General features: G+C 41.2%; 1 protein-coding gene across 1 annotated transcript; it reads right to left on the reverse strand.

The window, feature by feature from the left end:
* Positions 1–16,180: 16,180 nt before the first annotated feature.
* LOC149788501 (caspase-2-like) lies at positions 16,181–49,208 on the reverse strand. The gene is made up of 3 exons (XM_089974497.1): positions 49,116–49,208; positions 47,565–47,645; positions 16,181–18,828 (listed from the first exon to the last, which is right to left on the reverse strand). Exon 3 carries the CDS (start codon positions 18,824–18,826, stop codon positions 18,524–18,526), a length of 303 nt encoding a protein of 100 aa, XP_089830623.1. The 5' UTR covers positions 18,827–18,828; positions 47,565–47,645; positions 49,116–49,208; the 3' UTR covers positions 16,181–18,523.
* Positions 49,209–72,089: the final 22,881 nt, after the last annotated feature.

A 72,089-nucleotide genomic window follows, 5' to 3' on the forward strand; every position in this document is an offset into this window, starting at 1 on the left:
TACCAACAGGGTATCCTTTTCCTTTTTTTGGTGTTATACTCTTAACTTCCTTGTGGAATGCGTCGTAATCGGATTTACTACGATGTGGTAATGCATCTTTATGTTTACTTGCTAAATACACTATTCTTGCCCAGTCTTTTAACGACTTTATATTTTTCTCGTAACCGCTATTGATATGCTTCTTATCTCGTATGTTCTTAGCAAAATTGTTGGCAGTAAAATTAATTAATTCTTCCCTGTTGCTGAAGCCTCTAATTTGATCTATTGTGCTCTTCTTGAGTACAATACGGGGTATATTCCCCTCTTTTTCTTCCGGTATTTCTTCTTCTGGTGTTTCTTCGGGTATTTCTTCTTCTGGTTCTCTTGCGGTGGCGCCTGGTTCTTCTTCGTCGGCCATTGTAACATAAGGTTCTTGTGGTTCGGTTATAGCGAGTGGTGGTGGCCTCCGTGTTGTAGCATCCGCTATTTTTGCAGGGAGTGTTTCTAAAGACCTTTTTGTTTGTTTTGTCTCTGCCGCTATCTTTTCAAGCGCACCAAGAACGGGTACAGTTGCCGCCGTAACATCCTTAGTCGCTTTAGTTACCGGGGCAAATAACTGTTCGCTTCCAACAGTAAAATCGGTTTGCATTTGTTGTCGCGTTTGAAGTTTCTCTCTCACTCTGTCTCGTAACGGTATAAACTTTTTAAGCGCTGCTAGCCGCTCTCTGGCTAGCCGAGTAGTAAGTGATTCACCTACCATTATTGTAAATTGATCCGCAATTTTCTAATTTTCCGCCGAGTGTACCATCGGGAGCTCCACGGAGTTTTCGTCTATAATCCTTCTAATGTTTTTGATCTTACTAGAAATCTCCCGGCGTCGTTCATAAACACGTCCGAGTTTTTTTCGTATTATTTCAACGGCAGTAAATAGTCCAATGAATGCATTTGCGTCATTGTGGTACAGGTTCTCATTAATCGTATGTTGTAATCGTTTTATAAAAAAATACTCGCGGGCCAGGGTAAAACGCCCCCGTTTCGACTGTTCGTTAATAATCTCATAATCGGATAATATTTTTTCACTGTCGAGACCATCAGATAATTCAATTCCTTGATTTTTTAATTTTGAAATCTCAGTTAATATATTATTGATGTCTTCGATATTCATTATTCTTATAAAACATCTTATTTCTAATATCAAAAATTTTAATAAAATTATTGGGGCCATTTTTGACCCCGTTTTTTGTATGGACAGTACAATGCCGTAGATCTCCACTCGAGTGTTGTGGCAGATTGCAGGCATACATGGACAGTACAATGCCATAGATCTCCACTCGAGTGTTGTGGCAGATTACAGGCATATACATATACTTAATTAAGGACATTCACATCTTGGAACCCCAAAGCATACATCTCCGGGAGGGAGGCCTAGGGTGACAAACGTCATCGTAGACCGCCCAGAAGATATGCTTGGGGGACATCACTACATGTACTTAATTAAGGATGAATATATTTACAATGAAATGATTGATGGATGATGGGACGGCACAAGACAGCACAAACATAAAACGGCGGGGCGGAACTCTACGGCCAATTCAACCAATCAAAAGCAACCCAATTAAATTAACCCGGTTGCATGATTGTGAACAAAAGACAACCACACGCCCGGGTCAAGAGCGTGGGTTAGTTTTGATTAGTTGAATTGGCTTTCGAAAGCCCCAGGCTTATAACGAGTCATCTTGTATATAAAGTGACTAATACAGCGGCGTCAGTCACAAGGTGTGTGTTAATTTGAATTCCCTTGAATCGTTTGAATCCTTAAATACTTATTAATGGTGTTTCACGGCATTTAAATGAAACCAAATACTCAAATAAAACATTAAAAAAAAGAATACAGCTGTTAGATAATAGCGTGTATTTCATTAGTTTTCATCGTAAAATGATTAATTAATTGGACTTCAAGGGACGCAACATTAATTAGACTTCAAGGGACGTAACTCTTGTCATGCGACGCTATCACAAAACGAGTTATCTCCCTTTGATGTTATATATGAAAATCGAATTCTATGACCCGTCTTTTTTGAGATCGCTGTTTGATATATTCGTTCTGCAACAAATTGTATTGAGGCGATACAAATGTCAAAATATTTTCCTGCCTCATTCATCGACTGAAATATTTTTTCCTCGTGAGTTGTTGTATCAAATGACTTTACGGGTTTTGCTTTCTTTGAGTATTTACCAGTTTGGCCTTTTTTACTATTTTCACTCTGAGAGATGGCTTGCAGATTACACAGTCTATTATTTTGATAATTAGAATCAATGTGATCAATAACGAGAGTATCTTTGATCAATCCGTGGAAACATTCATAGATGATTCTGTGACAGAGATATTTTTTCCCTCCAGCAGTAAACATTAAATACCCGTGATTGTTTTTCCATCCAACCGGCTTCTTCAGTCTACGATTTCTAACAATACCGTCGCGAGATGCCTCGTAATTGACGAGCAGGGGATGCGGCTGAAATTCTTGGTCCATTTGTATAATAATACTACTTGTCTAATTTATTATTTGGTTTAATTATGAATCTTTCAACGTAGTCTTGGGGGGTTTTGATGACGAAGTCGGCGGTGGGGTTGATGACGGCGTTTTTAATTCGCTTGTCATAATAGCGTTTTAGTTCCCTGTATCGCTTTCCGCCACAATTGATACACAACTGTGATTTTCCTCTTACACCGACGTGGCAAACCAAGCACGGGAGGGGGCCAAGAGAACCATTACGAACGCTTTGTAAATGATACCCGCAGAATTCACCTCTACATGATTTATTGCACGGGGTTGTCGACCCAATCATCAACCATTTGCAGTGATTCATTATACTATATTCTTTCATTTAAATACTTGTTTTAATTATATGGATGAGTTCGAGAGATTGGCAGCAATTAAGCCCCGGAAAAATATTAGGTTTAATCTCGATAGAGTCCTCAAGGACACACCAAAAGCGTTAATAAACGATAAAACCCTGTTGAGTAAAATACGCGATTGTATCAATGAATTCAAGCGTGATGGCGCATCTCACAGTTGGTCAACATTTCGAATTGATGGCATTGTTGATGCTACCATGAACGACAACCGCGCAGCAATGATAATATCACAACTTGACGGTAAAAGGTATTTCTTCAGAGTAAAATTCATTGTCCGGGTGGAATCAGGCGATTGGATCATGCGTGATAAATTTGAACCAGTTCTCAGCGACAAGAAAACAGTCACTGTCAGCCGCGACTCCAAGCCGGGGTTGTTAACCGGAATTGACAAACCATACTATGAACGAGCGTATCCTGAAACAGCAGTTGTTTATGGAATATACCCGTTAAATAAGAAACCTGATATCGGAAAACTGAAACCGATGAAACAGTCAACTGGGATAAATTGTGTAGCAGAACGAATAATAGAGCATTTTACAAATGCATGTCGAGGAAACAAATTGACTGATTTACGACGTAGCAAAATCAACCAGTGGGAACTAACCGTAAAAGAGCGTGGAGCAACCATCAGCGACATAGCGAGATTAGAAACATCGCTGAGATTTCCAATAACCGTTACAACGATAACCGGTGAAGTATTATACGAATCGAAGTATAAATCGAAGGGAGCCCCAATCAAAATTATTGATCATAACGAACACGCATGGACGCCCGTGATCACAATATTTCCACGGGATAGAACAGTAAAGTATATCCCCGAAGAATTCCTGGGAGAACAATTCTCCAAGGACGGTTTTCTCGCGGAGAGGAAACTATTTGATGCTATTGCCTACTTGTGTAAAAACGACCCTGTATCAATGTGGTTACTTCGCAGCGCTGAAAACGATGCGGATACCTTTGATCAGTTTGTAAGACCAAACGGTGAATTATATCGCACTGAAGCATTTCACAACAGGATGAAAAAAACCGCCATAGAATTTGAGGAGCATGATGAACAACTGCTAACAAATTGTTTTACGATTCCATCGGTTGTAGCTCATGTTGCAGCAAGGAAAAATGCGTGGAGACCAACGCGCAGGGAATTTCTACCGGATGTACAATCCAGTTGTTTGGAATACTATCACGGTGGACTATGGAACACTGAATACAACCGCGACGCTATGATCTCGGTTGATATGGTTGCCTGTTATCCAGCGAGTTTTCTCGGGTATGGATCCGCCGCTGAGTACTTTAGACGATTTGGACACCCCAGTCATGAAATGATTCGTGTTGCTATTAATGGACCACTGCCTGATTTTGATTTAACCGGATTCGCTCGCATAGTATCATTTGAATTCGCGGCAGGACTCCATCGCTGTTGCTATATTTGGATCGGTAGACACATGGCTGAAAAGAGATGGCTGCCAATAGCGCTGCTACGGTATATGATTGATTGTAGCATGCTAGTTTCGTTGATTGTCAGTGACGCGATTATATCATACCGGGCACAGACTGAAGTCTGGTTACCAGAACCGGAGCGTCTAGATAGCATAATTGACGAGTCCAGAAAAAACATTGATGCCGACGAGGAATATATCATCGAATGGTCCAGGAGGATATTTAACCAACGAAACCGCGAGGCAAAAGATCTCGGTAGAAGAATAATTGGTAAGTTCACACAAGGTGGAAAAAACCACGACTACAAACGATATTGCTCACGGCTGATTATAGATGACGCAGAATATGATTTCGTAATCAAGGACACAGTGGCAAAAAATAGATACGTGAACTGCAAAACAGCTTTCTTGTCCAATGGAACGAGGTTGGGTACAGTTGTTACCTACAGCGATGGAGACAGCCCGGCGTATCCACATTTGAGGGCGTCTATGCTGGGATATGCCGCTATCAATTTATTCTCGATGATAAATAGATTCCCCGATACCGCGGTTAGAGTAGCCGTTGATTCGTTTTATGTTGACGTAGCGTATAAAGGAAACGTAGCCGAGTTTACTAGTCCGGACGAGAGTTGGGGTACATGGAGAATTAAAAATGAAATACGACGCGATTATTCCCCGTCAGCAGATGTCACCGTTGAGAACAACTACTTACGCGGTGATAAATTGTCAGAATGGTCTAATGCACCATCGTGTTCTGATCCAATTTGTAGACACAAGACGGTTTATTTAAGCGGCTGTGGCGGGTCAGGAAAGACGACTCGGGCAATTGAATTATTTCGAACGCGGGCAAGTATAATCGTGCTTACACCGACCCATAGACTAGCGCGAGAGATAAAACAACGAAATGTTGACGCCGTTACTTATCACAGCTTTTTTCGATACAGCGGCGGTGAGTGGACTCCTGATCGAATGGGTGAAAAATTTATTCCCGACATTATCATCTGGGATGAGATATGTACTGTTTCGTTAGATACTTTACAAATGTTTCTTGAGTGGTTGCTGCGCGCGAATACAGCGGTAATCATGTGTGGGGACCATGGCCAACCACCACCATTTGTCGGCGAGGGTCCACATGATTGGTTAAGGGGTTTTGTGGACTATTATGAAGAAACCGATACTGATTACCGAGCACTTGATGAACAACTGCGCGAGGTTAAGAAATTAATCAGATTACAGCCGGATAGAATTCAATGTGAAATAATTCGCGAGGTGATTCCGGAAACGCCGTTAAATGAATTCTGGGAAACATGGAGACCAAACGATTTGATTGTAGCGAGTAGAAAGATAGTCAGAGACACACTTCAGCGGAAGTTGTTTACGTTGCATAAGGAAAAGTTTCCAACGCGTCCAGTGCCGTTATGTTATAGACCCGCGGACACACGGCGGCAGAACATTGAAGTTGAAATTCCAGGTCGGACAGAAAAACAAATTCTCGTGCTGAATGATATCGTGCTCGTTGATATCAGCGTCGTCGAGGACGCGCTACGTGCTGATAAATCCCCGTGGACGCTAGGATACGCAACAACAATACATTCCTCGCAGGGACTAACCATCACGGACACAATTGTTTGGATAGTTGATAATCGCATCGAATGGTCGAATCTAGTCTATCTTGCAGTGTCCAGAGTACGAAGGATAAATCAGCTTCGAAGAATTGTTATTGACGAAGCCACCGACGAAGCCGGCGACAAAGTCACCATCGATGCAAGCGTCATTGATAGAAAACTCTCGGGTTACCGCCAACAGGATAAAAAAAAACAGCGGCGTTTTGATATTGATGCCGAATTAATAATCTCGCTACGACAACAACAGAATAATCACTGCGCGAGTTGCAATTGTATAATGAGTTGGCGTTATTCGGATAAAGACACTCGCCAATTTACCGTGGATAGGATCGATAACAGTCTCGGTCATGTCAAAAACAATGTGAGGTTGACCTGTCTTGAGTGTAATAGACGCAACGGCGCTAGTTAAGACCACGCGGGGGTAATTGAGTATCGTTAGGTATCACTTGTAGTTGCTCGCGTGTAAATCCGCGCTGAGGAGCAGTTGAATCCAGTCTATAGATCGGTGGTCTACCAGTTGATCGTGTTATCGTTGATATGTTATGTGTGGTAACACTCCAAATAGGATCGGTAGCCCTTTTTTTACCGCCTTCAAGCTCTCCTGGTTCATATAGATATCTAACAGTGACATCGCCAAGAATCGGCTTAGAAACGCTATTTATTTTTAATTTTCCGGGTATATACTCGTATTTAATCGCGTCGCTGGGCTTCATGTTGATTACTCGGGTAATCTCGTTATTTAACGCTGCAATTACACCTGGCAACCTTTTAACCCATTCACGAGATCGTTTTTCTTGGATGAATTCCTTCGCGTATTGATATCCAAATAACCGTTCAGCGAGAGTCCGATTGAATCGTTCAACAATTGCCTGATCGCGATGTAGCGCAGTATGACCTCGTCGTATCGCGACGCTATGATGTTTCAGCGTTGATAAAACAGCGCCGCGAAATTCACTACCAGGATCAACTTGTAATAGATTTGGCCAGCGCAGAGGACCTCTTCGATAAATCCGCTCAAACGCATCGGCTACTTCAGTTGCTGACTTTGTTTTCAACGGTTCCGCTTGTTTGTATCGACTCGCAACATCAACTACGGTTAGCGCGTATTTGTAACCGTTGTCATGCGGCAGAAATAGTATATCAGCCTGATGAACTTCATTAGGTACGCTGACATCAAAGCGCGAGAAGTTGATTTGTTTAGGCGGTGGTAGATAGATTTGCCATATAGCCTGTTTGGATAACCAATTAGCCGCAGTGGTCTTTGTTACCTTTGCAGCGCTTGCAAGCTTACCAATTGCGGCCTTCCCCTTCCAGTATCCTCTCGGAGAATAATAGATGGAATCCATCGTTTTCTTGGATGATTGTTATTAATTACCAGCGCCAATCATTAATTTACCTTTCATAGCCGATTTTACCAACCATGAGGCCAATTTTTCTTTGACGGATTTATCAGGAATAGCATTTAGCGCGTGAATTAATTTTACATCCGCGATATGACGCTGTTGCAGATCGCTACTTTTGTAAGCAACATCATGAGCATGACACGCCTTATCGATAGCGTTTATTGGATACTCACCGGGTTTGGGCTGATTTTGATCATCGAGTCTAATATCTAATCGTGTTCCGGGGCCACAGTAGTTATATCCTGGGAGGTGTTTTTCTCCTGGATACTTTGCCCACGGTGTTCCGGGGAGTTTTGCCAATTTGGCTGCGATGTCACCTCCTCGCTTTTTTTTAAAACATCTCTAATAGAAATAAATCTAAATTTCTTTGTACCGCATTGTACACACTTACCAGTAAGCGCCGATCTGTTATTTCTTGTCGTAACGGTTGTCATATCATTTGTGCCAGTACGCACTCTACACTTCACACAATATAGATCCATAATTTATGTATAGAGATATGAATATAATTGATTTTTCGGCGACTAAAACAAGAGAACCAGTTAAGCATGTTGCAGCGTTACCAAACTCGATCCGGATGATTATCATCGGACCATCTGGATCCGGCAAGACGCAATTGTTACTCAATTTAATAATGAGATGGATGAAGTGGGATAAGTTGTATTTGGTTGCTCCTAGCGTAGATGATCAACGATGCTACGAGGTGTTGAAAGATTTCAACGAGAATGCATCAGCGATCGCTAAAAAGAATGTTATTGAGTTTATTACGGATATCAATGATGCACCGGGTATTGATGATATTGATGGCGACGTTAACAATCTAGTCGTGTACGATGATGTTATGTTAGACAATCAAAAGAACCCAGCTAGGATATTTTCCAGAGGCAGGCATAAAAACACTGACGTGATATATGTCACTCAACGATACACTCAGATTCCAAAAGTAATCAGAGATAACTGCAATATTCTTGCTGTATTCAACGGCGTTGATACACACACGCTACGAAATATTTGGCAGACATGGTGCGGCGGTGACATGGACTTTAATGTTTTTCGAAACTTTTTTAGTCATGCTCAGTCGACCCCACATGGATTCATAACGATAAATTTACATGATCCTCGGACACGATATCGTATCGGACTTGACCAAATATTCGGTTAGTTGTAAATAATTTTCATTGTAAATAACCTCTTAGCAGCAGAGGGGGCAATGACATCGACGCGGTCGTCGACGTGCTTACCGGACGCTGACGACGCTGGGGATCGACGCGCAGAAGGTGTTAATTAAACCAAATGACGTCACCATCGTGTAGGATGGACCGTCGTCGTTTTTTTTTTACCAGGCGCTGACGACACTAGATCGTTGAGTGCAGAAAGTAATAATTAAGCAAAATAACGATTGGACAAAATGTCCGATTCGCCCCCTCTGCTGCTGCTGATGGCACCAGTGGAAAGTTTAAGTCGTATTCTGGTTTTGGTTTGTCTGGCTTTATCGAAATGTTTAAGCTGACACGATGTCAACATTTTATTTTCACCGCCTGTGATTTGATTGTGCTTTAGCATTATTGTGGTTCCTTTTTTACTGATGCGAATTGTAGCTTTTTAATATGACCAGGAGTCCGATTGACACTAACGTGATGGTAAGACATTTTTATAAAATACTCGTATTTTTAAATGGTTACATATTTGGAAAACATTACATGTTTTCTACTGGTGCGTCAACGAGTTTCATTAGACCACCAGCGCCTTCAAGCAACATTGCCTTGTCGCTGAGTATAACCGCGATTGCTCTAGCACCCCCACCAATAGCTCCTACACGAACTCGGAAGTGTATATCAACGAAAGATTGCCTGAATAAATCAAGATGTTCCAGCGAGAAGTAATAAATCGGATACAGTGTTGTAAAATCGCGCTATATCTGTAAACCAGTGTGGATGTCTTGAACATATACGACATTAATCGATGATATGCACGTACAACATGATTATTATCAAAATTCAGAAGAATTTCTTCAGATGGTTCTTGATGTCCGTTTATCCTTAAGGCAACATCAGAAACTCCAAGTGTGTCAAATACCATTGGATTTCTTTCTTGATTATTTACTCGCGCATTTCCCTGAAACGCAACAAATATATGTCGATGTGCTGTCACTTCCTGCTGTTATGCTATTTGCCACCTGAACAGCCCAGTAGCGTTAACGGGGGCACTATCTGTAGTTGTTGTAAACCATGATAACAGCGACTTCCCGCCTGTGTTCATAAAAGAAAGTAGTTGCTGTTCTTCAGTGATTGATGGAGTCATTACGGGCATTACGGGCACCCAAAGTGACAGTTTTGTTAGGGTTACTATACCAGCATCAACTCCATTAGAACACCATATTGCATCGCTGTCGGTGGGTTTTCTAACAAGTACTACTGTGTGATTGGCGTCGAATATAACTTTTCTGACATCCCTGCAGAATCCAAAAATATGAGTCACTGGCGTTAACATCATTCGACGTGTAGCAAAATCCAAGTTGTATTCTGGATTAACATTTATGACCACAGGCCCTACATCTGCATCATCGGCGGGGTTCAGCGTGCTTTTTTGGTCGTCTTATAGTATATTGATTACCGTTGAGGAAGTCAGTTATGTCTTTTGCAAACATCATTGTTGGACCAACCGATCTCGTATAGTCGTCGGAGTATCTTGCAAGACCAAGTATCGTCGTGGCAAGGTCAACGTGTTCAAGACATGATTCAATATCCTTTCCATCAATCGAGTATGTGGCTCTGCTAAATAACGACATTATGCCGTTGTTAACAAAACCAACTTGAGCGTTAGCGTCGTATGGGTCATTGTTTTCTTTTACAAGTAAACCTTCAACTTCGATAAACCCGTCAGAGGGTAGGAAGTATCTACTTGTATCCTGAACATGTAATTCAATTCTTCCACGTGCGTTTGGTGTGCGCGCATCATAAGAATAATACTGATAATCACGCACAGACTCACAGACGCACAGACTGGTGCGTCCATGTCATATGCTGTGTCGGATATACGCTTGAACATTTTTATTATAGTTGTTATCGTCTAACTCGAAGACCACTTCCTGCTATCAAACTTGCAGTTATATTTTTTTATATTTCCTTGGCGGAAGGTACACCAGCCAACTCTGCTAGTTTTTGATTTGCAGCCTGATTTATTATTTTACTGACATTCGCGGGCATAACTTCGGTGCTTGGTAATTTTTCTGGTTGTTGCTGAACCAACTTTCGTCTGCGTATCAATTGTGCTATTATGTCTTTGATTGCCGTGAATGCCTTACCAGCAACGTCACTGATTGCACCAGGAGCTTTTTTTTCACGAATAACATCAATGGCTTTCATTGATAATTGTTTTGCGATTGGCTCTGCCTTTGGAGCTGTCCTTGTAAATAATCCCTGAACAACATCGCCAAGTCCATCCCCGTAATACGCGATGTAAACAGGTAATCGTGAGTTTACTACTCTGACTATCTTGGGTCTGCGGTGAGACTCATGTATGATCATCTTATTTGTTAGTTATTTGTTTAATCGCTGTAATAGCCTTCCGCGATTTCATCAATAAGACCACAGTAAATATTAATATCCATGATACCACCTTGAAATAACCGTTGACAAATATCAGCTGCTTCATTGATTATTTCCGGAGAATTATTTCCAGCTCGTTTTACTCCTATGAGCACTTCTAGTCGTTGCACGTCATTGATGATATTGTTAGGACAAGCAACAAGACCACTTCCTTTAAAACCAGTGTAAGGTGGATCGTAAAATTCTTCTGGAGATTGGGGTCGAGAAGGTTGCATCTTTACTCATTCTGATACACTCTTTCTAAACGCTTTAAACACGGGGTCTTGTAAATTAACCAGTGAATTTTTGGCGGTGAAATATAATGAAGGAATCCAGTTTGTAGCTTTTACTGGTTCAACAAATTCAGGTTTTAAATATGTTCTTCTAGAATAATACCCACGCGCAGCAATATCGATTAATTCATCTGGGTTTTTTTGGCAAAGTGTTCAAGAGCGGCATTGGTAAATATTCGTGCAGGTAGTGACTGTAACCCAGGAGACTTAGATTCAGGCTGAGGTTTTTGTTGTTCTATTTGCTGCTGCGGTGGAGCAAGTTTATAGGAAGGCTCTTGCTTAGGAGGTGACGAATAGGGAGGTGGTGGCCCTTGTTTTCGCTGAAACTGAGCAACTGAAAGATATTTATCTATTTCATCTAAATATGATAAATATAATACATCACTAGTTGAAAATCGATCTTTTTTAGATTTTACGCGAAAGATCTATTTATACCAATTTTCTCTGCTTACAGGCTTGTCATGTTCAGGTTTTAAAAATCTATCTTTGTACCTGTAACTCGAAGCTGCAAACGCACCTAGGTTGGAAAGATCAGGTATCGCATATATTTGCTTAATAGCGCTATCATTAAATTTATCAAGTAGTTTAATCTGTTCTTCCGGTTCCGCTTCTTCCCTTCGCGCAAGTTTTTTCTTATTTCACCGATACCTTCAGGTGTTTCAGGTGGAGGTTGAGCTGCAGCTATTTCAGTTGGAAGTTTTTTTAAAGATTCTTTTTGTTTTCTTAGTTTCCTTTGCTATTTTTCCAGTTTGCTCAGCAGTTTGTGTTACTGACGGAACAAGACCTTCAGTAGCCGTTGCGACTCTTTCAGTAACCGTTGTGAAGGCTTAAATAATTGTTCTGTACCCGTTGCGAATTCAACCTAGGCTTTTTCACGCGCTTGTAGGTTTTGTTTAACTGCATCTCTCAACGGAATATATTTCTTAATTGCTTCTAGTCGCTCTCGAGCTAATCTAGCTGTGTAAGATTCCTGAGCTGGTGGCATTATCTGATATAATTTTATTTTAATTGATAGTAGCAGAGAGGACGAAGTCTCATACTCGGCACCCAGTCACCGCAATCCCCTTTTTTTGCAATTTTTTTGTTGCGATTTTCAGGAAGGCTTATTTTTGCAATTCGAGGGTGAGTCAATTAGAGTCTGTTCGCCCTCTCTGTTGCTTGCACTGTAACCTAACACCATGCCCCTGAGTGCACTTTAACCTAACACCATGCCCCTGAGAGGCTGCAGAAAATACCATATTTAACAGGAATTGCAGCCCCATAACTTAACAGTAAATAAAGATATACTTCTCTATCATAAACATACAGTTACTTAATTTTTCAAGAGAATTTAGAAAATTTATATACAAATATATCTTCTCTTCTAAACTATGATAAATACCATACCACCTTAACAAAGTTACCCTTATAATAGGCGCCCCACGAACTTGCATCGGATCACCTCTGTGTCATATGCCATCGCACCGTATCAGTCCGTAAGCGTACATCTCTGTTTGCTACTAAGCCAAACCTCGGTATAATAAATAGACATCGAATGAAATCTAACATCCTGTTAGTTTGTAATTTCACTGTGTTTGTTTTTGTAATCTTGTCGTTGTATATTTTTTTAAAAGTTGTTATCTAATATTTTAAAGCGCTCATAATTTATAAAGATTACAAAGATTTCATTATCATCATTATTATTATTATTATTATTAACCAACTCTCCACAACGAGCTATTCCCTGCTAGAATAAAACAGTTAAACAAAGAAGAAATAACGGATTTGGAAGGATGTCGATTTGGTATAAGGTAGTGTTAATAAATATTAAAAAGAATGATACTATCAAATAAGAGAGAGAGAGAGAGAGAGAGAGAGAGAGAGAGATTTGGATTTTTAACGTAGCTTTACCAATTTTCCAGTCATATCGCTACTATGTCTGCAGTGAGGCAGTTTATAGTGATGTGTAGCATTCGGCACGAAGTAGCAGAAATACCATCAGACAAGAGCGGTTTCTTGAAGTCAGCATTTTCCAAAGACACTTGTATAGGACCATTTATAACCCTCATTTGACTTTGAATTAGTTCTATTTATTGCTGTTCAACATTTTCTTTTCGAATATCATTATAAACTGAGAAATATTTCTGAGCGGTAACACATAACATAATGTTCATTTCTTCCATCCAAGTCCACACTGTTCTTCTAACTTTGCGTCCGATCGCAAGAATCGATATTATATGGAATCATAATGGTATTTTCATGGAATGCTGCTGTCCACATACCGGCATTCTAAAGAACATGAACTATCCGATATGAGGCAGCCTCCTCATCTCAGAGCAAAACTGAATCACTCGTCAGTTTCTCCACAATATAGAGAAGCCTGAACTTTTTTAAGTTCTCATTTTATTAATAATTTGTGGGGGATAATTTTTATTGCATGCAAGTTAATACGTTTTCTTGAACTAATTTATACTACATGGATACTGTAGTGAAGACCTTAAAAACAACTTGACGAATTTCATTGTTATCTCCCTTACACCATACATGACATTTCAAGAAATAAAAATTCACATTTTCAGTCTTTATTTATGAAAATTAAGTACATTTAGTATGAAACCCACAATCGGGATGCAGATGTAAGTACAAATGCTTAAATAATTTCTCAGAACAAAGTTTGAAAGGTTTCAAAATTGATACAGAGTTTTGTTTTATTTTATTTTTTTTGTGCGCCTAACTTAAGTCTATTATTGTTACTTTGATGTATAGTACCAATATCAATTATGTACAGCTATATGATCGAAACTTGTATCTCAAATGGGAATGCACATTAAAGTTTTGGTGCTTGTAGGGATGTAACAGTACAGGTTTCTTCGGACTGTCCTTGGACTCATGAGACACTGCCTCCACACATTTGATCAACGTAAGGTGATTAAACTTTCTCGTCTCATTTTCTCTAGGTTGCTGTTGTCTTTTGTTTCCTTTATTATAAGCAACTCGTTCATTTTAGATGCTAACTCCTCCTAATTTTTACTCCAGTCGACTTGCTATATTTACTGTTTTTCATTAGTATTTTTAGTTAGTCATTTCCCAAATTTCACCAGAAATCCCCAAAACTGTCTATACGCTGCGAGCTGCTATATTTGGTGACTGACTGGCTTCCTGCATATTTTTTATTCACTTCACAAGGGAGGGAACTTTTTATTTTTTGTTACAAAGAGGACAGGTAGGATGACCTTTGTACAAGGACTCGAGTTAGTGACCTCATATATCTGCGGTCAGTGTAATAGGATTTGTGCCATGTCCACATGTCTCCGATGTTAAAGCATGTTTCAAATAAGTATGAAGACCTTTATAGTAGATGAAGTCTCCTTTTTGAAGTAGGATATGTACATACTAATTGGTACATTAGTCTTTGATCTTTTAATTACATTACAAGACATAAAATATGTACATACTAATTGGTACATTAGTCTTTGATATTTTAATTACATTACAAGACATAATATGATTTTCCCATAACACCCATATTAAGTTCAGTAAATACCGATAGGAATTTAAACAAAACTCATAGTTAAAACAATTCATTTTATTACAAAAAAAATTCTTTTAGTAAAGCATAAGTATGAAAACAACAGATTAAAGAGCTCTATGTCATTTTACAAACACATTAATATAATAAATAGCTTGGTACCTCAAGAATTTTTTTCTGACAAGCGTTACTAAGTACACGTGCAGCTCCTACTGTCCGGAACTATATCACAGATTACTGAAACAAATAAGGTTGGCTATAGATATAACGGTACCAATGGAACGTCAACGGGGTTGCGGAGCTAAATGTGTAGGAAACATTGTATTCAGAAATAAACAACAAAACTGTGATTTATGCATTATGTAAGAGTTCCAGTTTCTGTGAGGCTTAACAAAGTTCAGTCTCTCGGTAACATGTGAGATTGTGTTAATTCATATCTAGATTATGTATTGTATTTGTATGAATTTTTGTAAAAAAAAATGTGATACACGTTATTGAAAATGTATCTGTTGTGAATCTTACCTCTCTTTAGTGCCTGCAGACTTATCGCTCTTAAACGCATTGGAGTACCAGGTTGTGTCCTTGAAAAATTGACAGTCTAACATTGCTCTTTATGACAGTGTATGCCATGTATGCTGAAATAGGATATAAACAAGGACGCCAGCTTATATAGGCTATGAATGCCCCCCCCCCCCTTCATATCTAAACAGGTTTTCTACTACATCCATAAAACTTAGTAGCTGACCACTACATGCTTGCACCCCCTCCTCCAACCCCGAAAATAATTCTTCGGAAGCCCCTGGGGAGGAAAGCATATTTATTTCACAAAACAGTAGCATTGAGGTCTATGGAAAAACAACAGTTACCGTAATGCCAGCAGGATATATTGTATGAGCGGTGAGGAGTGTGATTTTTGAGTTGTGTCCTGTTCACTAGGTAGGACTTGAACCATAGTAAGGCTGTATCGCGAATACCAGATACATGCTGGAGACTGTGAATATATCGTGGTCTATAGTGTCAAGCGCTACATTCAAGTCAGGGAGAGTGAGGAATGTCATTTTTCACTATCCCAAGCAGAGAGATGGTCGATCACCAATCTCAGAAGGACATTTTGTGTAATTTGACGAGATCGATATGCAGACTGTAAACTGCTGAAAGATTATTTAAATTCAGATGAGATACAAGTTGGGAATGAACAACGTTTTCTAAGCCTTTAGACATGAATGATAAGTTATGAACACGGTAAGCGTTTTCTTTTTAAATCATTTAGGGTCCAGCGTTAGTTTCTTCAACAGAGGCTTTACAATGGCAGTTTTGAAAATTGGGAATTATATTATGAACTCCTCTGTCATTGGTCAACTATTTAAGATAGGGGAGGGTAAATGTTTATGAGGCGACAGTCACTTAGAAGACGAAGACAAACAACGAAAAATACACGAATAATATTACATTTATTGACAAATAAAACTAATAATGCACAAACTCATACATTCCCATTAACACTACATCTCGTGATGGTAATACAATATTAAATGAAATTAGATTAGTAGAAACTGATTCGAGTCCTGTTATTCAGCTCTCTTTTAACTGTACAATTCTATCATTGCGCTACATTAGAAACTCAAATTTTTCCACTTGTGTCATGGTCCGAATATCACTCCGCCATTTGGTTCCATGAATTTACACAATGTTTTCGACCAAAAGTCACCAATATACGAATCAACTAAATGTGACCACAAGTGAACGCTATTCACTGTTCCAATTTTTTTTTGTTCCCTGCTTATATTTCGAACTTGCCCTTCACATGCCAGAATGCTCTGTTTTGCCATATGGGGACTTGCATTCTCACACTTCTATCTCTATCTTGACTGTTTTATATTCCCAAATCACACCAATATATGTATGACAGCTTGCTTTCCACGCAGCAGATGTATCCTGCAGGAGCACATGCTTCTCCTTAAAATAGCAACGTCATTATAGCTCTGTGAGTATAACATAGGTTCACTCTTAGCAACATGTGTTGCTCAAACTGTTAATTTGACGGGTTTATGTTTTAAAAAAAAATCGTCGGATGAGACAAAAGTAATCGATTAGTCAAGGCAATACTGAATCTATCTGCTCAGCTAGTCATTATGTCGGAATTGAATCAAGTTCACATTACTTTGGTGCGCTCTTCTTCAAGACTTTACGTAAGATCTCCGTAGAGAGAGTCTAAATACTATTGAAGGTTGCTTTGAAATTTTGTATTATAACTGTGTGGTGACGATGAGTAGATTGAAATTCTGCAATCATATTTATCTCTGATGGTTTGAACTTTATCACAAAAGAAAGCAGCAAATAGGTCCACAAGATCGACCGTACAGGGGTTGTTGGAAGTGGTGTAAATTTATTCTTTGACATTAGCTTGTTAAGTTACATCGAAGAGCTCTTTACAACTGGAACTTTCGTTGATCTTAATGCTGAAGCATGTTAATTCTGCTGCATGAACCGTGTGAAATTCTTAGCGTTTCATAGATTTGTTTATTAATAGTAATACTGGATGAAGGCCTAAGCCTCTCGGCCTTAAGGAATCCTCTTTATTAGCAGTGCGAAGCCAGTCCATAACACTGCTATACCATATAAAAGACTTCGGAATAGACACTTTATATTTGGTTGTTGGGGCATGTTTAGCAAGCAATAAACTCAAGCACTCAACACGTTTTTCTGCTGTACGATGTAACAAAGTTTTTAGGTTTGCTTGGATGTTTTGCATTTGTTGGGTTCAATGTATCTTATAGGGGTTTCTATTAGTAGCAAAGATGGAGTATTTGGGACTGATACGTCAAAATGGCATATAACGAAGAGGTGATCTGATGGGAAACAAATGAAGACTAGAATAGCATCATCAAGTCTAAAATGTAACCTTTTTTTATGGACAGAGGTTGAAAACGTGAATGGAATCAGGCTGTTTCGATCTGCTTGGTTTTCCAGAATAGTACAAGTAAATGTTGAAATCTCCAAGAATATTCACTCTGCCATCTATTAAATTCTCACATTCCACGAGGTTAGGAAAGTGCTCCTAAAAGAGAAATTCCGACGCAGTTTATTTACAAGGAGGTGAGCGGGGGTGGGAGGAAAATGGAGTGACCTTTAATCGATAGTGAGTGTGACTTAGTTCATTTCAAACGACGTGTGATCGAAATTAAAGGTTGCAGTGTGGTTAAGATAGTTAAGTATGGTGTTCTTTGCGATAACATCTGTTCCAACTCTGCGGGAGTGGCGGCGAGAGACTTGATGGAGCAACCAGTCGGTGTTAGATCCGCGCACTTTGGCTCATCCGCCTGACGTTTTTAGCCATGTTACTGGCAGGAAAAGGATGTCGATATCCTGATCAATGAGTAAATCTATTTCCGGTGCGTTTGTGGTGGTCACACTAATCAATAATTAAGTATGTATGTATATCTGAATGGCAAATGCCCGAGTTTTACTCAGTATGTTCTTATTACAAGTATATCAACCATGCGCATGAGAGCAAACGAAGAGAAATATTTGGTGTATTACTTTTCAGAATGAAACAATGTATGAACGTAAGAAGTACGTACAGTCGCTTGTATATTCATTTTCCAAAGAAATCTTCGATTGACTCGATTTAACGGATTTTACTGCATTAACAAAATAATTTTTATTTACAATAAACAACAGTATGCAACTTTTTTTTTAGCAATGTAAGACTGTCATCCAAGGCTGTTTAGGAATTGCATATCCCACTAAAGGCAGTCCCAGGAGCGTTATGGTCCTATTCTGTTAAAGGCTGGCGGAGAAATGCTAATTTATCTGTAAGCTTTTCTGCAATATGACCCTGATTGGTACCTTTCAGCGCAGCAATTACGTTATCAAAGGCAGCGGGCCCTCTTGTCTGAATGCAGCTGAGAAACTTTATATTCTTATCCAAATTTGTCTTCTCTGCCAAAATTTGCTCGTGCATGTCTTCTGTAATTGTATCATCAACTCGAAGCTGTGTAAGGAGTTCCCTGACCTGAAGATTTTTGGTAAGGTAGTCATACAAGTCCCTTATAGCACGCCTTTGTAGAGGCTCCATAACTGAAAATAGATACAAAACTCGATATTTATACAGAGGGTTTTTTCTCCAAAAGTGAACGATTGCAGCTAAAATAAATGAAAGTTGCATTTATAGGGGGTTTCACGGTTGCAAAGGAGTTACTGATCGTAGCGCCTGAACTTACCTCCCTTAGCTCCAATGCGCATGCCCACAAATTTTTTTTCAGTTCCGGATAGTTCACTGTTCTACACTTGGTTAGCGAAACATAAAGTCAAAAAAGGAAGGAAACTTAGATGTACTACAGATCATTATGGTTAAACCAATCAATCGATTATATGTCAAACATCTTTTGTTCATACTAGGATAATAATTATAGACATTAAATCAGATAATTAGACTGAATGTCCATACTTACATTATATCAGATAATTAAATAATATTTACTTTCCATACTTAAATGATATCAAATAATTAAATTAAATATACTGTCCATTCCTGATAATATAGATTCATTATCCATAATTTCAGATACATTTGTAGGAGCATTTCACTTTGCTCATCCGATTTAAACATTTATTGCACATTTTTGGTTATATAACTTTAACGAAAACAATCTCAACAATTTGCATTTTTCATATGTTGATATATCCTTCTTTCTCAGTTACTTTCGCAAGGCTAATAGTTCGTTTATAACACGAGTTAAGAAAGTTATACACGAATTCGATACTTCAGCTGATTTGTAATGCTGAATATTTTAAAGCAGAAAAGTTTTTTTTTTTTTAAAAAATGCAACACGGTATCTTAATGTATTCAGAGGAACTTAGCAAAGCAATAATTACATTAGCTATCATAATGATAAAGGAGTGTAATAAATGCAGACGGAATATTTATCTATATTTGGGTGTAAATATCGTACAATTTTCAGATTAAATAACATGCCCAATGATTTTTTTTTTCATTTTCTTTTTGACTTTTGAAACATCAAGTATCGGACGGTACATGCAATAACTTTCAGCATGATTTTTCTTTGCTTATGCTGACACGTAATAACTCTCAAATTTGCAGGGGTTTTTAGACAACATTTCTGATTGCCACCAGCAAATTCATCTAGAACAGCCTTCTTAAAATTAGTTTAATTCTGTTTAACTTTCCTTGCATCAAATATGCAAGTTTTAAAGATCTAATTATTTCACAGATTCCGTCCTATTACTTTGGTTCGCCTTTTAAATCAATATTGATCCACGTGACCGGATGTGAAATTGCAAACAGTATGATTTAAAAAAGAGACTGCTTGTAAGAACATGCTCTTCAAGTCAATAATAAATGGATAGTCACAAATATTCATATTTCTTGTCTTTATTCTATCAGTCACTCTATCTTAGCATCATTTTATACTCTTTTTTAACCAGATGTATGTTTATGTAATACACCTATGCGAACACACACTGATTCGAGGATATACATACCCATGCACCAGATGAAATGAGACAGCCATACATACAGACAGACAGGCAGATAGGTGAGAGCCACAAATGTCCTATACATACATAGTGTGTCATACATCGATATTTCTCCAAACTGTATACTCTAAAATTTCCAACCGTTCAAGAAATAAAATTAAAATAATCATCAAGGAGACTCGTACGTGCGCCGGTCTGTTCAAGCGTGGTTGACATTTGTACATTTTGAAAAAACTCAAGTTATTTCATGAAAAATATACTGAACATTAATAGAAAAGCTAGAGTCTAAATCAATAATAAAAGAACCTTAAGAAGTTAGAAATTTTTTCTCGTTGTCGTTCAACCTCCATTAACTGCTATGATTGAAGCTGTAAAAAAAATAAACATATTTTCATTATTCTTCAAGCGAGACAAATTGCAAGAACTTTTTACGCAGCGATACACTTTCGCACAATCAAATAATACAAACTAAAGCATAAGGTAATAATGGAAAGATAATGAAGTTCTGAAATGGGCAGAGAATATTTATTTGAAAGCTGGGAACAGCGCAAGCTAGTGAGAGAAAAAAAATGTAAAAACAATTGATCAAATATTGATAGAATTTCTTTTTAAGATAGTGAGATATCGATCCTGCTTGCATAATGTGAGCAGTCTGTCACATTTTCTTGATCTACATCTGCCATCTTGATTGATTGAACTATCCGGAAGTGAGTTGCACCGAGATGCCCTCTGGAGTTTTCAAGGGGAGATACTAACCATGAAACCCCCTATAGCATGTATCTATCAGCATATTTCGATAAACACTGTTCCTCATAAATGCTGAGTGTTTGCTGCGTGCATTTTTGTGTGTGTGTGTGGGGTGAGGGTTAGGGAACAAAAGGTGAAAGTTATCAACTTGAACGTATTTATATTTTGCATTATTATACGCACAGTGACCAGTTGATAAAAGATCGTTACAAAATATTGATGCCAAGGTATTCTGAGGAAATATGTATGCGGTGCAACAACTGTTCGCTATCACGTGTTGTTTTTGCTCTTTACTGCTTTCCATCAATTCCAGCGAGAGCGCTGTTTTTTCTCACATTTTAATTAATAGTGGACTTCTTGTTTTCATTGTGCAAATACATCTGTCCCGATAACGATATTTTATTCCGATGCTCATTATTGGGACAGGTACAGATTTGCATAGTTGTCTTTGGGAAAACTGGCAAACTCTGGCCTATTCTCTATTCATACGTTACTAATTTGACACTAAAATCACGTTTTGACTAACCTTCTGCCTGCATTATTTCCGACAACCCCCGATTTAACGGTTTACAAATCTAAATCTTGCAGTTTGACTCTTCCATCTAGTGCAATGTGAATCAGATTTCAGAATTACTGATGGAACTTGATAGAGGATGCAGAGATCACGTGACTTGAGAGTATTAAGAAACTCGTATTTTTCGATAGAGTTTGAATTTTGATATACCTGATATTTACTGAGGTCCCGCTTTGTGAGACTACAGACTTAGAGATTTTTCATGTTCCATTTGTGGGCATCATTTTGAACTAGTTAGAAGCTGCAATACATTTTCGTTGATAATGCACTGACAAGACACAAGGGGGACAATTGGTACATACCTATAGTGATAGCAAGGCAATAGTTATCTAAACATATTTCAATACATGATGCATCCGACTATTTTATTATTATTAGTTGTATTGAGCCAAAATAAGTAAAGGGTACCCTCTTGCAAGTGAGAAAGGATAATAGAAACAACTGACAAAGAAACAAAAGATAACGTTACCTCAACCATAATTTACACACGAAGAGTATGTTAGCAAAAGTCAATGGAGTTCTCAATTTAAAATAGTTGAACTATCGATACTGTTTGTTTGTAGTGTCCGAGCTTAAAGAAAAAAAGATTTTTTATAAAGAAAAACACCAAAACAACAACAGAGGATCAGTTTACCTTATTAAACCTGCCTATAGCTACTAACTGATCCTATATCTTGCAACGGAGCAAATAAAAATAGCGTCAAAGACAAAAGGATGACACGAGTGAAAATCTACTTAGAAGAGTTACGTTTTTCAGGAAGTTTCGCATATGATGAAGTTATCAAGTCTATTTAAGGTAATATGTATTTGTGTTTTAAATAATCGTACTTTGACACCATGACAGCTAAAACGAGATACGCACGGAAATTCGCTTTCTACATTAGACATGCTATACCATATTTGGATATTCTATGGTACGTTATTCAATGAGCGCCATTTTTAAACGGAAGTAGTTATTATATAAACTAATATGGCGGACTATCCAACAGAAAATTTCCTATCAAGAGTATAAAAGTACTTTGACTCCAGTTTCTACAGTGAAATTCGGCAATCAATACTGGTAATAAGCAAGAATGAAGCTTAATTTGTTTAAGGTTATGTATGCAATATCTTCACTTTTTCTGACAACATACTGAAAAACGAGCGGCGTCAATCACAACCGGCTGTTCCGATGATGCCTAGAGGAGCGTTTGAGTACCCGTCCACGAAGTAGAGGTACTACAGAACAGCAAGTTCTTTCACCCCTTTTTTGTTCAATATTACTGGCGGCGAAGACCAACTGTGGAAGGAACAATTTGTAATGGAGCATCAGCGTTCTGATCACGCGGATTATCGTGCCGCGCTTATAATTAATAAATTTATTTCGACTGACCTTTGTATGCGGTCAGCAAGTATAATCCCTCTTCTTTTGAACCATGGCATAAATCCTTCAGAACACTCACTTTTTAAGTATTAATTCATGTCAGAACAGAACAACCGCGTATCCATCGCCTACTGACCTCGAATTTGAAATTCATGACGCTTGCGTGGAAGGTAACATCACACCCAGGCAAGAGTAAAACGTGAACAACGTCTAGTGTGGCCTATATCACTAGGAACTGACCAGCAGAATTTTTTTTTTTTGGGGGGGGGGAAGAGAGAGAGAGAGAGAGAGAGAGAGAATGATACGTCATGTCAGAAATTTGAGATGGAGAAATTGATGTGATGTGATTTGGATTTTTAACGTAGCTTTAACAATTTTTCAGTCAAATCGCCACGAAGTCTGCAATGTGGCAGTTTATAGTGATGTCTATCACTGGGGCATCATGCCGCAGACATGTAGCATGATGTCCCACCCAGTCACATTATCCTGACACCAGGCCAACCAGTCCTAAAACTAACTCTTAATGCTGAGCGCCAAGCAAGGCAGCTGTTAGTACCATTTTTGTAAGTCTTTGGTATGACTCGGCCGGGTATCGAACCAACGACCTCCCACATCCGAGGTGGACGCTCTAACCACTAGGTCCCCGAGGAGTCGGATAAACTGATAAATAAATTTTAAAAATATCACAAACTGCACTTAGCTGTGATAATAATAATAATAATAATAATAATAATAATAATAATAATAATGTATTATTGTTATTGTTATTAGTAGTATTTTCAGCTGGCATTTAGTATTTACAATGGTATTAAAGAATAGCAGACATACATACATACATTCATACATACATACATACATACATACATACATACATACATACATACATACATACATACATATATACATACACCTGTTAATACATTACATCATAAAGTTATACAGGAATTGCTATAACCTTTTCCTTTTGTCAATTTTGGGGTGGTATCTTTTAGGTCAGATGTGTACAAGTCTGTGTTCTTTATGCTTGCTTCTGATCTGAAATTCTGAAAAGCCCTAACGGTATCTCCATGGGATCTCTCATAAAAGTTCCCCATCCTTCATTACTGTCTCAAAGGTTGCAACATCTTCATTTCATTAAATATGGACATACGCAGAGAATTCTCCTCAGACGGATGGAGGATAAATTAGAAAGAGATGCTGTCAGAGAAAAATGATGGAACATCCATGATTCCTTTTGGAAATAAGATACGGTGAAATTTCAAAACAATAATCACGGTACTTTATCCTGGGGCACACTGTAATTATAAGTACTTTACCATGAGGCACACTGTAATTATAACTTCTTTACCCTGAAAAACCTATAAGTATAAGCAAGTCATTTAATATCTCATTCAGAGCATTAATGTCATTTAATATCTCATTCAGAGCATTAATGTCATTTAATATCTCATTCAGAGCATTAATGTCGTTATATGTATATTTGGATGAAGAAAACTTCTGCTACTGTCTCTGAAGGATCATCTTCTTGTATTGAAGTCTTTAATTAGTGTCATTATTTTATTTTATATTTGTCCCTTTTTCCAGCTTCTCCAACGAACACAGTGTAATCCATACTGAAACACATACTAAATAGTCCAGTAAATGCTTTTCATAAAGTACTAAAAACTTCCTGCATGTAATTTTCTTTCATGGTTGTTAGTGTTTTGATCTAAGGGTCTTGTAAAAAGAGGTGGAAAAAACAGGTTTAAAAAAGACATGAAAATAAAATGAAAATAAATTACAAAAATGATCACAATTGTTTAATTGGATGTTATAAAATTTCATCTGTAAAGATTGCAATAGTTCATTTATAAAACAAAAGTAAAACAGAATCAATATAATTTTCAGCATCAAGGAAGTAAGAGCCGAATGTTCATTAAGAATATATAAGAATTATCAGTCAAATATTCTGAACACAATCAAATATTCTTAAGAAAATCTTTCTTTAATTAGTGTGATCATTAAACAGCAGTAACTAACCCTTGTCAACATTCATGTGTGTGTCAGTAACAGTAAATTTGTACGAAAAAAATCAGTTAAACAAAGAGAAAAATCACATTTATGAAAGAAAAAAAATGTATTGCAGACTTTTCTGGGTGTGTACCTGAAAAAATTGAAACAGGTTTGTTGTGGAATAGAAAAATACATCTACGAAGAGATGCTGGAAACAAAGATGAAATTGACCTGGTCAATACATTTCTAAACCAGGAGTTCAAATGTACACTTTTTGGTAAGGGAGTTATTATGTGAACTAAAAAAGAGATATTGTAAATAAACAAAATTAACCATTGTAGAATTGGAAGAATTGTGCTTCATACATGTATATGAACAATGAGTATCTGCAATTATAATTCTTAAAAAATACGATTATATATATATATATATATATATATATATATATATATATATATATGGATCTGTGTGTGAGTGCGTCTATGTATGTACGTATGTATGTACTTATGTATGGATGGATTCATACATGCCATTGTAAACGATATTTAATAATATCAATACAAATGTTCTTGTTATAAGTTGTATGTAAAGTAATAACATATATGTAATTACGTATTCATGTACGACGTATGCTTGTATCTATTTGTCTCTGCTGTTCCATTAATAATGTTGTAAATATTATTAAATATAACTGAAAACGCTACTTTTAAGAATAATAATACATTATTATTATTATTATTATTATTATCTAGCATATTTTCACAGCTCACTGCAGTTTATATCTTTTAATATTTATCATTCTATCTCAGATTTCTGATATTGACGTCTCCTCTCTCTCTCTCTTTCTCTCTCAATTGTGCCTTGATATAGGCCTCGCTAGATGGTTTTCACGCGTTACTCTTGCCTTGGGGTGATGTTGCTTTCCATCCCTTTCTAGCAAAATTGGCTAGACGGAAGTAGCACATTCTACCAGTTTCTACCCTGCAGTAAATATGCGTTAGGGTCTAATAATTGTACCGAACACAGCGCAGAATCTGTGTTATCTTTGAATATTAGGTAAATTTATGACGGTTGATGACGTCATCAACCGTTATTTCTACTATCAAAACTTTGACTACATATTTCTCTTCTGGAAATTTAAATAAAATTATAAAATGATACAATCTGAAATACATAGCAAGATAAACATTTTATCTTGTGAAATTACTTTCATCATGTTATTCAGCATATTTACTTCAGGGTAGAAACTGGTAGAATGTGCTACTTCCGTCTAGCCGATAGTAGTGAAGGGGGACACTTTACGTACAATGGAAATTAGCATTAAAAACACCCTTGGGACACTTTACGTACAATGGAAATTTAACATGGAGAAAAATCGTGGGACACTTTACGTACAAGGGGAATTAACATGGAATAAATCGTGGGATACTATACGTACAAGGGGAATTTAACATGGGAATAAATTGTGGGATACTATACGTACAATGGGAATTTAACATGGGATTTTTTTTTTTTAAAAAGTTTTTTTAAAATTTAAATTTAAATTTAAATTTAAAAAAGGGGTAGGCAATTCAAAAGACTATCTCTTTTCGAGAAATATGGCTGGCCCTGAAAAGGGCCTTTGGGTTTTATGTTAATGTATTCATTAACATAAATGGCACCGCATTGGTCTTCTTCTTGTCCTTAGGCTGCGTCTTACTGTTGGTCCGTACATCAGCACTCTTTTCAGGCATCCTTGTCTTTCGACGTAGATCCTACGTATCCACAGGCTGGTGTTTGTCCTGTGGACAACGGTCCACTTGGATCGGACATACATGAGCAAGTCTGTCCGAAACATCATGGAAGACACAAGGGTGGATGACTCAACTGTAGTCCACATCTTGAAGCGACGAGAACAGGTGAATCAATGCATTGAACGGCGCTTATTTATAGGCGGAGGAAGGATTGAAACGGATTGAGTTCATTTACCAATCCGAATACGCGTTACAGAATTCAGTCAGCTCGCATCCAATCCGAAGAGAGCAGTCTGTGACGTCACGTAGTCAATATAGATTCGCTAGCGCTTGTGTGCAGTCAGTCTATGCGACAGTGATTCAACATGACGGAAACTCAGAAAACGGTCCATTGGGGTGCACCAGCAGGGGAGACTGCCCAAGGGAACTCGGACTTACTTTCAGAAGAGGTGAATTGGGATTTTGTGGATTTTCTCTCCTCGCAAGAATTTGTTCCGGAACCTTCGTTACTTTCTTCATTACCGCAAGTGGAGAATTTTAGACAGAGACAGAAAGAAGAATTGGAGAAATTTATACAACGACAAAAGGAAGCGGAACAGGCTTTTCTCCTACAGCAACAGCAACAAGAAGAAGAAGAGGTAAGAAAAAAACAACAGCAAGAAGAAGTAGCAGCAAAGAAACAAGAGGGTGAAAATCAAACGGTCACGGTACTGTTGGACATTTTAGCGGAGTTAAGAAGTCTGAAACAAATGTATCAGACTTCTTTATCACGACCGAAGAGAATACGACCTTCCCGAGCCAAACATGTCAACCCTGTGACTAAGCCTACCGTACCACCCTTAGTGATTTCAACCCAATCATCATCATCATCATCAACATTACGCAGTCCAGAAGTAGGCCTTGGCCGTGGCAAAGGCTTAAGGCAGTTAAAATTGATTGCTTAAACTCACCCCTACACCATGAAGAAAAAAGGCCCTTTTCAGGGCCACCCACATTTCTCGAAAAGAAATACAATTTCAATTTGCCAATAACTCAAAAAAACTCACCCATGTTACCCTTATAGTACGTGTCTGTGTATGAGTGCGTGAGTGTAGCTTCTTATTTTAAAATCACAACTCAAAGACACTTACCTTATATCATTCATTTATTCTTTTCTCCATTTTTTTACAATCCAATTCACAATTTATAACACAACACTTTAATAATAAGTTCATTGATTTCTTCTTTTCTCCTTGTTTAGTCTCTCTGTTTTTTGAATTTCTTCACCGTCACACTCTTTTCCTCTTCTTCCTCCTCGCTTTCTTCCCTTCTTCTTTTTTTCTCCTGTTTCTTTTTCTTCACCTGTCTTCTTTCTTCCTCAGAAGAATCCCTCTCTTCCTCTGAAGAATCCCTCTCTTCTTCTGAAGAATTCCTCTTTTCTTCTGACTCCTCTTGTTTCTTTTTTGGGCAATCTGGAGACCAATGTCCTTTTTCTTGACAATAATAACAGGTATCTTCACTTTTGTCTCTTTTAGTCCCTGTTTTTTTTTCTTTTTTGACGGTCTGGACACTCTGAAGACCAATGCCCTTTCTTCTGACAGATATAGCAAGTATCTTGACTTTTATCTCTAAAGGAAGGAGAGTAGTCCGTAGGCTGGTCTGAAGAGAATTTTCTAATGACCCCTCGCAAAGCTCTGACGAAACGTTCCATCTGGTCAGTCTCTTCCATCGTTGTGCTCGGCTTGAGAGTGAAATGAATAGTGAAAGGACAAGACACACACCCTTTTATATACGCTGGTCTGCCAGGACTATAAAGTAGTTTATGGTGTTTGAACTTGAGTCATTTGACTTTTTGCTTTCAAGATGAAACGATCCCATTCATTCGAGAAGAAAGAAGAAGAAAGTAAGAGGCAGAAACGTGATCTATCGCCTCGTACCAGGGCTGAAATCTTGGCACAAATTCATGCCAGTGATTTTGAAGAGGACATGAGTGAACCAGAATCCAAACCCTCTAAACCAAGTTCACCACCCTTTGTCAACCCTGAAAAGTACTATTCCATTCGAGAGACGGAAAAGCGCTCCTCTAGAAAATTTAGAACCACGGCTTACAAATACACGGTGAAGTTTAAAGATTTCAAGTCCGAAGTACCGTTAGAGAAAGCAGAAGTGTTCATCACTGAGGTGTGGGATTCTTTGCTCACTGCACTCAAGCGACAATGTCAACCCAAAGAAGACGATCGTTTGAGACTTTCCATACAACACGACGGTTTGAAATCCCCTGTTTGGATCGAGTTTAGCACCCCTGCAGAATTAACTGCTTCCAAAGTCATGGACAAGATTCAACACGTACAACAATCTAATGATCAGTTTGACATCACCGATGGTAAAGCCACACTGGACATGACCCACGTCTCTCCTCCTCAAGGGACAGGACGCAAAAAGATGTTATTGGTGGACGACCTTCGCAACACCAAAAAGAGTCTCGTCCGAATTAACAACTCTCATGACCAGATGTGTTTAGCCCGTGCCATCGTGGTGGGACGAACCTATGCCGACAAGAACGACACGGTAGAATGGAAAAGAACCTGGAACACTATTCAACGTTCCCATCGAGCCAAGCAACTAAACGAAGCAGAACTCCTGTTGCAACAAGCTGGCCTGTCCAAAGACACACCCTGTGGCATTCCTGAGATGCAAAAATTGCAAGATGCCCTAGCTCCACGCTACACCTTGAAAGTGCACCCTCAAGAAGTGCGCGGACCTCTGTTGTTTCGAGGCCAAGACTTTAAGGACGGAAAATACATTCATCTTTATCATCACGATGAACATTTCGATACCATTACCAGTATCACCGGATTCCTGAAATACGGTTATTACTGTGAGAAATGTGACCATGGTTATAACAATCGAGAGCAACACAAGCATTGTGGATCGAAATGCACAGGATGTTTGGCCTCTTCACCCTGTCTGAGCGAAGAACCAGTGCCTTGTTCCACTTGTCTGCGCACGTTTGTCAGCCCTACCTGTTACCAACAACATCTGAAAACGCAAGGTTCACAGAAGAAATGCGCTTGTCAACTGCTGAGATTGTGCTCTACGTGTGAACAAGTCATACGTACCAATAATACCAAGGCACACGTATGTCGAGGAAAGAAAAAATGTCACATTTGTCACCACATCGTGGACTTGGAACACCAATGTTACGTGCAAAAATACCAACCCCCACCAGAGAAAGAGGACGGTCACAAGAAGAAAGGCAATTTCATCTTTTTCGATTTCGAATGCATGCAAGAAACTGGCATTCACATTCCTAATTTCTGCGTGGCTCATCGAGCGTGCGAGAAGTGCATTCAAGAACCTATCTTCAGTCATTGCCCTCACTGCAGCAAGATACCCGGAGGGCGTGAAAAAATCTTTCGGGGACCGAACACGTTAGCCGATTTTGCCCAATGGGCCTTAGACCCCGTCGACAAGACGTGGAGCCAAGAGGACATCGAACGTTACGGAGATCGTCATCGTCATGCCACGGTGATGGCTCACAATTTCTCCGGATACGATGGACAGTTTCTTCTCAGATATTATACGGAACAAGGCACCGAACGTCCTAAAGTCACTTTGAACGGAGCCAAAATCATTTTCATGCAAGTGGGACAAGTGCAGTTTAAAGATTCGATGAGCTATTTGGCCATGCCTTTGAGTCGAATGCCTAAAACGTTTGGAATGACAGAAATGGCTAAAGGGTACTTTCCACACTTTTTCAATACGGAAGCCAATCAACATGCCGTTCTACCCCATTTGCCTGAGGCTCACTATTACGACCCCGACAACATGCGTACCGAACAACGAGAAGATTTCTACGCTTGGTACCAGGCTCACGCCTCGGACCCTTTCGACTTTCAGGAAGAAATGCTAAAGTATTGTCGTTCCGACGTGGACATTTTACGGCGTTGCTGTGGAAAATTTCGAGAACTGTTCATGGAACACGGAGGGGTCGATCCTTTGAAAGAAGCTTGCACCATTGCCAAAGCGTGTTCCTTAGTGTATCGACAACGATTCATGCCTGAAAAGACCGTGGCTGTCATCAGTCCTCAAACGACCCACTTTGTCAAACGTCAATACTCGGTCAAAGCCCTACGTTGGTTACATTACTTGTGCGACAAGGAAGACAAGTGGATTCAGCATGCCCGCAACGGAGGGGGCGAAAAGACCATCGGAACGTATTCGGTCGATGGCTGGGACTTAGAAAACCCCAAGATCGTGTACGAGTTTAACGGTTGCTTATTTCACGGATGTCCCGTCTGTTACCCTGACCGTGGCACTAAAAATCAGTTTTTGCAACGAACCATGGAAGACTTGTACCAGGACACTTGTCAGCGGCGCCTAAAGTTGGAACAGCAAGGATACCAAGTGGTGGAAATGTGGGAACACGAGTACGATCACCGTATGAAAACCGATCCCGAGTTTAAACGCCTCGTGGAAAGTTACCAGTTCGTGGACCCGCTGAACCCGAGGGATAGTTTGTACGGAGGAAGGACCAATGCCACCCGTTTGCTGTACCAAGCCGACGAAGAGAAAGGAGAAGAAATCAAATACTTGGACGTGTGTTCGCTGTATCCCTACGTGTGCAAATATTGTCGTTTTCCCGTAGGGCACCCACAATTGCTGACGGAACACATCGACCTGAAAAACATTCGACAATACGAAGGCTTGATCAAGTGCAAAGTTTTGCCTCCCACGAACCTCTACCATCCCGTCTTACCTCACCATTGTCAAGGCAAACTGATGTTTCCCTTGTGCCGTACTTGTGCCGAAACGTGCAACCAAGATCAGCTTTGTCAGCACACCCAGGAAGAACGGACCTTGACGGGAACCTGGGTCAGCGTAGAATTGTTCAAAGCTCTGGACATGGGATACCAACTGTTAGAAGTGTACGAAATTTGCCACTTTCCCAAGACACAACAATACCACAAGGGTGACCCCACGCAGAAAGGCATTTTCGCAGACTACGTGGATGCCTTTTTGAAACTGAAGCAAGAAGCCAGCGGCTATCCTTCCTGGTGTCACACTCCCGAAGACCAAATACAATTCAAAGAGAAATACCGGGAACAAGAAGGCATCACTTTAGACCACATCGAGAAAAACGAAGGCAGGCGATCGTTTGCCAAAGTGATGTTAAATTGCTTGTGGGGTAAAATGGCACAACGACCGTGTTTACCCAGGACGGAATATTTGACAGAACCTTCCCGCTACTTCCAGATGATTCACGACAAAACCAAATACATGAAACACGTGGACGTCGTTCGAGAGAATTTGATCTTGGTCAATTACGAAGAAGATCTGGACTTTGTACAAGACGACCCTTTTGGAAATGTCATCATTGCGGCTTACGTGACAGCCCATGCTCGCTTAAAATTGTACGAAGCTTTAGAACTGTTAGGGGAACGCGTCCTGTACTTTGACACGGACAGTTGCATTTACATCCATCACCCGATTCAACATCACCCTAACATCGAAGGAGACCGTTTAGGAGCCTGGACAGACGAACATCCCGACGACAAGATTCTAAGTTTCGTCAGTGGCGGTCCCAAAAATTACGGCTACGAATACCGTGACAAACAAGGAGAAGTGCACACGACGTGCAAAGTGAAAGGACTGACTCTGAATTATCGTACCAGTCGAGTGGTCAACTTTGAGGTATTGAAAGAAGCCTTGCAATCGGGAGAGGATGGAAACTTTAAAGTGACCACCTACCAACCGAACAAAATTGTACGTTTACCCACTCACCACATCGTCAGTCGGCCCTTGGAAAAAGTCTATCAAATTGTATACCAGAAGCGAGTTCGACTTCCCAATCATTTCACCTTACCGTACGGTCACGTCGGTATTGGTCTGTATATAAAAAAGGAACCCTAGGCAAGATCGATAGTTCATTGTGACTACCAAGACCGAGCAAACAAGATGAATACTTTGAAAGAGACATCGTTCCAGTTTGGGGATTGTAAAAAAGTTGTATCTTCCTCTAGTGTGACTAATATTGGATGGATAAGACCCATGCATTGCGACGGAAAATGTCCGGAAGGAAACTGCGATTGTCCATGTGGTTACCATTGTAATTGCGTAACGGAGTTTGCAGACGAGTGCGATTGTGAGCCTTGCGATGGGACCGATGCTGTACCTTGTGACCTGAGCGATGCCGTAAAGCATCATGGGAACTTTAGTACCCCTACCCCTGTCATGGAAAGTGATGCTGTGCGTGTCAAACCTGTGGGATGCGAAAGCGATGCTGCTCGTCCTCTTGGACATTTTACTGGGTTTCGTTTTAAAGGGGAATGTCGACCTTCACGTTTACCTCCCTACGGATGTCATCCAGCCCTGAGCAAACTCCTACCCATTTCACTCAACCCTCATCGAAACGAACCTGTGAAAAACGAATATTCGTTTCCTGTGCGTTTGTCGGAATACTGCGACTTTGAAAATCGTCTTCAATCGTTCAAAGGAAAATGGCCAAAGTATCTGGGAGGACCGACCCCCGAAGAATTAGCCAGAGCCGGATTGTTCTACTTGGGCGAAGGAGATAAAGTCAAGTGCTTCAGTTGCGGTGTGTCACTTCACCACTGGGAACCGCAAGATTCGGCCTTCGTTGAACATGCTCGATGGTCACCGAATTGTCATTACTTACCCTTAGTGGGACCGAGACATTGAAGTAACTTTTTACCATAATCATCTGTTCATGGATACTTTACAAGAGAACATTCGTGCTTTGCCTGTGGAGTTGAGAGAACGCATTTACCGAGAGCTGGTCAAAATACAAGTGAAACGTAAAGAACAATTGCATCCGATACGTCACCGGTGTTTGAACCACTGGTATCTGAAGGCTATACAAGGACTGATTCAATTGAAAGTGTTCCATTGGACAGACATTGATCAACGACCTTCTGGTTATAAAAAGGAATGGTTTGGTATGGACGATTGTAGTTACTACATTGTAAACGTACTGCATCGAATTCCAGAGGAAGAGTTAACGAATTACAAACTTTTTGAACACAATGTCAACTTGGTGAAAGAGGAAACTTCTGAACGAATTGTAATGTGTAGATTAGTGACTCAACGATTTAAATTCGACACTGAAGTGAAACCATGTTTGTGCAAAGAGTACATTTCTTGTGTCAGACCAAAGAGGATTTAGTATGACCTATTCATGGATACTTTACAAGAGAACATTCGTGCTTTGCCTGTGGAGTTGAGAGAACGCATTTACCGAGAGCTGGTCAAAATACAAGTGAAACGTAAAGAACAATTGCATCCGATACGTCACCAGATCTTTAACCACTGGTACCTGAATGGTATAAGAGAACTGATTCGTCAGAAATTCTTTCAATGGTCAGACATTGTTCAACACTTTGAGGTCGCTAATGATCGACATGTTCATGATTATGGTTACTTCGAGATTCACCTACAGCAATACATTGAGGAAGACAAGTTAAAGGATTACCAACATATTTTACGTGGAATCTACTTAGAGGAAGAGGAAACACCTAAACGAACTCTGACGTTTCGGTTACAGTATGCAAGATTTAGATTCCCTACTGGAGAACGAAGATCTCTGGCTAGAAAGTACGTCTATTGCATCCGAAAAAAAGAGAATATAAAAACAGGCTGCCATGCCACGGTTTATGTCACATGTCATCCAACAGATTCCGTGGAAGGAACTCAATGACCATATTCAAACCGTGGATCATTACCATCAATTATTACAAGAACTGTATCCATTCAATTTTGGACGACAAGTGGTGTGTGTCTTAGTGACTTGTTTTCTGGGATTTCGTTTACCAGCCGATTCTTTGTGGACTCTTTACGATCAGTACTTACCACCTCCATGGCCTTAAATGGTCACGAAAAACTCCTTTTGTTCAAAGCCTTGCGTTTTCATCTGGATACTTCTCGACCTCAACAGGAAAAAAAGATTCGTCAACTTTTAGCGACCCAAGACGTGTATGACGATGTGTGTGTAGCTTGTGACTTACACCCTCATTGGACAGATGTTCGTGATTGGAAAAAGGGGGGTTTTGAGGCTTGGACCCAAGAAGTGGCCCAGTATGCACAAGAGTTGTTCAAGGAAAAAAGTTACTTTTCAACCCGTGTTAGTGACGGTGCCAGAAGAACCCGTCACCGAGAACAACCACGCGCTTCAGGACAGGACTGTCATGGACATGCCTGAAAGGTCATTCCGGGAGGACACTTGTGTGACAATACCTCATGTAGAGACTGTAAGAACATTACACACTGTCCCTAGGACATCTTGGTTAACCAAAACATGTTGTACAGACACTTGTTTATATTTCACTTTGATCGCTTTGCTGTGTTTTATATTCCTGTACATCACTATTTGGGTTGTATGTATTTTTGTCTTTCGTGTTCATATTTGAAACATTCAATAAACGTGTTCTGAAAAAAGTATATAAACTCTTGTCTTGTTTGTTTTTTCGTGTCACAAGTGACATTTCTCATACCATGGCTACCTCTGCTGTCTCTGCTCCCTCTTCCTCTACTGTCAAAGTCATCGACGAACACTTAGATCGTGCCAGTTGGGAGGCTTTGTATCTTCGCCATCCCTTTAACATGCTCATTGCTGGACCTAGCGGTTCTGGCAAAACCGAATTCGTCAAACGTTTGATCGAACATAAACATCATTTGATCGATCGGCCACCTCAACGGATCGTGTGGTGTTACAAAGAGTGGCAATCGGCGTACAGCCTCTTGCGTGAAAGTCAAGGCGATTCCATCGTGTTTGTGGAAGGCATTCCTAAAGAAGACGATGGCATCGTCTCTGACTCCCGTCTAACCCATTTGGTCATTTTCGACGACATGTTAGGAGAAGACGAAGAAGAAATTAAATTGTGGTTCACGCGCAAAGGGCATCACCGTAATGCCAGTGTCGTTTACATCACCCAAAATTTGTTTCAACAAAGTAAAGCCCATCGCACCATCAGTCTCAATGCGCATTACGTGGTCTTGTTTAAAAGCCCTCGAGATAAATCGCAAGTGCAAGTCTTAGCCAAACAGTTAGGAACGCCTTGGCTGACTCAGGCGTACGACGATGCCACTCAAACTCCACACGCCTATTTGCTCGTCGATTTGAAACCTACGACCCCCGAGGATTTGCGATTTCGTACCCACTTGTTTCACCACTGGTGCCAAGACGGAGGGCCTGTCCTGTACACGTCTCCGTCCTCGACTTCATTTCACTCCTCCCATGAAAAAAATCTATAAAAACCTCAGACCCTTTTTCGTCTGTCTCACACAGTGTGAACATGACGTCCCTTCAGTCTCATCTTCCCGTCAAATTGATTCGTGCCTTGTATGGCATCAGCCGAGAAAAAGATCCACAAACACGAGCCCGTGTCTTAGAAGCTAGTCTCAAAGAAGTCTTACGATGGTTCACGGTGACGGCACGTCAATTACTCCAAGGAATCATTCAGATTCCTCATCAAACCCAACGCTTTTTCGATCGAAACAAAGTCGCTTTGGTCCAACTGGCCGATCCCCGCATCGACACTCAAACCAAAAAACAAATCATTTTGAAACCTGGAGGGAGCGGTACTCTAGGAGGGGTCATCATTCGCTCACTCTTAAGATGGGATCCTAATGCCCCCAAAGTTATCCCCAAGACAAAAGTTCAACGAAGCCCCAAGAAGAAAAAGAAAAAGACCAAGTCCCCAAGAAGAATAACTTCTCCAGTGGCAGGACCCTCCTCTTACCAGACACCACCACCATCACCCCGGAAAAAGAAAAGAAGCCCCAAGAAAAAGAAACAGAGAAAAAGTCCTCAAAAAAAGAAAAGTCCACAGAAGAAAACTAGTCGCAAGAGAGGCACTTCAGCCAGGACGCAACCTTACACTCGCAAGCCACGACCTGCCACAACGTCTCCGGCAGCCTCACGTTTGTCCACTTCTCCGTTGATGTCACCAGGAACTGAAGAGTACTTGGAGACGTTGATCACACCAAGAACTTCTCCGTTGATGACCCCCAAAAGAGCTTCCCCAGTGGCAGGACCTTCCAATTTAGCAGCAGTGGCTGCTGCTCACAAAGTACCTTCTCCCAAAATCAAAGTTCAAGAAAGATCGGGCATGTTACAAAGTTTACTGGATTTGTCCAAGCAAGAACTGGCTCGATTTAGTCCGTTACGTACCCCTGCACGACGTGTCATGCCTGTCCTCAAACTGATAAAACGTAAAGACAATCAGTGGCGACGCGTTCCAGTATAAAAAAGGCCTGTGACCGAGTAGGGTATCAGTGTTTTTAGGTGCTCCTAAAGACTCAAAGATGTCACCCTCCAGAAAACCCCAAGGAAAGAAAAGGAAAGGACTACCACCACGTTTAGCCAAACATGGGGACCTGTTATCTGTCCTGTCCAAAGCTTCTCCACCCCTACGAAAAAAACTCATTCAAACGGCCTCCAAAGAGGTCATCGATACCGTGTGCGAATGTTGTTTGAACGTTTTGAAAGGCACTATCCCTTTGTCCAAACACCAGAAACAATGCTTAGGCAAACATCGTCACGTTCTTCGGAAAATGGTTCAAAAGAAAATTCCCATTCGTCAAAAAAAGAAGATGTTGGTCCAACGTGGAGGCATTTTACCTCTCTTGTTAGGCCCCATACTGAAAGGAGTCTTGGGAACCATGTTGGGAGGACTGATGGGAGCAAGATAAAAAGGCCTTCGGAAGTCCCAAGATCTCAGAATTCACCCCTGACAACCCCATGGAAGGACGAAAACTAGCTTTAGTGCCTTACAAACGATGGATGGAATACCATCGGTGGCAAGAACAATGCACCCCGCATTTACCTCCCAATCCCAATTTGAGCGAGATGTCCCAGTTACAACACGAATTGCAGTCCTTGATGGATCGCCAAGATTTGTCCGAAACAGAAAAATCGCAAAAGTACGGTCAACTCTTGCAACGACTGCAACTCTTTCACCAGAAAGCTTTAGACGAAACAGCTCTACCCACTTTGAAAGATTTTAAGACCTTGATGAAAAGTCCAGCACCATCACCAGTACCAGTACCAGTACCAGTGGTCAAGACAGAAAAAGGAAAAGAAGAAGGATTTCAAACTCCACCCGAAAAAGTACGCAAGTTAACAACACCACCTACCTCCAGAATTGGATGGATTAAAAAGATGATGGCCACCCCTTCTTCATCACAAGAGAAAAAGAAAGTGAAGACAGAAGTGAAAACAGAAGTGAAACAAGAACCGATATCCCCCGCTCAGACATCCTTCTCCTCTTCGACACCTATTGCTGGCCGCACACGCAAAGCCTTGCAATCCAAGAAAATACCCCAAGAGAAAAAGAGTAGCCTCTTCCAAGAGTGGGTGCCTTATTAAGACACCAATCCACACAAAAAAATGGAAAAAGTCTTAGCTAGCATTTACTACGATCCCTCCCATCCTGCAGGTTACGCAGGAGTTCAAAAATTGTATCGTGCTGCCAAAACCCGACTGAAAAGTCTCCGTTTACCTCAAGTGCAACGATGGTTACAAGAACAAGCTACCTACACTTTACACAAACCCATTCGACGCAAGTTTGCCAGAAGTCGCACCCGAGTGGAAGGTATCGATCATCAATGGCAAGCCGATTTAGCCGATGTCTCTCATTTGGCCAGCTACAATCGTGGTTACAAATATTTGTTTTGTGTCATCGACGTCTTTTCCAAATTTGCCTGGGTCGTGCCTTTGACTTCCAAATCGAGCAGCGAGTTAGTGCGAGCCCTGCAACGGGTGTTGAAACAAAGCGGTCGTCGCCCTCTTCGATGGCAAACGGACAAAGGCACCGAATTTCTGAACCAAGCTTTCCAAAAAGAATTAAAGAAACGTGACATTCATTTTTTTACCACCGAGAATCCCGAAACCAAAGCCAGCATCGTGGAGCGTTTTCAACGCACTTTGAAAGAACGCATGTGGAAATATTTTACGCATCACCACACTCTGAAGTACATCGACATCTTACCGCACCTGGTGCAAGCGTACAACCAATCTTACCATCGAAGCATCGGACGTGCCCCGCAAGACGTGACTCCCGACAACGAAGTGCTGGTGTTTGAGCGCCTGTTTGGTACGTCCCCGACGAGGGCTGTCCCTAAGAAAAGTGGAGAGTTGGCCGTAGGAGATTGGGTGCGCATTGGCAAAACCAAACGCACTTTCGACAAAGGTTACTTACCTAACTGGACGACCGAATTGTTTCGCGTCACTGGACGAGTGCATGGCCGTCATCCTGCCGTCTATAAATTGGAAGACATGAACGGAGAAGTACTCAAAGGAACGTTTTATTTGCCCGAGTTACAACGTGTCACCAAAAAAGAAGATGACGTGTACGACATCGAAAGCATTCTCGAACGCAGAACCCGTAAAGTGGGCAAACGACGTGTCAAAGAAGTCAAAGTACGTTGGAAAGGATATCCACCCAGTTTCGATTCTTGGATCGACGCTTCGCAAGTCATCGACTATAAAAAGAAGAAGTGACCATCATGCCCTTTCACACAGCAGACGCAGCTACGTCGACCAGTCCTTCTTCCCCTAGTTCTTCTGTGCAAGATTTACAAAAACAACCCTTGTGGGTGTGGTGTGGAGAACGTGTGCCTAAAACGCAAATCGTCTTTTTCTGCCAAATCTTCGTGGTGTATTGTGTCATCGGGGCAGCCATCGCCAATTTGAGTTTGCAACAAGGAGACAAACAATTGTGGACCATTTTATTGAGCAGTTGCATCGGTTACCTGCTTCCCAATCCCTCCCTGAAATTCTCCTCGAACGGGAACGTTGTGTCCAGTGCCAGTGTCAGTCACCACTCCAATAACAACCACAACCAGAACCCCATTTTGGGCGGAGACACGCCTCTGACATCCACTAACCCCTCGGACAGTCACAGAACTCTGGAATTATGAGTCACCAAAACCAATTTTACTTAACCTTACCCAGTGACAGTTCCATGGAGGTGTTTCCCAACAACACGTTGTGCTGTTACACGGCCAAATTACCTCAAGCCATCCCCTTAGATCACGAAGCCCATTGGGAAGTGGCTTTAGTAGAAATGATTCACCCGACCCAAGTTCACAATGTCATTCCCAATCAAAATAAATTCGATGTGGAAGTTCATGACGAGCCATTGCAAGAGTACTTGGATAAGAATGTCAAATATGACAATAAAACCTATAATGAGAAAACTAAAACGTGGACCTACCACTTTGTGATTCTCCCAGGCTATTATTTCAGTGGTCATCATTTGGTCAGCGACATAGCCTCCAGGTTTAATGGCGTGTTTGGGAAAGCTTTTGACATTGTCAAGAACAAAAGTGTCACCCTGGAGTACCACAAAGTAGCTCGTCGCTTCTTGATGAAATTTGAGCGAAGTAAAATCGTGTCCATTGAATTTTGTCCTGAATTGTTTGACATGTTGGGCGGTAACATGGAGCTGAGGAAGAAATTAGAACAAAAAACACCACCCGAATTACCCATCATTTACGACAACGTGACTTTTGGCCAGTATTTTAATAGCCCGGTAGAACTGAACCAAGGACTGAATTTGATCTTTGTGTATTCCGATGTGGTGGAATACAACGTGGTGGGACACACCTCCGTGCCGTTACTGCGTGTCATTCCTTTCAAAGTGGATTCTGCCACGAACGCTGACGAGGAAGGTGGAAACACTTACCACGTCCACCGCGAATTTGTCCATCCTCACTATTTGCCTGTCAGCAAGTCGTATTTGGACACGGTCAACATTACTATAAAAGGAGATTTGGGACAAAATATTCCATTCACCAAAGGAAAAGTCACGGTGAAACTCCATTTTCGAAAACGGTTCTCTCACGACTCGTAAGTAAGTAAGTCATGTATCCAGTGTACCAAGGGGTGGCTCGACAGCGAGGACACGGTTTAGGAGACATGTTAAAATCGGCCTTTCGTTCGGTGGCTCCAGTCTTGAAACCGATGGTGACACGAGGATTGCACGCCTTGAAAGATGCGGCACTGACACAAGGCAAAGAATTTCTCCAAAATGTCATCATCGACAAACAAAACCCTAAAGAAGCCTTGATGAGGGCAGGCAAAAATGTCTTGCTGCAAACAGGCAAAGACATTTTGGGTCGACGAGAGACACCTATAAATGACCTGCACGCTACCGAATCAGGCATTCAGCAAGGACAAGGCAGAAAGAGACGACGAAGAAAACACCCTTTCACCAGACTTCAAGCGAGAAAGGCCAAAAAAAGAAGAACCGTTCGAGACTTAGACGTTTTCGATTATTGAAACACAGCAACAACAAAAAATGATGCACCGAGAGTCTTGCGCTTGTTCCAAGACGGAACTGGATCTGTTTGCCATGCCCCCCACCATGATGACGATGCAAGAATCCCAGTGGGTGGAATTTCATCCCGTCTCCTCATTGACCGATTCCACTCCCATCGAGTTTGAAATCAAAGGACAGCCCGAAGATTACATCGATCTGAATAGCAGTTACTTGTACCTGAAAGTCAAAGTTGTAGATAAGACAGGAGGTGATATAGACACTGAAGCAGTAGCTCCCGTCAACAATTTCATGCATTCCTTGTTCAGTGGAGTGGACTTGTAATTGAACAACAAACTGGTCAGCAGCAGCATGGATACTTACCCTTATCGGGCCTACCTGGAAAATCTCTTGACGTACGGAATAGATGCCAAGAACACTCATCTCAATGCCTGTGTGGTATGGGAAGCTGACGATGAAGGCCAGTTTGAAGAATTGGTAACTGATACAAGCAAAAATCACAATGCAGGATTTGTAGAACGAAGAGACAGAATCAAAGATGGAAAGAGTTTCGAACTGATGGATCGTTTGCATTTGGACATGTGGTTGCAAGAGAAATATTTGCTGAACGGGGTGAATGTTCGCCTGAGACTGAATCGGAGCAGTACCGCTTTCCATTTATTGGCTAGTGCTGACGATTACAAAACCAAAATCCAAGAAGCCAGACTCTACGTGCGACGTGTGGAAGTGCTACCTAAAGTAGGTAACGACATCAGTCAGACGTTGAGCAGAACGACCGCCAAGTATCCCATCCGACGCGTGGAAGTGAAAACGTTCACCATTTCTGCTGGACTGCAATCCATAACCGAAGATCATCTGTTTCAAGGACAGTTACCCAAACGTTTGATCGTTGGTATCGTCGAGAATACAGCCTTCAACGGAGATGCCGAAAAAAATCCTTTCAACTTTCAACACTTTTTAGTGAAGAAAATCGAAGTCAGTCGTGATGGCAAGACCTTGTGTACCCGACCTTTCGAACCTGACTTTGCCAAGAACAATTACTTGAGATCGTACTTGTCCCTGTACGAAGCCACCGGCCAGTTAGGAACCAACACCACTCACGGCATTACGTATGACGATTATGCAGGAGGCTATGCTTTGTGGGCTTTCGATTTTACTCCAGACCAAGGCAGCGACGAGGGACATTTCCACCCTATAAAATCCGGCCAGATTCGTGTGGAACTTCAGTTTGCAAAGCCACTGGACAAGACAGTGAACGTCATCCTGTATGCAGAATTCGATAATACCATAGAAATCAACAGTTTGAGAGAAGTCATTCTAGATTATTAGAAAGCCATGGAAGACTGTTGTCCCTCTTTACCTAGTGGAGAAACTTTGGAGATGGAATGTAAGGAGACCGTGGAAGGAGAAGAATCTCAAGACAAAGACGAAGAAGATATCATGATGAAGTCGAGATGGCCAGAACAAGAAGCCCATTTAGTCTGCTGTTTTGCCAAACACTTGGTCGACAAAATGACGGAATTGATCAAGAAAAATTGCTATGGATGTCAAAACGATCATCCCAGTCAAATTCAACACGATAAATGCCTGATGTTGAGTCAAGAAGAAAAATTGGACGAGTATCTGGACGAAGCTTGGAGCCTCATCTCGAACAAAGACGTGTTGCACCAGTGGTATAAAGACTTGCGTGAACATTCTTGTCCAGCATTAACCACTCAAGAGATCCATCGTATCGAAGCTCTCCTGAATCAGAGTGAGGAAACAGAACGAATAACCGTTTATTCGTCAGACATTTTCAAGCAAAAAGTCAGGATCGAATTGACGACGTATTATTACCTGTGAAGAAGAAGAAAACAAACACAAAACAATGGATACCTGGGAACTTTATTACCTTTTGAACCACAGTTCGTATACGTCTTCTTGGAATCCCGTCGTCTGTGCTAAAGATGAACTCCCTCATCGCAAACCTAAAGACCATCAAGCTTACGTGATCAACACGGACGATAGTCATCTCCCAGGAACCCACTGGGTAGCCGTCTACTTTCCTCAAGAAGGCTGTGTGGAATATTTCGATTCGTACGGATTGCCCCCTTTGGAAGACGATATCATCGACTTTATGAGAAGAAATGCTCAAACCACCCGATTCAATAACGTGAAATTACAAGGCACAGATTCCTTGGTGTGTGGACAGTACTGTGTGTATTTTCTGCATCATCGCAGCCTGGGCTATTCCTTAGAACATTTAGTGACTCATTTTGATCCTCGTTCTTCTGCTAGAAACGATGTGAAAGTAGATCGATGGTTTTGTGACCATTATGCTTATCTTTTGTCTCAAGCTAGGAAACGTAGTGTCCATCAATGGCCTAATGATTTCCAACAGTGGAAATCACAATTTCATTCACAACGTTGTCAGCCTTGTTTAAAGTAGATTGTATTTGAAGAAAAAAATGTTTGTAATTTGAAAAAAATTGTTTGATGTTATCATGTTGGATTATTGTTAGAGTTGTTGTTAGTTAGTGTTAAGTCATTTTTGAATAAAAAATGTTGTGTTTTGAAAAAAATGCCTTTGTGGTTTGTTTAGCTATAAGAATGTTGGATTGATGCTCTTTCATTTCTTACTATCCCTCTCATGAACGTTGCGGCTCGAAAACCGTGTGGGGGATGTTTTCCTTCACGTCCGCGCTTTCACTTTAAGAACCGGGTTGTTCCCAGTCTAGCCATCCATTGTCGACTCATCCTCCTAAGAAGATGTGCTCCAAACTAGCTAAGCTCAACGAAGCCTACGTGAATTTGCATAGGGTCAGACACAGTCTGATACCGAAGCCAGAAGAAATAGAGAATGTGAGAATGTTAAAAATCACTGAAGACCTGATAGAAGAGCTCTTCAGAGAAGAAATGAACAGGGAAAAAGAAGAATGGACAGAGAAATACAGACTTCAAAAACAGCAGCAACAACAACAGCAACAACAGCAGCAGCAACCTGAAGCTGACAGAGGCTTTGTAGATTGTCGTATCGACACCAAAGAGTTCTTCTTCTCTTTCCGAAGAAGCAGACCTATTGCCAGAAAGTCTATCCTCAGAGGACATCGCATTCTTAGAAACTAAAAAAGAATGCCATAGCAAAACAAAAAAAACAGCCCTTTTCAGGGCTACCCAATACTCTAGAAAAGAAATAACGATCGATTTGCCAATGTATGTAGGTAGAGTAGTGTGAAAATAAACACTAACTCTAGCTTTTAAAAATGTGAGCGTATGAGTTTGTGTGATTGTGTTTGTAAGTGATAAAGTAGGTTGGTGTGGATAGTAGATTAAAATGATGTTTGTTTTTTTGGGCTGCTTGAGGTGTATATTAGGGGTTAGATTGGATTGCTTTGCGTATGTGGATAGTCTATTGAAGTGATGGGTAGCATAAAAAAGTGAGAGAGTGTTTCTTTTAGGTCCGCGCGTTGTTGTTGTTGTTTTTGGTCATGATCTAGGTAAGATGAATTTTATGTTTTTAGGGGGATGTTTTCCATCACGTACGCGCTTTCACTATAAATTGAAACTCGTTCGGCAGTCGAGCTACCCTTGTTGATTGATCAACGCCAAAAATGAACACGAGACTTGAGAAACTGTTGGAGCTTCATGTGCATCTGGAATATGCCAGGCGCATATTAAATGAACTGGCCGCGGAAGCCATTGTCGAGGAGGGAAGGATAAGAGAGGAGGAAAGAAGAAACAAAGAAGAAGAAGAAGAAGAAAGAAGATATAAAGAGGAAAGAAGAAACAAAGAAGAGGAGGAGGAAAAGGAGAGAAGAAATTTCAAAATCCCAGAGAGTGAAAATTGGGATTCTGAAGCAACATATCCTGCCTCTGCTCTCTCCCCTCAAAAGGTAAAAAGTAACTGGGGGATAAGATGTGTATGTGGCGCCAGGCCTGGAAGGTGCCACCATTAACCAGGTGCCCATGAAGTTCCAAACAAAACAGCCCTTTTCAGGGCTACCCAATACTCTAGAAAAGAAATAACGATCGATTTGCCAATGTATGTAGGTAGAGTAGTGTGAAAATAAACACTAACTCTTTATTAATAGTGGAAGTGTATGTGTTTGTGTGTTTGTAAGAGCTAAGGTATGTTGGTGTGAATAGTAGATTATGGGTTTCTTAGCAAATGTGGAGAGTATAGTTAGGGTTATATTATATGAAATGAGAAAAGTGGGATGTTTTCCTTCACGTACGCGCGATGTTCGGTCATCATCTAGGTAAGATCCATTTTATGTTTTAGGGGATGTTTTCCTTCACGTTCGCGCTTTTCGTATAAGAACCCACAGTATTCGTCGTTCAAACCATTCTGCAAAGAATACAAAGAAGATGGCGTCAAACCAAATGGACAAATTACAAACCTTGCAAGACGTTTTAGACAACTTAGGAATAATGGAACAGATGCTATTAAGACTGGTTGAAGACCATTATTCCTATAGTCCCCATCGTGTAAAGATGGAAATTAACAATTTAAGGAAAGCAAAGGACAAGATTAGTGGTGTAATGAAAGAGATCAAGGAGGAGAAGGAGGATGAAGAGGAAAAGATAAGAATAAGAACATGGAACGAAAAAATTGAAAAAGAAGAGGAAAATGAGAAGAGGAAGAAAGAAGAAGAGGAGGAAGAGAAGAAAGAAGAGAAGGAGAAAAAAAAGAAGAGAAAGAGTGTTGGAGATAAAATAAGAAGTTGGTGGAGGAAAAGAAGAAATTAGAAGCAGAAGAAGAAGAAAACCCAAAGGCCCTTTTCAGGGCCAGCCATATTTCTCGAAAAGAGATAGTCTTTTGAATTGCCTACCCCTTTTTTAAATTTAAATTTAAATTTAAATTTTAAAAAAACTTTTTTAAAAAAAAAAATCCCATGTTAAATTCCCCTTGTACATATAGTATCCCACAATTTATTCCCATGTTAAATTCCCCTTGTACGTATAGTATCCCACGATTTATTCCATGTTAATTCCCCTTGTACGTAAAGTGTCCCACGATTTTTCTCCATGTTAAATTTCCATTGTACGTAAAGTGTCCCAAGGGTGTTTTTAATGCTAATTTCCATTGTACGTAAAGTGTCCCCCTTCACTACTGCCGATTTTGCTAGAAAGGGATTTTGACCGTAGTGGTGAAAATAAAGGTTAATTCACCGGATTGGATTCAGGACATGGTCATTTAAGAGATATGCGTTGGTACGTTACTGTCTTTTGAATGTATATGTGTAGTTTTTCAGTCTTCTTGCGATTCTGAAGCGATAAAAGACGCGTGAGAAAAAGTGGAATCGAGCGAAGGGTTGTGGTCACGCTTGCACTCCTTGTGTTTATTTATATTACCGATAAGGGGATTTCATATTGTCAGAGATTTCGCCGTACTTTATTGATAAAACGTCAGACTCCTGTGGTTAATCCGCGGACGCTCCATAACAAATCGTACCTTCTACAGTTGGTCTCCGCAACCAGTAACGTCAGAAAAAAAAGGCGGAGTACAACTTGATGGCCACGGGGTACCAATGTCAGTATTACCCCTTTTCACTAGCCAAGGTTCCGATATATTAACCCTATCGAGGACGTATTTCTATGCTTCTGGTCTGTGAATTTCATTTGATGCAGCGGCAAGCCATCGCGTCCAATTAAAATTAAGTTGTTCAAATTTGAACACTGTTCATACATGATCAAGACAAGGGGTGCACATAACTTAAATGGACACATAAATAAGCAAATACACCTGCAATGGCTTCTGTCTGGTACGTAGTCCTACGTTCGATGTTAAACTTACAAAGTATCCTTTTGAAGTCAAATGCCTCCACCGATATACAATAATGCACCGCTGTTACACGCTATCGGCTAGTTGGCGTTACATACTAAGGGAGGCAACTTATTAAATCCAAAGATGTCGCTAGGACAAAGCACTATTATACATGCTCGATCAGACAAGGTTGGGTCGGGAATCAGGGCACTTTTTCACATCCGGGCATTTTCAGCGCATAGTTACGACCGCCGAGGTGAAAACGACCGCCATTGTTCTAGTGACTTTAGGTTCGTGTGGGTGACATTTATACAACGTTGTTGTTGTTGTAGGGTTTAACGCCATTTTTCAGCACAAGATAGGCTATACATATACATGGCGGCCAGTATAATTGGTGGAGGAAGAACCCTGGAAAACCCCGGGAAGAACCACCGACCCACGAGAAGCTACTGGCAGGCTTTCTCACGTACCAACGTTAGCCGAGGCTGAGACTCGAACTCACGCAGACAGGTGAGATGGCAGTGATCCGTAACGGTGAGCGCTTTAGAGCACTCGGCCACTCGGGGCCCCATTTATACAACATTTTAAAATATGCCTAAGATTTGCAATTATTGTTATAAATGCAGTGTGAATAAATGTACATAGGATAAAAAATACGCAACTTTTTGTACTTATTTATCAAGGTTTAATAGGACAAATAAAGAATAATAATTATGGAAAAATATAAATTAATGAGAATTTTCAAAAAATAATTAGGATCACATTCACAGCAATACCGACTGAAAATTTCAGATTTTGATATAGTTTAATTAAAGAAAAATAGGTTTGAGAAAAAGGTGTTCAATTACTTCAAACAAAATATTTTGTTAAAAAACAAACTTACCAGGTGTATCTGTAAGATAGTTGCAAATATCAGGCCATGTCACTTCAGGCCATTTTGTTGGGTAATTTACACAAATATGTGCTGGAAATTTATAAGGACAATCATTAATTTCCACAACTTTTAAGTTTCTGTAAATATCGTGCATTAGCATCGCTATCCAGCGTCTCTTTGTAAACGTAAGACATTGCAAAAATGGCCAACTGATCTTATGAACCTTGCATTTATATTCATTTTATAAATGAAAAGTGTACAATACACAACAAACAGCTTTTAAACTGCCTTGACACTAATTGGCCTATATTGTCATGCACACATGTACGTGACACGTACCACAGGAGTCTGACGTTTTATCAATAAAGTACGGTAAATCTCCGACAACATGAAATCACCTTATCGGTAATATATTCTCCTTTCCTACTGTTTTTTTTTTTTCCTTTCTTCTCTCAATCATTTTCATCATCATCATAATAAATAGTACATCTCTCATATAAGTATAATAATTTCTTCTCCACTATTATTTTCTCTTATGAAAAAAATATCAGTAGAAACAACAGATAATCTTACCAGGTGGCAACCTCTAGAAAATCAATCAAACACATTGGTAGAATGGGCTACTTCCGTCTGGTGGATTCTAACAGGATGGGTTTGTGACCGTAATGCTCAAAATAAAGGTTAACTCGGTGGATTGGATTCATGACATGATCGTCCGAGAGTTATGCGTACGTCACTGTCTATTGAATGTATATGTGTAGTTTTTCAGTCTTCTTGCGATTCTGAAGCGATAAAAGACGCGTGAGAAAAGTCGAATCGAGCGAAGGGTTGTGGTCACGCTTGCACTCCTTGTGTTCATTTATATTACTTCATTTATATTACCGATAAGGTGATTTCATGTTGTCTGAGATTTCGCCGGACTTTATTAATAAAACGTCAGACTCCTGTGCACTTACACACCACTACCACCCTTATCAACCTAAAATATATTACGTCTATAACAATATTCAACAGACACATTCGTGGTTTTATATCCTGCTTTTACAGAAGACTATGCAGCACTTCTGAACACAAAACAGAAATAATAAACAAAATACAGGTAAACTACAATGGTTTGCATATCGAACATAACTAACGCTACTGTACTGTTTACTAAGCAATTGTTTTCACCTCCGCAATATGGCGGAAAGTAGGTCGCTAAGCTTGTGACGTTATGCCGACCCAACAGGGTAACATATCCAACCCTTGGTTAGCGAAGATGATACTAACTTGCCTAGACATAATGAACCTACCCCATAACACACATAAGCATCGCCATTTTATTAAGAGATGTGTACTCTTTTAGAGGACAATAGGGTCAGAGTTTCTAACAAACACTAATGGAAACATACGTTACCGAAACTGGAATAACTCTTTAATATATTTCGTTGACAAGATAACTATCAAGAGCGAAAGAGGAAGTAATTACGTAAAGTGTGTTTATCCTCACTAGTATATTTCCTGTGCTTCCATACATAACAAAACACAAGACGTCGATTTATAAGATGTTGTATACTTTACCTTTGTTTAAATGGTTGTATAGTTTCAGCTTTACTTGCTCTCTTCCAGGAGCGAAATCCTCGACTGGGTTTGAAGGAAGGCCGAGATCATAGACAAGGGTAATCACGTGACCGGTAATTGTGCGAAAAATTGCATTTTTCCGGGTAATTTAATTCATGGAATCAAACCATTGATCTATGTTAATCTGATTATGACATTCAGGCCAGGTAACTGTCATGTAAATGTTCTCATATGTATGTATGTATGTATGTATGTATGTTGTAGGGTTTAACACCATTTTTCAGCACACGATAGGCAATACACGACGGACAGTATTAATGGTGGAGGAAGAACCCGGGAAAACCCCGGAAAGAACCACCGACCCACGAGAAGCTACTGGCAAGCTCTCTCACATACCCACATTGGCCGAATCCGAGACTCGAACGCACGCAGACAGAGGTGAGATGGCAGTGATCCGTAACGGAGAGCGCTTTAGGCCACTCGGCCACTCGGGGTCCCCTGTATGTATGTATGTATGTATGTATGTATGTATGTTAAACGGCAAGTCATCACAATATTGGCTGTATAGTGCCGATTAAAAGTATAAGTTCTAATAATAACAGAGATATGTCTCTGTTATAAAGTACAAGATTCAAAATATTAATAAAACAAAACCAGGAAGATATATCCTTACAAACAGCGTAAAATATCGTCCTACATGATCAGCTAATAAAGATACAGATGTTAAAATTCTTTAAACGATGTATAGGAACACATTAAGATATCTTTTAAAACAAAGCCTTAAAATAAAGGGTAAAATATTGTTATATAAACCGCCCTCTTTCTTATTGTCCAAGATTTTCTCTTGTATTATGTTATAATGAAGCTTCTTCAGTGAGTTGGTAAAACGGGTGCCTCACTGGCACTGGGGCTCTGACAAAGTATGCACTCACCCAGTAAGAAGTATACGCCAGTGAGATACCTATCTCTACGTAAGCGGCAGAATACTAGGGCCGGATCGGCTGAGGGGGTGGGGACCTTTAGGGATTTTGGAAAAAATACCACCTCAACACTTGACCTAATCAGGCCCTGCAATACCATCTCATTTCTGCCAGTTGATCTCTATAATGACCGCCATTCTCCGAAGATAGGTTTGATGTGAACTTTGTGCCGTTTTCAATCCATGTATTATGAGTAGTGAAGTGGGCCACCTTAGCGACAATGGGAATTAGCATTACAGAGACCCCTGGGCCACTTTGGCGACAATGGGAAATTTAACATTACGAAAACCCCTGGGCCACTTTAGCGACAAGGGGAATTAACATGGGAATAGATTTTGGGCTTGTTTAGGGACAAGGGAAATTTAACATGGGAGAAAAAAGCAATATTAGGGACAAGGGGAACTGAACATGGGATTTTTTTGTTTGTTTGTTTTTTTTAAAAAATTAAAAAAAATTTTAAAAAAGGGGTAGGCAATGGAAAGTTATTCTCTTTTCGAGAAATATGGGTGGCCCTGAAAAGGGCCTTTGGGTTTATGTTAATGTATCCATTAACATAAAGGGCATCTGCGGCATCTTCTTGTCCTCAAGCTGCGTCTTACTCGAGGGCCATAAATCAGTGTCCTCTTGAGGCAACCTTGTCTTTCCACGTACACTCTTCGTATACACAGACTGGTGTCTGACTTGTCGACAACGGTCCACTTGGACCGGACATACATGAGCACGTCCGTCCTAAACATCATGGAAGACACAAGGGTGGATGATTCGACTGTGGTCCACATCTTGAAGCGACGAGAACAGGTGAATCGATGCAGTGAACTGCGCTTATTTATAGGTAGAGGAAGGATTGAAACGGATTGAGTTCATTCACCAATCCGATCACGCGTTACAAAATTCAGTCAGCCCGCATCCAATCCGAAGAGAGCAGTCTGTGACGTCACGTGGTCTATATAGATTCGCTAGCGCTTGTGTGCAGTCAATCTATGCGACAGTGATTCAACATGACGGAAACTCAGAAAACGATCCATTGGGTTGCACCAGCAGGGGAGACCGCCCAAGGGAACCCGGACTTACTTTCAGAAGAGGTGAATTGGGATTTTGTGGATTTTCTTACCTCGCAAGAATTTGTTCCGGAACCTTCGTTACCTTCTTCATTACCGCAAGTGGAGAATTTTAGACAGAGACAGAAAGAAGAATTGGAGAAATTTATGCAACGACAAAAGGAAGCGGAACAAGTTTTTCTCCTACAGCAGCAGCAGCAAGAAGAGGTAAGAAAAAAACAACAGCAGCAACAGCAAGAAGAAGTAGCAGCAAAGAAACAAGAGGGTGAAAATCAAACGGTCACGGTACTGTTGGACATTTTAGCGGAGTTAAGAAGTCTGAAACAAATGTATCAGACTTCTTTATTACGACCGAAGAGAATACGACCTTCCCGAGCTAAACACGTTAACCCTGTGACTAAGCCTGTCGTACCACCCTTAGTGATTTCAACCCAATCATCATCATCAACATTACGCAGTCCAGAAGTAGGCCTTGGCCGTGGCAAAGGTTAAGGCAGTTAAAGTTGATTGCTTAAACTCACCTCTACACCAAAAAGACAAAAGGCCCTTTTCAGGGCCACCCACATTTCTCGAAAAGAGATAGCCTTTCAATTTGCCAATAACTCACAAAAAACCCCCATTTTACCCCTATAGTACGTGTCTGTGTATGAGTGCGTGAGTGTACGTTCTTATTTTAAAATCAAAACTCAAAGACACTTACCTTATATCATTAATTTATTCTTTTATCCATTGTTACAATCCAATTCACAATTCACAACAGAACACTTTAATTAAAAGTTCATTGGCTTCTTCTTTCTGCTTGTTTAGTCTCTCTGTGTTTTGAATTTCTTCACCGTCTTTTCCTCATTTTCTTCCCTTCTTCTTTTCTTCTCCTGTTTCTTTGCCTCTTGTAAATAGAATTGTCTTCTTTCTTCCTCTTCTTCCTCTGAAGAATCCCTCTCTTCCTCTGAAGAATCCCTCTCTTCTTCTGAAGAATTCCTCTTTTCTTCTGACTCCTCTTGTTTCTTTTTTGGGCAATCTGGAGACCAATGTCCGTTTTCTTTACAATAATAACAGGTATCTTGACTTTTGTCTTTTTTAGCCCTTGTTTTTGTTCTTTTTTGACGGTCTGGACACTCTGAAGACCAATGCCCTTTCTTCTGACAGATATAGCAAGTATCTTGACTTTTATCTCGAAAGGAAGGAGAGTAGTCCGTCGGCTGGTCTGAAGAGAATTTTCTAATGACCCCTCGCAAAGCTCTGACGAAACGTTCGATTTGGCTAGTCTCTTCCATCGTTGTGCTCGGCTTGAGAGTGAAATGAATAGTGAAAGAACAAGACACACACCCTTTTATATACGCTGGTTTGCCATGACTATAAATTAGTCTATGGTGTTTACACTTGAGTCATTTGACGTTTTTCACTCAAGATGAAACGATCCTATTCATTCGAGAAGAAAGATGAAGAAGAAGAAAGTAAGAGGCAGAAACGTGATCTATCGCCTCGTACCAGAGCTGAAGTCTTGGCACAAATTCATGCCAGTGATTTTGAAGAGGACATGAGTGAACCAGAATCCGAACCCTCTAAACCAAGTTCACCACTCTTAGTCAACCCTGAAAAATACTATTCCATTCGAGAGACGGAAAAGCGCTCCTCTATAAAATTTAGAACCACGGCTTACAAATACACGGTGAAGTTTAAAGATTTCAAGGCTGAAGTACCGTTAGAGAAAGCAGAAGTGTTCATCACTGGGGTGTGGGATTCTTTGCTCACCGCACTCAAGCGACAATGTCAACCCAAAGAAGACGATCGCTTGAGACTTTCCATACAACACGACGGTTTGAAATCCCCTGTTTGGATCGAATTTAGCACCCCTGCAGAATTGACCGCTTCCAAAGTCATGAACAAGATTCAACACGTACAACAATCTAATGAACAGTTTGACATCACCGATGGAAAAGCCACACTGGACATGACCCCGTCTCTCCTCCTCAAGGGACTGGACGCAAAAAGATGTTATTGGTGGACGACCTTCGCAGCACCAAAAAGAGTCTCGTCCAAATTAACAACCCTCAAGACCAGATGTGTTTAGCCCGTGCCATCGTGGTGGGACGAACCTATGCCAACAAGAACGACACGGTAGAATGGAAAAGAGCCTGGAAAACTATTCAACGATCCGATCGAGCCAAACATCGAAACGAAGCAGAACTCCTGTTACAACAAGCTGGCCTGTCCAAAGACATACCCTGTGGCATTCCTGAAATGCAAAAATTGCAAGATGCCCTAGCTCCACGATACACCTTGAAAGTGCACCCTCAAGAAATGCGCGGGCCTCTGTTGTTTCGAGGCCAATATTTTAAGAACGGAAAATACATTCATGTTTATTATCACGATGACCATTTCGATACCATTACCACTATCACCGGATTCCTGGGATACATATATTACTGTGAGAAATGTGATTATGGTTTTAATAATCGAGAGCAACACAAGCATTGTGGATTGAAATGCTCAGGATGTTTGGCCTCTCCACCCTGTCTGAGCGAAGAACCAGTGCCTTGTTCAACTTGTCTGCGCACGTTTGTCATCCCTACCTGTTACCAACAACATTTGAAAACACAAGGTTCACAGAAGAAATGTGCTTGTCAACTGCTGACATTGTGCGCTACGTGTAGACAAGGCATACTTACCAATAATGCCAAGGCACACGTATGTCGAGGAAAGAAAAAATGTCACATTTGTCACCACATCGTGGACTTGGAACACGAATGTTACGTGCAAAAATACCAACCCCCACCAGAGAAAGAGGATGGTCACAAGAAGAAAGGCAATTTCATCTTTTTCGATTTCGAATGCATGCAAGAGACCGGCATTCACATTCCTAATTTTTGCGTGGCTCATCGAGCGTGCGAGAAGTGCATTCAAGAACCTATCTCCAGTCATTGCCCTCACTGCAGCAAGATTCCCGGAGGGCGTGAAAAAATCTTTCGAGGACCGAACACGTTAGCCGATTTTGCCCAATGGGTCTTAGATCCCATCGACAAGACGTGGAGCCAAGAGGACATCGAACGTTACGGAGATTGTCATCGTCATGCCACGGTGATGGCTCACAATTTCTCCGGATACGATGGATAGTTTCTTTTGAGATACTATACGGAACAAGGCACCGAGCGTCCTAAAGTGACTTTGAACGGAGCCAAAATCATTTTCATGCAAGTGGGACAAGTACAGTTTAAAGATTCGATGAGCTATTTGGCCATGCCTTTGAGTCGAATGCCTAAAACGTTTGGAATGACAGAAATGGCTAAAGGGTACTTTCCACACTTTTTCAATACGGAAGCCAATCAACACGCCGTTCTACCCCATTTACCCGAGGATCACTATTACGACCCCGACAACATGCGTACCGAACAACGAGAAGCTTTCTACGCTTGGTACCAGGCTCACGCCTCGGACCCTTTCGACTTTCAGGAAGAAATGTTAAAGTATTGTCGTTCCGACGTGGACATTTTACGACGTTGCTGTGGAAAATTTCGAGAACTGTTCATGGAATACGGAGGGGTCGATCCTTTGAAAGAAGCTTGCACCATTGCCAAAGCGTGTTCCTTAGTGTATCGACAACGATTCATGCCTAAAAACACCGTGGCTGTCATCAGCCCTCAAACGACCCACTTTGTCAAACGTCAATACTCGGTCAAAGCCCTACGTTGGTTACATTACTTGTGTGACAAGGAAGACAAGTGGATTCAGCATGCCCGCAACGGAGGGGGTGAAAAGACCATCGGAACGTATTCGGTCGATGGCTGGGACTTAGAAAACCCCAAGATCGTGTACGAGTTTAACGGTTGCTTATTTCACGGATGTCCCGTCTGTTACCCTGACCGTGGCACTAAAAATCAGTTTTTACAACGAACCATGGAAGACTTGTACCAGGACACTTGTCAGCGGCGCCTAAAGTTGGAACAGGAAGGATACCAAGTGGTGGAAATGTGGGAACACGAGTACGATCACCGTATGAAAACCGATCCCGAGTTTAAACGCCTCGTGGAAAGTTACCAGTTCATGGACCCGCTGAGCCCGAGGGATAGTTTGTACGGAGGAAGGACCAATGCCACCTGTTTGCTGTACCAAGCCGACGAAGAGAAAGGAGAAGAAATCAAATACTTGGACGTGTGTTCGCTGTATCCCTACGTGTGCAAATATTGTCGCTTTCTTGTAGGGCACCCACAATTGCTGACGGAACACATCGACCTGAAAAACATTCGACAATACGAAGGCTTGATCAAGTGTAAAGTTTTGCCTCCCACGAACCTATACCATCCCGTCTTACCTCACCATTGTCAAGGCAAACTGATGTTTCCCTTGTGCCGTACTTGTGCCGAAACGTGCAACCAAGACCAACCTTGTCAGCACACCCAGGAAGAACGTGCCTTGACGGGAACCTGGGTCAGCGTAGAATTGTTCAAAGCTCTGGACATGGGATACCAACTGTTAGAAGTGTACGAAATTTGCCACTTTCCCAAGACACAACAATACCACAAGGGTGACCCCACTCAGAAAGGCATTTTCGCCGACTACGTGGATGCCTTTTTGAAACTTAAACAAGAAGCCAGCGGCTATCCGTCCTGGTGTCACACTCCCGAAGACCAAATACAATTCAAAGAGAAATACTATGAACAAGAAGGCATCACTTTAGACCACATCGAGAAAAACGAAGGCAGGCGATCGTTTGCCAAAGTGATGTTAAATTGCTTGTGGGGTAAAATGGCACAACGACCGTGTTTACCCAAGACGGAATATTTGACCGAACCTTCCCGCTACTTCCAGATGATTCACGACAAAACCAAATAGATGAAACACGTGGACTCGTTCGCGAGGATTTGATCTTGGTCAATTACGAAGAAGATCTGGACTTTGTACAAGACGACCCTTTTGGAAATGTCATCATTGCGGCTTACGTGACAGCTCATGCTCGCTTAAAATTGTACGAAGCTTTAGAACTGTTAGGGGAACGCGTCCTGTACTTTGACACGGACAGTTGCATTTACATCCATCACCCGAGTCAACAGCACCCTAACATCGAAGGAGACCGTTTAGGAGCCTGGACAGACGAGCATCCCGACGACAAGATTCTAAGTTTCGTCAGTGGCGGTCCCAAAAATTACGGCTACGAATACTGTGACAAACAAGGAGAAGTGCACACGACGTGCAAAGTGAAAGGACTGACTCTGAATTATCGTACCAGTCGTGTGGTCAACTTTGGGGTATTGAAAGAATTGCAGTCGGGAGAGGATGGAAACTTTAAAGTGACCACCTATCAACCGAACAAGATTGTACGTTTACCCACTCACCACATCGTCAGTCGGCCCTTGGAAAAAGTCTATCAAATCGTGTACCAGAAGCGAGTGCGACTTCCCAATCATTTCACCTTACCGTATGGACACGTCGGTATTGGTCTGTATATAAAAAAGGAACCCTAGGCAAGATCGATAGTTCATTGTGACTACCAAGACCGAGCGAACAAGATGAATACTTTCAGAGAAACACAGAACAAGTTGTTTAGAAAGGCACTTGACCTTAGCGATGCCGTAAAGCATCATGGGAACTTTGTTCTTACGACCCCTATCATGGAAAGTAATGCTGTGCGTGTCAAACCTGAGGGATGCGAAAGTGATGCCGCTCGTCCTCTTGGACATTTTACTGGGTTTCGTTTTAAAGGGGAATGTTCACCTTCACGTCTACCCTCCTACGGATGTCATCCAGCCCTGAGCAAACTCCTGCCCATGTCACTCAACCCTCATCGAAACGAACCTGTGAAAGACGAATATTCGTTCCCTGTGCGTTTGTCGGAATACTGCGACTTTGAAAATCGTCTTCAATCGTTCAAAGGAAAATGGCCTAAGTATCTGGGAGGACCGACCCCCGAAGAATTAGCCAGAGCCGGATTTTTCTACTTGGGCGAAGGAGATAAAGTCAAGTGCTTCAGTTGTGGTGTGTCACTTCACCACTGGGAACCGCAAGATTCGGCCTACGTAGAACATGCTCGATGGTCACCGAATTGTCATTACTTACCCTTAGTGGGACCGAGACATTGAAGTAACTTACCATAATCTGTTCATGGATACTTTACAAGAGAACATTCGTGCTTTGCCTGTGGAGTTGAGAGAACGCATTTACCGAGAGCTGGTCAAAATACAAGTGAAACGTAAAGAACAATTGCATCCGTTATGTCACCGGTGTTTGAACCACTGGTACCTGAAGGCTATACAAGGATTGATTCAATTGAAAGTGTTCCATTGGACAGACATTGATCAACGATCCCCTAGTTTTAAAAAGGATTGGTTTGTTATAGACGATTCTATCTACTACATCATTGTAAACTTACTGCATCGAATTCCAGAGGAAGAGTTAACGAATTACCAACATCTTGAACACAATGTCAACTTAGTGAAAGAGGAAACTTCTGAACGAATTGTAATGTGTAGATTAGTGACTAAACGATTTAAATTCGACACTGAAGTAAAACCATGTTTGTGCAAAGAGTACATTTCTTGTGTCAGACCAAAGAGGATTTAGTATGACCTATTCATGGATACTTTGCTAGAGAACATTCGTGCCTTGCCTGTGGAGTTGAGAGAACGCATTTACCGAGAACTGATCAAAATACAAGTGAAACGCAAACGCAAAGTTATTCAACCGTTTTTAAATTATGCTCTGTTCCAAAGTACAAGAAGACTGATTATGAGTGGATACTACATTAGGCACAAAGTTAAACGAGGCTATTGGCCACCACCCAAGGATTCCAAAAACAGTGTATATACTTATGGATACTTTACAAGAGAACATTTTGGGCTTGCCTGAGGAGTTGAGAGAAAGGATTTACCGAGAGCTGGTCAAAATACAAGTCAAACGTAAAGAACAATTGCATCCGTTACGTCACCAGATCTTTAACCACTGGTACCTGAATGGTATAAGAGGACTGATTCGTCAGAAATTTTTTCAGTGGTCAGACCTTGTTGAACACTTTCATTTTGTGAATGATGATGAACTAGACGTTCGTAATTTTGGTTACTTCGAGATTCACTTATTGCAACGTATTGAGGAAGACGAGTTAAAGGATTACCAACATTTGTTACTTGGAATCTGCTTAGAAAAAGACGAAACATCTAGACAAACTCTGACGTTTCAGTTACAGTATGTAACATTTAAATTCCCTACTGGAGAACGAACATGTTTAGTTAGAAATTACCTTTATTGCTTCCGAAACAAAGACACTATAAAATCAAGTTGCCATGCCACGGATTATGTCACATATTATTGAACAGATTCCGTGGAAGGAACTCAGTGACCATATTCAAACCGTGGATCATTACCATCGATTATTACAAGAACTGTATCCATTCAATTTGGGACGACAAGTGGTGTGTGTCTTAGTGACATGTTTTGTGGGATTTCGTTTACCAGCCGATTCCTTGTGGACTCTTTACGATCAGTACTTACCACCTCAATGGCCTTAAATGGTCACGAAAAACTCCTTTTGCTCAAAGCCTTGCGGTTTCATCTGGATACTTCTCGACCTCAACAGGAAGAAAAGATTCGTCAACTTTTAGCTACCCAAGACGTGTATGACGATGTGTGTGTAGCTTGTGACTTACATCCCCATTGGACAGATGTCCGTGCCTGGAAAGAATGGGGTTTTGAGGCTTGGACCCAAGAAGTGGCCCAGTATGCACGAGAGTTGTTCAAGGAAAAAAGTTACTTTTCAACCCGTGTTAGTGACGGTGACAGAAGAACCCGTCACCCAGGACGGGACTGTCGTGGACAGGCCTGAAAGACCCTTTCGGGAGGACACTTGTGTGACCTTACCCCCTACTATAGAACTGGTTAGAACACTACCCAAAACATGTTGTTGTACAGACACTTGTGTTTATTCCACGTTAATGGTTATCACGTGCCTTTTATCCTTGTACTTAAGCCTTTGGCTTTTATGTATTTTTGTCTTTCGTATTCATGTTTGAAAAAACATTCAATAAACGTGTTCTGAAAAAAGTATATAAACTCTTGTCTTGTTTGTTTTCGTGTCAAAAGTGACATTTCTCACACTATGGCTACCTCTGCTGTCTCTGCTCCCTCTTCCTCTACTGTCAAAGTCACCGACGAACACTTAGATCGTGCCAGTTGGGAGGCTTTGTATCTTCGCCATCCCTTTAACATGCTCATTGCTGGACCTAGCGGTTCAGGCAAAACCGAATTCGTCAAACGTTTGATCGAACATAAACATCATTTGATCGATCGGCTTCCTCAACGGATCGTGTGGTGTTACAAAGAGTGGCAATCGGCGTACAGCCTCTTGCGAGAAAGTCAAGGCGATTCCATCGTGTTTGTGGAAGGCATTCCTAAAGAAGACGACGGCATCGTCTCTGACTCCCGTCAAACCCATTTGGTCATTTTCGACGACATGTTAGGAGAAGACGAAGAAGAAATTAAATTGTGGTTCACGCGCAAAGGGCATCACCGTAATGCCAGTGTCGTTTACATCACCCAAAATTTGTTTCAACAAAGTAAAGCCCATCGCACCATCAGTCTCAATGCGCATTACGTGGTCTTGTTTAAAAGCCCTCGAGATAAATCGCAAGTGCAAGTCTTAGCCAAACAGTTAGGAACACCTTGGCTAACTCAGGCGTACGACGATGCCACTCATACTCCACACGCCTATTTACTCGTCGATTTGAAACCTACGACCCCCGAGGATTTGCGATTTCGTACCCACTTGTTTCATCACTGGTGCCAAGACGGAGGGCCTGTCATGTACACGTCTGCGTCCTCGACTTAATTTCACTCCACATAAAAAATCTATAAAAACCTCAGACCCTTTTTCGTCTGTCTCACACAGTTTGAACATGTCGTCCCTTCAGTCGCATCTTCCCGTCAAATTGATTCGTGCCTTGTATGGCATCAGTCGAGAACAAAATCCACAAACACGAGCTCGTGTCTTAGAAGCTAGTCTCAAAGAAGTCTTACGATGGTTCACGGTGACGGCACGTCAATTACTCCAAGGAATCATTCAGATTCCTCATCAAACCAAACGCTTTTTCGATCGAAACAAAGTCGCTTTGGTCCAACTGGCCGATCCCCGCATCGACACTCAAACCAAAAAACAAATCATTTTGAAACCTGGAGGGAGCGGTACTCTAGGAGGGGTCATCATTCGCTCTCTCTTAAGATGGGATCCTAATGCCACCAAAGTTATACCCAAGAAAAAAGTCCAACGAAGCCCCAAGAAGCAAAAGAAAAAGACCAGGTCCCCACGAAGAACTTCTCCAGTGGCGGGACCCTCCTCTGACCAGACACCACCCCGGAAAAAGAAAAGAAGCCCCCAGAAAAAGAAACAGAGAAAAAGTCCCCAGAAAAAGAAAAGTCCACAGAAGAAAACTAGTCGCAAGAGAGGCACTTCTTCTTCGGCCAGGACGCAACCTTACACTCGCAAACCACGACCTGCCACGGCGGTGACTACGTCTCCGGCAGCCTCACGTTCATCCACTTCTCCGTTGATGACACCAAGAACTGAAGAGTGCTTGGAGACGTTGATTACACCAAGAACTTCTCGGCTGATGACCCCAAAAAGAACTTCCCCAGTGGTAGGACCCTCCAATTTAGTGGCAGTGGCTGCTGCTCACAAAGTACCTTCTCCCAAAATCAAAGTCCAAGAAAGATCGGGCATGTTACAAAGTTTACTGGATTTGTCCAAGCAAGAACTGGCTCGATTTAGTCCGTTACGTACCCCTGCACGACGTGTCATGCCTGTCCTCAAACTGATACGACGTAAAGACAATCAGTGGCGACGCGGTCCAGTATAAAAAAAGGTGTGTGACCGAGTAGGGTATCAGTGTTTTTTGGTGCTCCTGAAGACTCAAAGATGTCACCCTCCAGAAAAACCCAAGGAAAGAAAAGGAAAGGACTACCACCACGTTTAGTCAAACATGGGGACATGTTATCTGTCCTGTCCAAAGCTTCTCCACCTCTACGAAAAAAACTCATTCAATCGGCCTCCAAAGAGGTCATCGATACCGTGTGCGAATGTTGTTTGAACGTCTTGAAAGGCACGATCCCTTTGTCCAAACACCAGAAACAATGCTTAAGCAAACATCGTCACGTTCTTCGCCAAATGGTTCAAAAGATAATTCCGATTCGTCAAAAGAAGATGTTGGTCCAACGTGGAGGCATTTTGGCTCTCTTGTTAGGCCCCATACTGAAAGGAGTTTTGGGAACCATGTTGGGAGGACTGGTGGGAGCAAGATAAAAAGGCCCTCGGATGTCCCAAGATCTCAGAATCGACCCCTGACAACCCCATGGAAGGACGAAAACTGGCTTTAGTGCCTTACAAACAATGGATGGAATACCATCGGTGGCAAGAACAACGCACCCCGCATTTACCTCCCAATCCCAATTTGAGCGAGATGTCCCAGTTACAACACGAATTGCAGTCCTTGATGGATCGCCAAGATTTGTCCGAAACAGAAAAATCGCAAAAGTACGGTCAACTCTTGCAACGAATGCAACTCTTTCACCAGAAAGCTTTAGACGAAACAGCTCTACCCACTCTGAAAGATTTTAAGACCTTGATGAAAAGTCCAGCACCATCATCACTACCACCACCACCACCACCACTACTACCATCCCCAGGGGTCACCAGAGATGCTACTCGAGGAAGACCTGAGGAAGAAGAGATGCGAGAAGTGTTTCAAACACCGTCAGCAGCTCCCATTTCGAGTAAGATTGCAGCATCCTTGTTGACCCCGTCCCCCACACCCCAACGAGAAGAAATGAAAGCTTGGGTTAAAAAGATGATGTCCACTCCTCCTTCGACAGAAGTGAAAAAGAAAGAAGGGAAACCAGAAGTGAAAAAAGAAAAGAAGACCAAAGCCATTCCATTGCCACCTCCACCACTACCTTCGACTTCTACTCCCGTAGCCCATCGGACACGTAAATCCGTTTCCAAACCACCCTTTCGACCCACCCAAAGTAGCATCACCGAGGAGTGGGTGACTTATTAACACACAAAAAAAATGGAAAAAGTCTTAGCCAGCATTTACTGCGATCCCTCCCATCCTGCAGGTTACGCAGGAGTTCAAAAATTGTATCGTGCTGCCAAAACGCGACTGAAAAGTCTCCGTTTACCTCAAGTGCAACGATGGTTACAAGAACAAGCTACCTACACTTTACACAAACCCATTCGACGCAAGTTTGCCAGAAGTCTCACCCGAGTGGAAGGCATCGATCATCAATGGCAAGCCGATTTAGCCGATGTCTCTCATTTGGCCAGCTACAATCGTGGCTACAAATATTTGTTTTGTGTCATCGACGTCTTTTCCAAATTTGCCTGGGTCGTGCCCTTGACTTCCAAATCGAGCAGCGAGTTAGTGCGAGCCCTGCAACGGGTGTTAAAACAAAGCGGTCGTCACCCTCTTCGATGGCAAACGGACAAAGGCACCGATTTCTGAACCAAGCTTTCCAAAAAGAATTAAAGAAACGTGACAATCATTTTTTTACCACCGAGAATCCCGAAACCAAAGCCAGCATCGTGGAACGTTTTCAACGCACTTTGAAAGAACGCATGTGGAAATATTTTACGCATCACCACACTCTGAAGTACATCGACATCTTACCGCACCTGGTGCAAGCGTACAACCAATCTTACCATCGAAGCATCGGACGTGCCCCGCAAGACGTGACTCCCGACAACGAAGTGCTGGTGTTTGAGCGCCTGTTCGGTACGTCCCCGACGAGGGCTGTCTCCAAGAAAAGTGGAGAGTTGGCCGTAGGAGATTGGGTGCGCATTGGCAAAACCAAACGCACTTTCGACAAAGGTTACTTACCTAACTGGACGACCGAATTGTTTCGCGTCACTGGACGAGTGCATGGCCGTCATCCTACCGTCTATAAATTGGAAGACATGAACGGAGAAGTGCTCAAAGGAACGTTTTATTTGCCCGAGTTACAACGTGTCACCAAAAAAGAAGACGACGTGTACGATATCGAAAGCATTCTCGAACGCAGAACCCGTAAAGTGGGCAAACGACGTGTCAAAGAAGTCAAAGTACGTTGGAAAGGATATCCACCCAGTTTTGATTCTTGGATCGAAGCTTCGCAAGTCATCGACTATAACAAGAAGTGACCATCATGCCCTTTCACACAGACGCAGCTACGTCGACCACTCCTTCTTCACCTAGTTCTTCTGTGCAAGATTTACAAAAACAACCCTTGTGGGTGTGGTGCGGAGAACGTGTGCCTAAAACGCAAATCGTCTTTTTCTGCCAAATCTTCGTGGTGTATTGTGTCATCGGGGCAGCCATTGCCAATCTGAGTTTGCAACAAGGAGACAAACAATTGTGGACCATTTTATTGAGCAGTTGCATCGGTTACCTGCTTCCCAATCCCTCCCTGAAATTCTCTTCCAACGGGAACCACGGGAACCTTGTGTCCAGTGCCAGTGTCAGTCACCACTCCAACAACAACCACAACCCCATTTTGGGCGGAGACACGCCTCTGACTTCCAGTAACCCCTCGGAGAGCCACAGAACTCTGGAATTATGAGTCACCAAAACCAATTTTACTTAACCTTACCCAGTGACAGTTCCATGGAGGTGTTTCCCAACAACACGTTGTGCTGTTACACGACCAAATTACCTCAGGCCATCCCATTAGATCGCGAAGCCCATTGGGAAGTGGCTTTAGTAGAAATGATTCACCCGACCCAAGTCCTCATTGTCCTTCCCAATCAAAATAAATCTGATGTGGAAGTTTATGACGAGCGAGTGCAACAGTTCTTGGATACCCATGGCAAATATGACAAGAAAACCCGTTTACAAAATCAAAAGTACACTACCTATCACTTGTTCATTCCCCCAGGCTATTATTTTAGTGGTCAACATTTGGTCAACACCATAGCCACCAGGTTTAATGGCGTGTTTCTGAAAGCTTTGGAGGATGCCAAGAAAGGTGTCCTCACCCTGGAATACCACAAAACAGCTCGTCGCTTCCTGATAAAATTTCCTGGGGGGGGGGGGTAAAATCATGTCTTTCTTATTTTGTCCAGAATTGTTTGACATGTTGGGCGGAGACATGAACATGAGAATGACCATAATCAACAAAAACGAATTACCGATCGTTTATGACAACGAGTCTTTTAGCAAGTTATTTCGTACCCCAGTAGAACTGAATCAAGGACTGAATTTGATGTTCGTGTATTCCGATGTGGTGGAGTACAACGTGGTAGGACACACCTCTGTGCCGTTACTGCGTGTCATTGCTTTCAAAGTGGATTCTGCCACGAACGCTGACGAGGAAGGTGGAAACACTTACCACGTCCACCGCGAATTTGTACATCCTCACTATTTGCCTGTCAGCAAGTCGTATTTGGACACGGTCAACATTACTATAAAAGGAGATTTGGGACAAAATATTCCATTCACCAAAGGAAAAGTCACGGTGAAACTCCATTTTAGAAAACGGTTCTCTCACGACTCGTAAGTCATGTATCCAGTGTACCGAGGGGTTGCTCGACAGCGAGGACAAGGTTTAGGAGATATGTTAAAATCGGCCTATCGTTCGGTGGCTCCGGTGTTGAAACCGATGGTGACACGCGGATTGCACGCCTTGAAAGATGCGGCACTGACGCAAGGCAAAGAATTTCTCCAAAATGTCATCATCGACAAACAAAACCCTAAAGAAGCCTTCATGAGGGCAGGCAAAAATGTCTTGCTGCAAACGGGCAAAGACATTTTAGGCCGACGAGACACACCTATAAATACCCTGCACGCTACCGAGTCAGGCATTCAGCAAGGACAAGGCAGAAAGAGACGACGAAGAAAACACCCTTTCACCAGACTTCAAGCTAGAAAGGCCAAGAAAAGAAGAACCGTCCGAGACTTAGACGTTTTCGATTATCGAGAAAGAGAAAAAAATGATGCACCGAGAGTCTTGCGCTTGTTCCAAGACGGAACTGGATCTGTTTACCATGCCACCCACCATGATGACCATGCAAGAATCCCAATGGGTGGAATTTCACCCCGTCTCCTCTTTGACGGATTCCGCTCCCATCGAGTTTGAAATCAAAGGACAACCCAAAGATTACATCGATCTGAATAGCAGTTACTTGTACTTGAAAGTCAAAGTTCAAGATAAGGATGGAAATACTATAGACACTGAGCCAGTAGCTCCCGTCAACAATTTCATGCATTCCTTGTTTAGCGGAGTTGACTTGTACTTGAATAACAAACTGGTCAGTAGCAGCATGGATACTTACCCTTATCGTGCCTACCTGGAAAATCTCTTGACGTACGGAATAGACGCCAAGAACACTCATCTCAATGCCTGTGTGGTATGGGAAGCTGACGAAGCAGGCAAATTTGAAACATTCGAAACTAATACAACCAAAGACAACAATGATGGATTTGTAGAACGAAGAGACAGAATCAAAGATGGAAAGCGTTTAGAACTGATGGATCGTTTGCATTTGGACATGTGGTTGCAAGAAAAGTATTTGCTGAACGGGGTGGATGTTCGCCTGAGACTGAATCGGAGCAGTACCGCTTTCCATTTATTGGCTGATACTGACGATAATTACAAAACCAAAATCAAAGAGGCCAGACTCTACGTACGCCGTGTGGAAGTGTTACCTAATGTAGGTAACGACATCAGTCAGACGTTGAGCAGAACGACCGCCAGGTATCCCATACGACGCGTGGAAGTGAAAACCTTCACCATTCCTAGGGGACAGCGATCCATGATCGAAGATCATCTGTTCCAAGGACAGCTACCCAAACGTTTAATCCTTGGTATGGTCGAGAATGAAGCCTTCAACGGAGCTATCGCAAAAAATCCGTTCTACTTTCAACCCTTTGGCGTGTCCAAGATCGAAGTCAGTCGCGATGGCAAGACCTTGTGTACCCGACCTTTCGAACCCGACTTTGAGAAGAAGAATTACTTGAGATCCTACTTGTCCCTGTACGAAGATACCGGACAGTTAGGAACCAACACCAGTCATGGCATTACGTACGAGGATTACGCAGGAGGTTATGCTTTGTGGGCTTTTGATTTCACTCCAGACCCAGGCAGCGACGAGGGACATTTCCACCCTATAAAATCTGGCCAGATTCGTGTAGAAATTCAGTTTGCAAAACGAGACCCTGATGTAACGGTGAACGTCATCATGTATGCAGAATTCGATAATACGACAGAAATCAACAGTTTGAGAGAAGTCATTCTAGATTATTAGAAGCCATGGAAGACTGTTATCCCTCTTTACCTAGTGGAGAAACTTTAAAGATGGAATGTGAGGAAACTGTGGAAGAAGAAGAAGAAGTGATCATGATGAAGTCGAGATGGCCAGAACAAGAAGCCCATTTAGTCTGCTGTTTTGCCAAACACTTGGCCGAAAAAATGACGGAATTGATCAAGAAAAATTGCTATGGATGTCAAAACGATCATCCCAGTCAAATTCAACACGATAAATGCCTGATGTTAAGTCAAGAAGAAAAATTGGACGAATATCTGGACGAAGCTTGGAGTCTCATCCCGGACGAAGACGTGTGGCACCAGTGGTATAAAGACTTGCGTGAACATTCTTGTCCACCATTAACCACTCAAAAGATCCATCGTATCGAAGCTCTCCTGGATCAGAGTGAGGAGACGAAACGAAGAAACGGTTATTCGTCAGACATTTTCAAGCAAAAGGTCAGGATCGAATTGACAACGTATTATTACCTGTGAAGAAGAAAAAAAACAACACACAAATGGATACCTGGAAACTTTATTACCTTTTGAACCACAGTTCGTATACGTCTTCTTGGAATCCTGTCGTCTGTGCTAAAGATGAACTCCCTCATCGCAAACCTCAAGACCATCAAGCTTACGTGATCAACACGGACGACAGTCATCTCCCAGGAACCCACTGGGTAGCCGTCTACTTTCCTCAAGAAGGATGTGTGGAATATTTCGATTCGTACGGATTGCCCCCTTTGAAAGACGATATCATCGACTTTATGAGAAGAAATGCTCAAACCACCCGATTCAATAATGTGAAATTACAAGGCACAGATTCCTTGGTGTGTGGACAGTACTGTGAGTATTTTCTGCATCATCGCAGCCTGGGCTATTCCTTAGAACATTTAGTGACTCATTTTGATCCTCGTTCTTCTTCTAGAAACGATGTGAAAGTAGATCGATGGTTTTGTGACCATTATGCTTATCTTTTGTCTCAAGCTAGGAAACGTAGTGTCCATCAATGGCCTAATGATTTCCAACAGTGGAAATCACAATTTCATTCACAACGTTGTCAGCCCTGTTTAAAGTAGAGTGTGAATTGAGAAAAAATGTTTGTCATTTTTTTTGAAGAAAAAAATGTTTGATGTTATAATGTTGGATTATTGTTTAAAATATGTTAAAGTTGTTGGTTAGTGTTAAGTGATTTTTGAATAAAAAATGTTGTGTTTTGAAAAAAAATGTCTTTGTCTTTTGTTTAGCTATAAGAATGTTTGATTGATGCTCTTTGACTTCTTACTATCCCTCTCATGACACTCATTGAATGTTGCGACTCGAAATCCGTATGGGGGATGTTTTCCTTCACGTCCGCGCTTTGACTTTAAGAACCGGGGTTGTTTCCAGTCTAACCATCCATTGTCGACTCATCCTCCTACGAAGATGTGCTCCAAACTAGCTAAGCTAAACGAAGCCTACGTGAATTTGCATAGGGTCAGACACAGTCTGATACTGAAGCCAGAAGAAATAGAGAATGTGAGAATGTTAAAAGTCACTGAAGACCTGATAGAAGAGCTCTTCAGAGAAGAAGTGAACAGGGAGAAAGAAGACTGGACATAGAAGTACAGACTTCAGAGACAGCAGCAGCAACAGCAGCAACAACAACAGCAGCAGCAGCAGCAGCAGCAGCAACCTGAACCTGACAGAGGCTTTGTCGATTGCCGTATCGACACCAAAGAGTTCTTCTTCTCTTTCCGAAGAAGCAGACCTATCGCCAGAAAGTCTATCCTCAGAGGACATCGCATTCTTAGAAACTAAAAGATTGCCATAGCAAACAAAAAAAAAATACAAAAAAACAGCCCTTTTCAGGGCTACCCCAATACTCTAGAAAAGAAATAACCATCAATTTGCCAGTGTGTGTAGGTAGAGTAGTGTGAATATAAACACTAACTCTTTTTTTTAAATAGTGTGAGGGTATGTGTTTGTGTATAAGATTGTGTGTTTGTAAGTGCTCACGTACGTTGGTGTGGATAGTAGATTAAAATGATGTCTTTTTTTGGTGTTTGAGGTGTAGATTTGGGGTTAGATTGGATTTCTTTGCGTATTTGAATAGTCTATTGAAGTGATTAATGAAAATTTTTTACAATAGTAATGGGTAGCATAAGAAGTGAGTGAGTGTTTCTTTTAGGTCCGCGCGTTGTTTTTTTGGTCATGATCTAGGTAAGATCAATTTTATGTTTTTTAGGGGGATGTTTTCCATCACGTCCGCGCTTTCAGTATAAATTGAAACTCGCTCGGCAGTCTAGCTACCCTTGTTGATTGATCAACACCACCAGAAGAATGAACACCAGAATTGTGAAACTGCTAGAACTCCAAATGCACCTGGAATATGCCAGGCGCATACTAAATGAACTGGCCGCGGAGGCCATTGTCGAAGAAGCAAGAATGAAAGAGGAGGAGGAGGAGGAGGAAAGAAGAAGAAAAGAAGAGGAGGAGAGAAGAAACAAAGAAGAGGAGAGAGGAAATTTCAGAATCCCAGAGACAGAAAATTGGGATTCTGAAGCCACATATCCCGCCTCTGCACTCCCAAGAAGAAAGGTGAAAGGAGATTGGGGAAGAAGATGCGTGTGTGGCGCCAGGCCAGGAAGGTGCCATCGTTAGATAGGTGCATCTGGAGTTTAAAAAAAACCAACAGCCCTTTTCAGGGCTACCCAATACTCTAGAAAAGAAATAACCATCAATTTGCCAATGTGCGTAAGTAGAGTAGTGTGAATATAAACACTCTTTTTTTAATAATGCGAGTGTATGTGTTTGTGTGTTAGTGATTGTGTTTGTAACTGCTCACGAAAGTTTGTGTGAATAGTAGATTATGGGCTTTTTTATTGTTTCTTAGCGTATGTGGAAAGTATAGTTTGGGTTTTATTATATGAAATGAGAAAAGTGGGGGATGTTTTCATTCACGTCCGCGCGTTGTTTGGTCATGATCTAGGTAAGATCAATTTTATGTTTTGGGGGATGTTTTCCTTCACGTCCGCGCTTTCACTATAAGAACCCACAAAGTTTGATGTTGGAACCATTCTAAGGAATAATTGAGACAAAATGACTCAAGTATCAGTTCTATTTAATCTATTGAGAGACATCTATTTTTGGATAATGGATGTAGAATATGTTGTAGGAAGAATAGAAGAGGAATGGAGGCATGGAGATATGAAAGACTTTGTAACCAGTCAAGTTCAAGGCCTAAAGACAGCAAGAAATATCATAGCAGGGGTGATTGAAGAAGAAGTCAATAAGTCAAGAGGCTTCATTAACCCACCTTACTTCAGAGTGGGAAGTTTGAAGGAAGCACTGGATCATGTCATCCAAGTCCGGTGCTTCCTAGAAAAGATATTATACTGGACAGAGTGGAGGAATGTAAAATGGGGGTTGGACAAGGTGAAGAAAGGGGAAGATCTGATGAGAAAAGTAATGGAGGAAGAAGTAGAGAAGATTAAAGAGAAATAGAGGGAAGAAAGAAAAGATGTGGAAAACAAAAAGGAAAAGGAAGAGTTTGAGCGGCTTAACAACAATTGGATGAAAATCCAAAACAAGTTCCGAGCCATGGGTCACCCGGACTGGATGCCGGAAACAGAAAAGAAGAAGAAGAAAGGAATGATGGAAAAAATAAGAGGATGGTGGAAGAAGTTAAGGAGTTAGAAGAAGAAGAAAAACCCAAAGGCCCTTTTCAGGCCCACCCATATTTCTCGAAAAGAGAATGACTTTCCATTGCCTACCCCTTTTTTTAATTTTTTTTTATTTTTAAAAAAAAACAAACAAAAAATCCCATGTTCAATTCCCCTTGTCCCTAATATTGCTTTTTTCTCCCATGTTAAATTTCCCTTGTCCCTAAACAAGCCCAAAATCTATTCCCATGTTAATTCCCCTTGTCGCTAAAGTGGCCCAGGGGTTTTCGTAATGTTAAATTTCCCATTGTCGCCAAAGTGGCCCAGGGGTCTCTGTAATGCTAATTCCCATTGTCGCTAAGGTGGCCCACTTCACTACTATTATGCAAAATATATAGAACATGCCGATTGATATACAATTTGAATTAAGTGGAATCTTATTTTCAGAAACAGCTGATTGCAGGACAGCAGATCGTGTACGACTTTCTACTATACATGACAGTTGGAAATCTCCTGTATGCATGCGCGCCGGAAAATAGAGGCATTTTAACCTTTAAACATGTTTTGGCCTATATCCGTAAAACTTAATAGCTTACCACTACATATCTGCCCTACCCCCAACTCCGAAAATTATTCTGCGGGCGCCCCTGCCTGTATGAATATAATTTAGCAGTCCAGCGGAATTATTAGGGCTTCCAAATTCATCGACAAAATTCAAAATGTTCACCAATCCAACATCGAATTCAATATTGCAGCTGGAAAAGCAACAGTGACCAGGACTAACGTTTGACCTGCTTCAGGCTTCAGGCCAGTTCGCAAAGTAGTATCCATGGGTCAACTCAAAACAATAGAAAGATGTATGGTCAAGATTGACAGCGACCAGAACATGCGTTTTAGCACTTGCTATCGTGGCATAGAGAAGACCGATAGGGGTCTTGTAATGCTAATTCCCATTGTCGCTAGGGTGCCCCCATTTACTACTACCGATACACCCCAATGAAAGAGATTACGGAAGACCATACCCATCCAACAAAAAGAAGCAGAGACCATCTGGAACAGTTGAAATTTCTCAAGAGACTGATTTTGGATCCTATAATAAACTAACTATAATAAAATATTTATTCGATGAAGGTGACACAATTAGTACAGAAACTCATCTCCCTTGTGACCCTCAATTACTTAGATATGTACGAGCAAATATATCAACTGCAAATGGGGAAAAAGTGCCACGCACAAAAGGTAGTACGAATATGCAGACAATTCAATAAGTTTTTGCCCTTTGCAATACTTGCATAGTAAGTCCATATCTGCACTGTAGAAACAATTGTGAAAGTCAGTTTGTCATGATCAGCGTAAAACGAAACTGTTCAAACAGACGAAAATCGTTTGTACAGTGTTAGAAGTGTGTCAAAAGTGTTGACAGAATCTTTGTTCCAATACGAGAGACTTTCAAGTTTGTCCAGGACAGAATCGATTTTTAGTCTGTCATCACGTGGTCGATTTAGATCATCAATGTTAAATTCCGCGACACCTCGTAGAATAAGACAAAGGACTGGATAACTTATGAACATAATGGACGCATGATCTTTTCAGCTTTTAATGTTTCCAATACTCTGGTATTCACGTACCTAATTTATGTGGCCCATCGACCTTGCAGTGAATATATTCAGGGACCTATGTTATGTCCAGGGACGTCCGGGGGGGGGGGGGCATTTATTTGGCCCTTCCCCTGAATTTGCATGTGCTGTAAAATGTAAAACTGATGTTGCCTAAATACAAAAATTAACAAGCCCGTCAAGTTTTGCCCCCCCCCCTTCCAAATCAAGTTTTGCCCCCTTCCATAATTATGCCCCCCCCCCCTCCCCCGAAACAAGTTGAAATGACGTTCCTGATTATGTCACTGTCGGATCTGTAACATGGAAATATGAACAGTTCAGGTCAAAGATTCTGAGTTATTGGCAATACCATTGAGATAGATGCCTAAACGTTTGGAGTGACCGAAATGGCTTATTTTCCTCGCTTTTATTTTTTTAGCAC

This window comes from Sinohyriopsis cumingii, chromosome 11, assembly GCF_028554795.1.
Source record: "Sinohyriopsis cumingii isolate HCF-2022 chromosome 11, ASM2855479v2, whole genome shotgun sequence".
Classification (NCBI taxonomy): Eukaryota; Metazoa; Mollusca; class Bivalvia; order Unionida; family Unionidae; genus Sinohyriopsis; species Sinohyriopsis cumingii.

Bases quoted from the DNA above. Each gene is read 5' to 3' on its own strand.
- LOC149788501 (XM_089974497.1), bottom strand. From the start codon at position 18,826: ATGGAGCCTCTACAAAGGCGTGCTATAAGGGACTTGTATGACTACCTT.